Here is a 72,089-nt window from a genome sequence, read left to right on the forward strand (position 1 = left end):
TGACAAGCTGGATGGCAGTGTTCTGCTACCATCCAGCCTGTCATCTCAATACCGTCCCAGCGTGGGAGAATTTTTCTGAATACGCGGTGACGTCATTTGCCGGCACCGCATGCGCTGGAGAATTCTCCCACACTGTCAGTGACATGCATGAGGTGAGCTGAGTTCATTGGGCATGAACTCGGCTCATCTGGATGCCGTCACAGCCAGACACTGAGGAGCTTCAATGAGGAGCTTCTCAGTGTCTCTGCAGCTTGGCAAGCTGGATGGCAGCGTTCTGCTGCGATCCAGTCTGTCATGTCAATGTAGCAGAGCTGAAGCCATCCTGGGAACCATGGAAAGGTAAGGATGAGGTTGGTTTATTATTTTACTTTTATTGCAGAACACATTGGCTTCAGCTGGAATGGGCGATAAGGTAAGTAGGGTATAATTTAGAACATTAAAGGAATGTGTCTTTTTTTCAATTAATTAAAGGACTTTATTCTGGGTGTTGTGTTTTTTTTAAATACTTTAATAGAAATTAATGGTGGTCATGTCTAATATTGGCATGACCTCATGAATTTTGGGCTTAGGGCCATATGATAATAACAAGCTGGCCCTAACCCCTTTATTAACCAGTGAGCCACTGCACCAGGGCCCTGGATGAGTTGGGTACAGCGCCAGAAGATGGCGCTTCTTTGAACGTGCCATTTTATGGGGTGGCTGTGGACTGCCATTCGCAGCAGTCGGGGCCCAGAAAGCTTGGGCCACCCTGCGCTGCGGATTCCAGCCCCCAGCTGCTTAGTTGTACCTGGCTGGACACAAAAATAGGGTGAATCCCCACGCCAATTTTTTTTTAATTATTTCTTGAAATTCATGAATTAATAAAAAAAGGGCTTCCCTATATTGTTGTGTCCGGCCAGGTACAAGTAGGCAGCTGGGGGTTGGAATCCGCAGCACAGGGTGGCTCAAGCTTTCTGGGCCCCCCCTGTTGCAAATTGCAGTCCACAGCCACCCCCGAAAATGGCATGTTCATAGAAGCGCCATCTTCTGGCGCTGTACCCAACTCATCCAGAGCTGACTCAGCTCACCTCATGCACGTCACTGACAGCGTGGGAGAATTCTCCTGCTCACGCGGTGACATCATTTGCCAGCTCCGCAAGCAGGAGAATTCTCCCTCGCTGTCAGTGATGTGCATGAGGTGAGCTGAGTTCATTGGATATGAACTCGGCTCATCTGGATGCCGTCACAGCCAGATGCTGAGAAGCTTCACTGAACAGCTTCTCAGTGTCTGCGGCATGACAAGCTGGATGGCAGCGTTCTGCTGCGGTCCAGCCTGTCATGTCAATGCAGCAGAGCTGAAGCTGTCCTGGGAACCATGGAAAGATAAGGATGAGGTTGGTTTATTATTTTACTTTCATTGCAGGAGATCATTGGCTTCAGCTGGAATGGGCGTGACAGTAAGTAGAGTTTAATTTAGAACATTAAAGAATGTGTCTTTATTTCAATTAAAGTATTTTATTCACGGTGTGGGTGTCTTTATTTCACATTCACTTTCACTATGGGGTTAGTAATGGGGATGTCTTAAAGACACCTCTCCATTACTAACCTGGGCTTGATGTCATCTGGCATTATAAGCTGACATCAACCCAAACCCTATAACCCCACTGCCACCCCTGCAGGGCAGTGGGAAGAGCGAGGCTAAGTGCCAGAATTGGCGCATCCTATGGATGCGTCATTTCTGGGGCGGCTGATGGCTGGTGTTTCTAGCCTGGGAGGGGTCAATATTTATGGCACTCTTCCTTGGCTATTAATATCAGCCTCCAGCTGTCTGCCTAGCCTGCGCTAGAGATTAAAATTACGGGGAACCCCAAGCCAATTTTTTTTTTAATAAATCCTTTATTTTAACACTAAATGACAAATACAGTAACCAACACTGTCACTTTACTTATTATATATGTGACTGACATGTTTCTATCTATCTAAACTATGTGTGAAGCTCTATTCTGTCTGTTATAAATTGTCGGGTACAGATGCTGAATTGCCGGCAGGCTTTCTTAAAGAGACCATTGCTGTGGCATTACAGTGAGTGACAAACAATCGCTGCATGATTGGTGCTCTAAATAGCGCCAGACATGCAGGACGGGGACCCAAGCTCCCGCCCGAGCATCTCTAAAGTAATACTGTGAAAAAATCCAGTTACACTTTTTGTGCACGAACAGTTATTGAACATAACCAGTGTAATAGACATCTCCCACTTTTCTCATATGGTATTTCAGATCCTGCCAACTTCCTGATGCGGGAAGCCCTGAGATGAGGACTCTGTATTTAGTTCACTGGATCAGGGGTCTGTTTCTTCCGCGGCGTTTTCCATATCCCACCCCTGAACCCCGGTTTATCCGCACGTGGGAAGTTTCCCACGTGCCCAATGAGAACCAAACTTGCATCCATTGTGACCAACCCCAGAGTGCTGACACTCAGTTAGGGAGATGGTCACTTGGTGGCCTGGTAAAGGGAGCTCTGGGGGACAGTATCTGGGCTGAACATGGTGATGGTAGATCCAGTGTCCCAAAGTCCTTGGGCCTACTCCCGGATGTAATTTACCTCACCCAGATTACATTCCTTCATTGTGACAGTCATTGCATTTTGTGCATCACTAACCGCTGACATGTTGATATTGTTCCTTTCCCTATCGGTTGATGCAGTGTGAACCGTTCCTTGGCTTCCTGTTACGACATTGGCCCAGTGGCACACCAATCCTTCTCCCAGATTGTTTCCCAGCAACACATCTACTGGTAGTTGCCGCGCTACTCCTAAATCCACCATTCCATGACTGTGACCCCAGTCTAAATGTAGTGGGGCCCTCCGAATGTTCACAGATTCTCCTCCGGCTACATTGACTAACATACGGCTGCCGGGGACAATACATTGGTCAGGTACTAAATGGTCTTTTATCAATGTGAATGAGGCTCCAGAGTCAATGATCCCCACAGCCTCCACACCCTCTACCCAGACTGGCTGCAGATGCTGGTTAATAGACTTTGAGGTGTCCCATCTAGTCCGGGACACTTCTCCTTGTACAACATATGTCTCTTCTTATTCCAGTGGAGGTAGTGGGATCCTCTCTCCCTCAGCATTCTAGCCTCATTGCAGCACAGTGTTCACAGGATAGGGATGCGGATGATGTGGACTAGAAGGTTCCCGGCATTCCCTGGCAAAGTGTCCCATGCATCCACAGTTATGGCAGTTATGCCTTCCTCGCCCCAATACAGGCCGTACTTGGGGGCTTGGGCAACCTCCCCCTCTTTCTGAAGTCCGAACTCCCTGCCGTTCCTCTGCTCGCCGGTCCATGGGTCTCGCTGGCCTCACTGTAAGCTCCTGTTCCTGACTTGCTGGGGCTGTACTTCCACGTTTCCCTGGTCGATTAGCAGACCAATAATCAGCCAATCTTGAAGCCTCATCCAGGCTGAGTGGTTTTCTATCTGCCACCCATTCTTTTAAATTACCTGGGAGCTTTGACATAAATTATTCCAGCATGAATATTTCCATTACATGTTCTGCTTCCCGAGACCTCAGTCCTTCTATTCACCGAGTACATGCCATACTCAGTGTGTTGGCAAACTCCCAATGTGTGTGTGCAGTGCGCTTGTCAGTCTCCCTAAACTTCCTCCGGTAGGTTTCCGGTGTGACCGCATACCTCTCTATTAATGCAATGCGTATGGTATAGTAACATCTCTGATCCCCAGAAGACAAGTTATTAAAAGCTTCTCTTGCTTTTCCGGTCAGGCCAAAACTCAAAAATCTGGGCGAGTCACTGACGGATACCTCATGCAACATACAGAGGTTCTCAAATAACCGGAGATGTTCATGAATATCTGAGGTGTCCTCATTGAACTGTGGTACATCTCTGTACCTTAAAGATGTGGGCCCCTCTCTCCTGTTATCCACTGTCCTCTGCAATGAGGCGGGTTGGGGTAATGCTACATGCACACCCAGATATTTGCTTAACACTGTCGCCCGCTCTATCTCCATAGCCTGATCTCCTAGCGCATCCAGCATCCGCATCAACTCAGTCGGTCAATCCTCCACCATCTGGATTACAGCCCAGGGCTGTTGTTCCTCATCCACGTCTGAACTGACCTCCTCATGTGGATGTTCCTTGTCCCAATCGTCCAAGAGTTGCATTAGGGTTGCCCGATTGTCCTCCGGCAACCACTCTAGTTCTCTTTCAGAGCAAAGGGCTCTCAGCTCCTCCTTCTTGAGCTTCTTGTAGATGGAGTCTGCCATTTCTTCTGCCAAGTCACCTCTCAGTAACTTTTCCTGGAATGCTGTCCAGAGATAGGTGATCCCACCGCTGCCACCACTTGTAGAGATCTGAGGTTGTGGGTTGTAAGTAATCACCTAGGCAGGTTAACGATGCAACAATATTTTATTGATCACAGCCATGGTAATAAAGCAATTCCAGGTAAATGGCCAAAATACAGATTTCTCAGTCCTCAAATTCCCAATCTGGGTCCAGTAGTTCCACTGGCTTTGTATAAGGCCATACTCACTGTCTCCCAGCTTTTGGTTGGCCCATAGATTTTGTATCTCCAGACAGTCTAGTCTATAGCCACAGTCCATGATCCTCTAGACAGCAGCTAAAACGATGAAATCACAGGTATCCAAGTAGCTGCAGTCCTTTTAAGAAAGTGTGAATCCAAATGACACAATCCATAATGGTAACATGTTCATCCTTCCAAGTCCACGATCTCCATCCTCTTCCTTCATACTTTCCATACAACTCCCAGTAAAACATGACTCTCCTTTCTTTCCCTGGGATCAGTCCCCTCCCAGGTCAGACCCTCCCCCTTAAGCATTCACTGCAAGCCAAACAACAATGAAGAATTTTCTAGAAGCCTTCATCTGTGACTGCCTGCAAGACCCCCTGTGATGACGGCTCCACTGTGTCTCAATCCACGCTCAGTTAATGAAACCATTGGCTGTTGAACCAATGGACTCCTGAGATAAAGATGAGATTAGTGGAATGCTGGACATTTTACAAGTGAATCTTACATAATGACAAGTAAGCAGAACTATATAAGACATAACAAGTAAATCACTAGTAAAACACAATAATCATATTAACAAAAATGGTGGTCCGTAACTGGAAAAGTATTATAGTCTCTAGTAAGTGGGCAGCTCCTCACAACAAGGTTAAAGATCCTACTTGGTGTGAACCCAGAGTCACACAGCCGAGTAGCTTATCTGAGGAGGAAGACGAGGAGATTACATTTCTCCCTATGGTGAAGACACGGAGTGATGCAAGCACGAGGAGCACTGCATCCTTAGCCACAACCGTGGCTGTGGCCAGCTGTGGTCACCGGTCTACAGCTCGCAGGGGCAGTAAGGTTTGCCAAGCATGGGCCTTTTTTGTCACTGCAAAGGATGAGCCAACTGACGTTATTTGCAAACTTTGTGTTAAAAAAACTCAGTAGAGGGAAAAATTGCAATAATTTGACGACTACAGGCATGAATGTTCACATGTTCAAACAACATTCTTAAAGCTGGGAATCTTACCGCGCTGAAATGCTGACCAGTGCACATCAACAACCATCAGCTGCCTCATCAAACGCATCCACTGCTTCTTCCTCCTTCTCTGTTATCATGCCAAGTATTTTCACGCAGGTCTCCAATCACAGAAACTCTGGTTCTTTACCCCCCCCAAGCAGGCTTAGTGACAGCCCGTCAGCTGCAATGGAAGCGGACACGCCTGCTGTGTTTGTTCCTCTGAGCAAACCACATGTTTCTCAATCCACCATTACATCTTCGCCTGAACCTCACTCACGGTCTATCGGTTTGTCCGTTTCATTGTACTCTGCCCTCTCTCAGCACTGCAGCCAGCCCTCAATCCCACTGTTGTGGTTATGCTAAAGATTGTTTCATCCTATACATGACAAAGCTAAGTGGTTGAACTCCACCATCTCCAATCTGTTGGCCACAGAAATGATGGACTTAGGCCCTATTTTTTTTTAAATGTAAACATTTCCGATTGAGTCTGCATCTCCTGGGTTGGCTGTAGTGGGACACGTATGGGTCTGCTTTAAGCTGCTTGTAGTCTGATGACATTAATGTCCCTTCGGTGGTGTTAGGCCTAGTGTTGAGCCACCCCCGTAGTGTTCGGGTTCGGTTCGGTTCGTCAAACACCGGGATATTCAAGGAACTGTTCGTCGAACTGTTCGTCGAACACCTTAGAACACCGTCGAACACCATTAAAACCAATGGCAGGCAAACAAAAACACATAGAAACACATAGAAAACACCTTCAAAGGTGTCCAAAAGCTGACAAACTGCTCAGAAGACGCTTTCTTTAAAAAAAGCCGGCCGGCAATTCAGCAGCGGCATACACCGATACCCGACAATTTAGATAAGAAGGAATAGAGAATCACACATAGATTAGATAGATAGAAACATGTCAGTCACATATATAAGAAGCACAGTGACAGTGTTGCTTACTGTACTTGTCATTTAGTGTAAAGGATTTATTAAAAAATATAATAGTGTTTTCGTGCACCGTCTCTTTAAAAAAGCCGGCCGGAAATTCAGCATCTGTACCCGACAATTTATAACAGACAGAATAGAGCTTCACACATAGATTAGATAGATAGAAACATGTCAGTCACACATATAAGAAGTACAGTGATAGTGTTGATTACTGTACTTGTCATTTAGTGTTAAAATAAAGGATTTATTATTAAAAAATTGGCTTGGGGGTCCCCATAATTTTAGTCTCTAGCGGAGGTTAAGCAGACGGCTGGGGCAGATGTTTGAAGCCTGGGAAGGGGGTAATACCCACGGAGCTAACCAGGCTACTAATATCAGCCCCCAGCTGAATACCTAGCCTTTACTAGCTATTAAAATGTCATTTTTTGGGGGGTTCCCCCCTAATTTAATAGCTAGCAAAGGCTAGGCAGACAGCTGGGGGCTGATATTAATAGCCCAGGAAGGGTGCCATGAATATTGGCCCCCTCCCAGGCTAGAAACACCAGCCGTCAGCCCGCCCAGAAATGGCGAATCCATAGGAAGCGCCAATTCTGGCACATAGCCTCGCTCTTCCCACTGCCCTGTAGCGGTGGCAGTGGGGTAATAGGGCTGGGGTTGATGTCAGCTTATAATGCCAGCTGACATCAAGCCCAGGTTAGTAATGGAGAGACGTCTATAAGACACCCCCATTACTAACCCCATAGTCAAAGTTAAAAAAAAAACACAAACACCCAGAATAAAGTCCTTTAATTGAAATAAAGACACAATTCTTTATTGTTCTAAATTAATCTATACTTACCATCACGCCCATTCCAGCTGAAGCCAACGATCTCCTGCAATAAAAGTAAAATAATAAAGCAACATCATCCTTACCTTTCCATGGTTCCCACGACGGCTCCAGCTCTGCTACATCGAGATGACAGGCTGGACCGCAGCAGAACGCTGCCATCCAGCCTGTCATCCCGCGGACACTGAGAAGCGCAGGCATGCTTGCGCTCCTCAGTGTCTCGCTGTGACGGCATAAAGATGAGCCGAGTTCATGTCCAATGAACTCAGCTCACCTCATGCACGTCACTGACAGCGTGGGAGAATTCTCACGCTGAAGGGCTGAGTGCAAGAGAATTTTCCCACGCTGTCAGTGACGTGAATGAGGCTGATATTTAAATTTGGCGCACAAATCAGTGATTGGTCGCGGGCAGCGTCCGCGACCAATCAGCACAGTAGTGTTTAACTTTGGCGGCAAGATCAGTGATTGGTCGTGCCCCAAGACCGCGACCAATCACCGATTTGGGCGCCACATTTAAATATCGGCCGCGACCAATCAGCACAGCGTTGTTTAAATGTGGATCCAAGATCGGTGATTGGTTGCGGCCGATATTTAAAATTTGGCGCACAAATCTGTGATTGGTCGCGGGCAGCGTCCGCGACCAATCAGCACAGTAGTGTTTAACTTTGGCGGCAAGATCAGTGATTGGTCGCGGTCAAGACGGCGACCAATCACCGATTTGTGCGGCACATTTAAATAGCGGCCGCGACCAATTGGATGTCAGCACCGCTCCCCGGTCCTCCCTTCACACCCTAGCCGCATGTGCGGATACTTCCGCTGCGAGAACCCGGGACATGAGCGGGTGCTCGCAGCAAAAGTATCCCGACCCGCAGCGCCGCTCCCCGGTCCTCCCTTCACACCCTAGCCGCTGATGTCCCCACAGTATCCGAATGGTGTTACAAAGGTCCGGACATTTGTGTTAAAAATCGCTGATTGGTCGCTGGCGCTGCCCCCGACCAATCACCGATTTGGACGCCAAATTTAAATATCGGCCGCGACCAATCACCCATCTTGGTTCCACATTTAAACACCGCTGTACTGACTGGTCGCGAACGCTATTTAAATGTGGCGCCAAAATCGGTGATTGGTCGCGCCCAGCATCGGCGACCAATCAGCACAGCGGTGTTTAAATGTGGAGCCAAAATCGGTGATTGGTTTAAATAGCAGAACGCTGCCATCCAGCCTGTCATCCCGCGGACACTGAGAAGCGCAGGCATGCTTGCGCTCTGCAGTGTCTGGCTGTGACGGCATAAAGATGAGACGAGTTCATGTCCAATGAACTCGGCTCACCTCATGCACGTCACTGACAGCGTGGGAGAATTCTCCTGCACTCAGCACTTCAGCGTGAGAATTCTCCCACGCTGTCAGTGACGTACATGAGGTCAGCTGAGTTCATTGGACATGAATGAGCTCACCTCATGCACGTCACTGACAGCGTGGGAAAATTCTCACGCTGAAGCGCTGAGTGGAGGAGAATTTTCCCACGCTGTCAGTGACGTGCATGAGGTGAGCTCATTCATGTCCAATGATCTCAGCTCACCTCATGCACGTCACTGACAGCGTGGGAGAATTCTCACGCTGAAGTGCTGAGTGCAGGAGAATTCTCCCACGCTGTCAGTGACGTGCATGAGGTGAGCCGAGTTCATTGGACATGAACTCGTCTCATCTTTATGCCGTCACAGCCAGACACTGCAGAGCGCAAGCATGCCTGCGCTTCTCAGTGTCTGCGGGATGACAGGCTGGATGGCAGCGTTCTCCTGCGGTCCAGCCTGTCATCTCGATGTAGCAGAGCTGAAGCTGTCGTGGGAACCATGGAAAGGTAAGGATGAGGTTGCTTTATTATTTTTCTTTTATTGCAGGAGATCGTTGGCTTCAGCTGGAATGGGCGTGGTGGTAAGTATGGTTTATTTTAGAACAATAAAGGAATGTGTCTTTTTTTCAATTAAAGGACTTTATTCTGGGTGTTTGTGTTTTCTTTTAACTTTGACTATGGGGTTAGTAATGGGGGTGTCTTATAGACGCCTCTCCATTACTAACCTGGGCTTGATGTCAGCTGGCATTATAAGCTGACATCAACCTCAGCCCTATTACCCCACTGCCACCGCACCAGGGCAGCGTGGAAGAGCGAGGCTAAGTGCCAGAATTGGCGCATCCTATGGATGCGCCATTTCTGGGGCGGCTGACGGCTGGTGTTTCTAGCCTGGGAGGGGGCCAATATTCATGGCACCCTTCCTGGGCTATTAATATCAGCCCCCAGCTGTCTGCCTAGCCTTTGCTAGCTATTAAAATAGGGGGGACCCCACGTCATTTTTTTTGGGGGGTCCCCCATTTTATTAGCTAGTAAAGGCTAAGTATTCCGCTGGGGGCTGATATTAGTAGCCTGGGAAGCTTCGTGGGTATTACCCCCTTTCCAGGCTTCAAACGTCTGCCCCAGCCGTCTGCTTAACCTCCGCTAGTGCCTAAAATTATGGGGACCCCCACGCCAATTTTTTTTTAAATAAATCCTTTATTTTAACACTAAATGACAAGTACAGTAATCAACACTGTCACTGTACTTCATATATATGTGACTGACATGTTTCTATCTATCTAATCTATGTGTGATTCTCTATTCCTTCTATTCTAAATTGTCGGGTACAGATGCTGAATTGCCGGCAGGCTTTTTTAAAGAGACGGTGCATGAAAACACTATTATTTTTTTTGATAAATCCTTTACACTAAATGACAAGTACAGTAAGCAACACTGTCACTGTACTTCGTATATATGTGGCTGACATGTTTCTATCTATCTAATCTATGTGGGAAGCTCTATTCTTTCGGTTCTAAATTGTCGGGTACCGGTGTATGCCGCTGCTGAATTGCCGGCTTTTCATGTTTCACTGTTGGCACTGTTCCCATCGATTTGGGCAATCACTGTAATGCCACAACCACCATGGCTGTGGCATTACAGTGAGTGGCAGACAATCCCTGCATGATTGGTGCTCAAAATAGCGCCAGACATGCAGGACACACTTTTGGTGCACGAACTGTTATCGAACATAACCTCGAACAGCCGAATTTTTTGCAAATCGTTCGGGTTCGTCGAACAACTCGAACACCGCCCAAAACAGCTCAAATTTGAGATTGGCGAACAGTTCTAGTCGAACACCGCTCATCTCTAGTCCGTAACTGGAAAAGTATTATAGTCTCTAGTAAGTGGGCAGCTCCTCACAACAAGGTTAAAGATCCTACTTGGTGTGAACCCAGAGTCACACAGCCGAGTAGCTCATCTGAGGAGGAAGACGAGGAGATTACATTTCTCCCTACGGTGAAGACACGGAGTGATGCAAGCACGAGGAGCACTGCATCCTTAGCCACAACCGTGGCTGTGGCCAGCTGTGGTCACCGGTCTACTGCTCGCAGGGGCAGTAAAGTTTGCCTAGCATGGGCCTTTTTTGTCACTGCAAAGGATGAGCCAACTGACGTTATCTGCAAACTTTGTGTTAAAAAAACTCAGTAGAGGGAAAAATTGCAATAATTTGACTACTACAGGCATGAATGTTCACATGCTCAAACAACATTCTTTATGCTGGGAATCTTACCGCGCTGAAATGCTGACCAGTGCACATCAACAACCATCAGCTGCCTCATCAAACGCATCCACTGCTTCTTCCTCCTTCTCTGTTATCATGCCAAGTATTTTCACGCAGGTCTCCAATCGCAGAAACTCTGGTTCTTTACCCTCCCAAGCAGGCTTAGTGACAGCCCGTCAGCTGCAATGGAAGCAGCTCTGAGCAAACCACATGTTTCTCAATCCACCATTACATCTTCGTCTGAACCTCACTCACGGTCTATCGGTTTGTCCGTTTCATTGTACTCTGCCCTCTCTCAGCACCGCAGCCAGCCCTCAATCCCACTGTTGTGGTTATGCTAAAGATTGTTTCATCCTATACATGACAAAGCTAAGTGGTTGAACTCCACCATCTCCAATCTGTTGGCCACAGAAATGATGGTCTTAAGCCCTATTTTTTTTTAAATGTAAACATTTCCGATTGAGTCTGCATCTCCTGGGTTGGCTGTAGTGGGACACGTATGGGTCTGCTTTAAGCTGCTTGTAGTCTGATGACATTAATGTCCCTTCTGCGGTGTTAGGCCCTAGTTTAGGGCAATGTGAATACTCCTGGTTAGGTCTCCATCTCCTGGGTTGGCTGTACTGGAAGAAGTGTGGGTCTTATTTACACTATTTCTACAGTAATGAAATTGATGCCATTTTGCTGGCGTCTGCCACAATTTTTTTTAAATGTAGGGAATCCTGATTAAGTCTTCATCTATTGGGTTGGCTGTAGTGGAACCTTCCTGTTCTGCAGTCTAAGCTGTGTAAGGTTGCGTACCAGTCCTTTCTGCACTCCTGATACAGACTCGACCTGCTGAACTCTGATGAAGACTCTGCCTGCTGCACTCTAATACAGACTCTGCCTGCTGCACTCTGATACAGACTCGGCTTGCTGCACCATCTAGTATGTCCTACTGGATCCAGCTGCTGCGCGTCTGTTGGTCTGTCCTGGAGTGGCACCTGGTCTTCATCGGGAGCCAAGTCTAACCTTACCATCAGAGGCTCTAGTGAACAGTCCGGTGATCGCTTAGTCACACCCTTCCAGGCTCTCCGGGGTCCGTGACACAGTGCTTCCACAAACCACATCCGTGACAGTGCGCCCTCACAGGTAGGGTCCTCTCTCCTGTTGTATCAGTCGGTGACCCCTTTTGACATGTAAAGAGCAACTGAATAAATGTCGCTGTCACAGTAATAATAATTATAGTACTTGTACTCTGGGTCAATTGATGGCACTTCCCTGGTGTCTACACCTAATTTGATGTGTTTTGGCAGCTTTTGGACCCTTTTCTAGGTGTTATCTATGAATTTTTTTGGTCCCCTCATTGACTCCTATGGGATTCGGAAATGTTCGACGAACATTCGGCAAATAAATTCAGCGTATATCAATTTGTTCGGTTAACTTTTCCGAACCGAACATTGAAATGTTCGCTCATGCCTACTCATCACCAGTGGTCATATATGTCCAAATAGCATTTAGAACGCTACAAGGGCCCATACATAAGACCAGCATACGGAGGGGGGCCTAGGTCCAAATTTTGCACCTGGGTACATCAGACTCTAGTTCCGCCACTGCCTGCATGTAACTGATTGTCATTTACAATTTGATTTTATACATTATTATATAAACTGCAGTTAACCTATACTTGGTCTTGTCATGTTAATTCAGTTAAAATCTGAACACTTCTTTTGTGTTCTACTTTTTTAATTTGTAAATTCATCAGGATCGATTAGGCTGGAGCTACACAACAACTTTGGCTATGACACCAATGGTACATCGCAGTGCAATACACGTGAAGGTTGAGAAAAATCAACTGGTTTGCCAGTGGCATATTACATTTTCATTTTCTGTCACTTCTTGAATTTTTCTCTGAACAGACACTGTAGATCAGTATATATAGTATGAAAGTATATCTTATCATTGAATGTTATAGAATGTTGCTAGTATATGCTATACCATTATGAGTAGTGAAACTCAGAACTCTGAAACACACAATAATCGCAAGCATAGAGGGGCTCCAAGCTAGCATTGTGGCATCTCCTTTTCTGAAGTTTATGGTTGCAACAGCAGTCATCACCTTCTAAAATAACCATGTTAAATGTATGGATAAAAATCAAAGTTGTCCAGGAAAAAGTATCATGGAAAAATGGGTCACTACTTTCAATTTTCCATTTTCTTTCACCTTCTATTGTACAAAAAATATACATCTTGTTCCCAATACTCTTTAGCCCTTACCTGAAACTTTAGACAGTTACACTTTCTTCTCCATTTATATATATGAAAGATAAAATCTGTCTCAAATTAATAGGGGGGAATATACACTATATATTTTCATTATTGAGCTCTGGATAGCGCCAAAGGTAATCAAAAGGCATACATCAAAGAGATAAACCATGGACTGTGGGGGGATAGTTGTAAAATTTATGATGTAGAAGGGCAATTGTGTGTACAGTGGTGGACATTAGGTATAGGTATCCCTCTGTTCAGCTGATAGATTGAAGGGTACACCTGTGCTTCAGATAGACATCTTGTCTCTGGCCACTTGTAATGATGAAGCTTTTAGTCTCTAATGTAAATTTGTGCATAACCCCTGTTGCGTTTGAGATCTTGAGATGGACATTTAATCTTCGGCCCAAATGGAGTTTGAACCAGTCATCAGTCATTTGGCACAAAGACGTTTCCTAAATGCAAGGACTTCATCCGCAGAAAGATGAAAACCACAGCATTCACAATTTTTTAAGACTCTTGACCCTCTAATCCATTTTGAACCTAAGAGCGCCACCTTTCAGTAGAGTACCGACATAAGCAGCCACGTGCATGTTCCTTGAAAACCAAAAAGACTGTGGCCTGATTGGATGATGCTATTATATGGGGATGTTTTAGGGATAGTCAATATAAGGAATATGTTTGACTGTGTGGCTGATATGAAGGAAGCACACCAAGCTAGTAAGGCAATTCCCACTTTCCAATACCCCCTCCTACTACCTTTTCCCTTTCCTTCTACCCTTGTCCATTAGGTTTTCCTTATGTACACTGAGGAGCAAAAGGGTAGCAATGTTTTGAACTTTTGACTTTCATGCTCCATATCTCACATCCAATACTGCTTCAAATGTGAGACTGCCATCATTTTATAGACAATTATCTTGGTTATATCATACATAAATTTGACTTGCAACTATTTAGTGTAGCATCAGCGTCTCTGCCCCCTGCCAGGCAGAGACGCCATCCCTCTCACTGCCGCGCTCCCTGCCCGGCGTCCTCCAGCTCTCCTCTTCCTACTGCTGCCAGTGCACACAGCTTCCCGGGCACTGTGCTTAGGGTGTGCGCGCGCGCTCCCACTATTTTAAAGGGGTCACGCGTGTCTCGATTTTTGCAGACGAAACACCTGAGGAAGGTCTCCAAATTCTGATTGACACGCTCGGTCTGTCCATTTGACTGAGGGTTGAAGGCAGAGAAAAAGGACAGCTGCACCCTCAGTCGAGAACAGAATGCCTTCCAGAAATTGGAAGCAAACTGGTTCCCCCGATGTGACACCACATCGAAGGGAACCCCATGAAGCTTCAAGATCTCATTTATGAACACCTGAGCAAGTGTCTTGACATTTGGAAGTGCAGGTAATGCGACGAAGTGAACCATTTTACTGAACCTTTCTACAACCACCAAAACCGTTTTGCCTGCAGAAACCGGTAGGTTAGTAATAAAATCCATGAACAAGTGTGTCCATGACCTACTAGGGATACAGTGGGTATGGAAAGCATTCAGACCCTTTTAAATTTTTCACTCTTTGTTTCATTGCAGCCATTTGGTAAATTCTAAAAAGTTAATTTTTTTTCTCCTTAAACTACACTCTGCACCCCATCTTGACTAAAAAACAACAGAAATGTAGACATTTTTGCAAATTTATTAAAAAAAAAACTGAAATCTCACATGGTCATAAGTATTCAGACCCTTTGCTCAGACACTCATATTTAAGTCACTTGCTGTCAATTTGATTGTGATCCTCCTTGAAATGGTTCTAAAGTGCATGTCAGACCAAAATAGAATCATGAGCTAAAAGGAACTGCCCAAGGAGCTCAGAGACAGAATTGTGGCAAGTCACAGATCTGGCCAAGGTTCTAAAGCACAGTGGCCATGATAATCCTTTAATGGAAGTAGTTTGGGACCACAAAAAGTCTTCCTAGACCTGGCCGTCCAGCCAAACTGAGCAATCGTGGGAGGAGAGCCTTGGTGAGAGAGGTAAAGAAAAACTCCAAGATCACTGTGGCTGAGCTCCAGTGATGCTGTAGAAAGATAGGAGAAAGTTCCACAAAGTCATCTATCACTGCAGCCCTCCACAAGTCATGCCTTTATAGCAGAGTGGCCCTACGAAAGCCTCTCCTCAGTGCACGACATATGAAAGCCCCCATAGAGTTTGATCAAAAACACATGAAGAACTCCCAGATTATGAGAAATAAGATTCTCTGGTCTGATGAGATGAATATAGAACTTTTTGGGGATAATTCTAAGTGGTATGTGTGGAGAAAACCAGGCACTGTTCATCACCTGCCCAATACAATCCCAACAGTGAAACATGGTGGTGGCAGCATCATGCTATGGGGGTGTTTTTCAGGGACAGGATGACTGGTTGCAATTGAAGGAAACATGATTGCAGCCAAGTACAGAGATATCCTGGATGAAAACCTCTTCCAGAGTGCTATGAACCTCAGACTTGGCCAAAGGTTCACCTTCCAACAAGACAATGACCCTAAACACACAGCTAAAATAACAAAGGAGTGGCTTCAGAACAATTCTGTGACCATTCTTGACTGGCGCAGCTAGAGCCCTGACCTAAACCCAATTGAGTATCTCTGGATAGACCTGAAAATATCGGTCCACCAATGTTCACCATCCAACCTGACGGAGCTGGAGGGGATCTGCAAGAAGGAATAGCAGAGGATCCCCAAATCCAGGTGTGAAAAATGGTTGCATCATTCCCAAGAAGACTCATGGCTATACTTGCTCAAAAGGGGGCTTCTACTCAATACTGAGCAAAGGGTCTGAATACTTATGACCATATGATATTTCAGTTTTTCTTTTTTAATAAATTTGCAAAAATTTCTAGATTTCTGTTTTTTTTTAGTCAAGATGGGGTACAGAGTGGACTTTAATGAAAAAAATGAACTTTTTAGAATCTACCAAATGGCTGCAATGAAACGAAGAGTGAAAAATTTAAAGGGGTCTGAATACTTTCTGTACCCACTGTAGGTAACAGAAGAAGACTACCAGATGGACGGTTATGCGAAACATTAGAATGCACGCAAATACTACAAGCAGATACGTGTTCAATTACATCCCGATGAAACACCAGTCACCAAAAACAATGAGAGAGGAGGTCCGCGGTTGCCTTACCACCTGGATGACCAGAAAGCACAGAGTTATGATGTTCTTTAATAATCTTACGGCACAGATTAGATGGTACAAATAACCTTCCTGAAGGGCAGGAGGCAGGGGCGTCCTCCTGAGTTTTCAACACCTCAGCCTCCAGTACAGAATATAATGCCAAAATGACCCCCTTCTGTAATATAGGGTAAGGGTTCTCATAATCACCACCACCAGAGAAGCTCTGGGACAAAGCATCAGCCTTGACATTTTTCACACCTGGGCAACAAATTTGAACCTAGTTAAAAACAGGGATCATCTTGCTTGCCTAGGGTTGAGATGTTTAGTTGACAGGAGATATGACAAGTTTTTATGGTCAGTAAAAACAGTAATGGGATGGACAACCCCCTCAAACCAATGTCGCCATTCTTCAAATGCAAGTTTGATCACCAAATGTTCCCTATTACCCACGTAATAATTTCCCTCAGCCGAAGACAATTTTTTAGAAAAGAAGTCGCATGGACTCCATTTACCAAGGGATGAACCCTGAGACAACACAGCCCCAACCCCCACATCCGACACATCAACCTCCACAATAAAGGGCTGGCAAACATTGGGTTGACTGAGTATAGGCGCAGTGGCAAAATAATTGTTTAAGGAAGAAAAAGCCTGGAGGGAGGCCTCCGACCATTTGGAAATATCAGACTCCTTCTTAGTCATGTCAGTAAGGGGTTTCACAATTACTGAGTAATTTTGGATGAATTTACAGTAAAAATTTTCAAAGCCCAGAAAACGTTGTAGAGACTTTAAATTCTAAGGACGGTCCCAATCAAGGACTGCACGGATCCTCTCTGGATCCATCCAAAAACCTGAAGATGACAACAAGTACCCCAAAAACAGCACCTCCTGAAAGGCGAAAACACATTTTTCCAGTTTGGCATACACTTTACATAGTTAGTAAAGCCGAATAAAGACTTGCGTCCATCAAGTTCGACCTGTTAGTTCTGTAATTGCTAAAGTTGATCCAGAGGAGGGCAAAAACCCCAAATGATTTAGCCAATCTTCACCTGAGGAAAAATTCCCTCCCGACTCTGAAACCAGCAGCCAGAATAAATCCCTGTATCAACCTACTATTTTATTCTATTTTTAAGTATATGCAGAAATCTGCCTGGTATCTAGAAAAGCATCCAGTCCCCGCTTGAACTGGTTTAGTGAATCCGACATTACCGTCTCCTCATTCAGTGAATTCCATATTCTCACTGCTCTTACCGTAAAGAACCCCTTCCTATGCTGGTGCTGAAACCTTTTCTCTTCCAGTCTTAGTGAATGCCCTCTTGTTACCGTAATATCCCTCCTTTTGAACAAATCCGGGGCAAGGTCTCTATACTGTCCCCTAACATATTTGTACACATTTATTATGTCCCCCCTCAACCTTCTCTTTTCCAGGCTGAATAGTCCTAGTTTTGCCAACCTCTCTGGGTATTGCAGTCCCTCCATTCCCCTTATTAATTTTGTTGCCCTCCTTTGTACCTTTTCAAGCTCATTTATATCCTTTCTATATATTGGGGCACATAACTGAGCACAGTATTCCAAGTGTGGTCTGACCAGAGCTTTGTACAGTGGAAGAACAATGTTCTCCTCCTTTGCAGCTATACCTCTTCTGATACATCCCATTACCCTGTTTGCCCTTACAGCAGCGGCCTGACTTTGGGCACTCCAATTTAGTTTGTTATCAATCAAGATGCCCAAGTCCTTCTCCATCTCTGAATTCCCCAATGATTTCCCATTCAGTGAGTACTGGTGACTTCCATTTTTCCTTCCCATATGTATGACCTTACATTTCTCCTCGTTAAACCTCATTTGCCATTTAATGCTCCACCTACCCAGCATATCCAAGTCCCTCTGTAGGTCTTCACTATCCTCTTTTGTATTAATTGTTTTACATAACTTTGTGTCATCTGCAAATATTGATATTTTAATATTTATCCCATTGACTATGTCGTTAATAAAGATATTAAATAACATTGGGCCTAGTACAGACCCCTGTGGTACCCCACTAGTGACGCTTACCCACTCTGAGTATATTCCATTTATAACCACCCTCTGCCTTCTATCCTTTAGCCAGTTAGCTACCCACTTGCAAACATTTTCCCCCAGCCCCATCATTCTCATTTTGTATACCAACCTATTATGTGGCACGCTATCGAACGCTTTTGAGAAGTCGAGATACACGACATCCACTGGTTCCCCCTGATCTAATCGAGAGCTAACCTCCTCGTAGAAGTCAATCAGGTTTGTTTGGCAGGAGCGATTCTTCATGAATCCATGTTGGTTCGGGGTTAATAGATTATTAGCATCAAGATGCTCCATAATTGCCTCATTAATAAAGCCTTCAAAAATTTTGCCCACAACAGACATCAGACTCACCGGCCGATAGTTTCCGGCGATACTTTTTGCTCCCTTTTTGAATATTGGCACTACATTCGCCTGTCGCCAATCAAGTGGTACAGACCCAGTCTCAACAGAGTCCTTAAATATAAGATATAACGGTCTGTCTATCACATTACTTAGTTCCCTTAGTACCCGTGGGTGTATGCCATCAGGTCCTGGTGATTTGTTTATTTTAATGTTACTGAGGCGTTTCTGTACCCCAGCTTGGGTTAGATTAGTCATACTTAGTGGAGGATTTAGCTTGTCACTTCTCATTTCGCCTGTTAGTTCTTTTTCCTTTGTGAAAGTTGACGAAAAAAATGTATTTAATAGATTAGCTTTATCCTCATCTTTCTCTATGATTTTGCCTTCATCACTTTTTATCGGTCCAATATTATCCGATTTAATCCTTTTACTATTTATATAAGTAAAGAACAGTTTGGGATTTGATCTACTTTCCCTAGCAATACGTCTCTCTGTTTCCTCCTTCGCTATTTTTATTTGTTTTTTGCAGGTTCTCGTTTTTTCCTTGTAACACATTAGTGCCTCCTTACTGTTTTCCTGTTTTAATCTCTTGTACGCCTCTTTTTTACTATTTAACGCCCCTTTTACGTTCTTATTCAACCATATTGGTTTCCTCTTATTTCTGGCTCTTTTATTCCCATACGGTATATACCTCTCGCACTGAGTATTCAGAATTATTTTGAAGGTTTCCCATTTACTATTCATATTTCCTTGATTAAGAACTTTGTCCCAGTCTATAAGTTGAAGGTTTTCTTTCAGCTGATCAAACTTCGCCCTCCTAAAGTTTAATGATTTAGTTGTTCCCTTATTGATAACCCTACTGAAGGGCATTTTGAAATTGATAATATTATGATCGCTATTACCTAGGTGCCCCCCTATTTGTACCTCAGTTATTCTATCAGGCCTATTAGTTAATATTAAGTCCAACACTGCCTTCCCTCTCGTTAGTTCCTGCACTAGTTGGGAGAGATAATTATCCTTGATATTTGTCAAGAACCTTTTTCCTTTCTGCGATCTACAGGTTTCTGTTTCCCAGTCAATATCTGGGTAGTTGAAGTCCCCCATTACAATCACCTCATTATGTTTTGCTACTTTGTCTATTTGTCCTAATAGCAGTTTCTCATTCTCCTCTGTTATATTGGGTGGCTTATAGCAGACCCCCAGTAATATTTTATTATTATTTTTTGCCCCCTCTATCTCTACCCACATGGACTCGACCCCCTCTTCTCCCTCTCCTATATCTTCCCTTAGTCTGGGCTTTAGACGTTACTTTACATATAAGCAGACTCCTCCACCCTTCCCCTGTTTCCGGTCCCTTCTAAATAAACTATAATCTATTAAATTTACCGCCCAGTCGTAGCTATCGTCTAGCCAAGTCTCTGTTATACCTACGATGTCATACCTCTCCTCCGATATAAGCGCCCGCAGCTCATCCGCCTTATTGGTCAGGCTTCTTGCGTTGGTCAGCATGCAAGATAAAACTTTGGGGTTATTTAGCATCCTATTCTTCTCTAACGATCTAACTGTACTATCCCCACCCCCCTCTCCACCCTCATTATATTCACTTCTCCCCTTGCTTGCCTCACATCCCACCTATTTCCTTGGTTCCCCCCCCGTCTCTAGTTTAAAAACTCCTCCAACCTATTAGCCATCTTCTTCCCCAGCACCGCTGCACCCTCCCCATTGAGGTGCAGCCCGTCCCTACGGTAGAGCCTGTAGCCGACAGCGAAGTCGGCCCAGTTCTCCATGAACCCAAACCCTTCTGCCTTGCACCAACTCTTTAGCCACTTATTCACTTCCCTAACCTCCCGTTGGCGCTCCTGTGTGGCTCGCGGGATTGGTAGTATTTCTGAGAAAACTACCTTGGAGGTCCTTGCCCTAAGCTTCCTACCTAGATCCCTGAAATCATTTTTAAGGACCCTCCATCTACCACTCACTTTGTCATTGGTGCCAATGTGGACCATGACCGCTGGGTCTTCGCCAGCCCCACCCAGTAACCTGTCAACCCGATCCACGATGTGCCGGACTCGAGCGCCAGGGAGGCAGCACACCGTTCGGCGATCGCGGTCTTTGTGACAGATTGCCCTGTCTGTTTCCCTAATAATAGAGTCACCCACTACCAGGACCTGTCTAGCCTGCCCTACACTTCCCCCCTCTCCCTCATTACTGGAGCATATACTCCCCCGGCGGTCAGAGGATCTGTCGTGCTCCAATAATGCTGGTTCTGAACCAGCCTTCCTATACTTCTTCCCTCTATCCCTTCTAACTGTTACCCAGCTCCCTGCCTGTTCAGCCTGCGCTTCCCCACTAAGCTCCACCCCCAGTGTTGACCCATTGAGTGTCTGCTCGGTGAGCAGCAAACTCCGTTCCATGTTGTCAATGCTCCTCAGTACCGCTATCTGAGCACTTAGATCCAGGATTTGGGCTTCCAAGTGCACGATATGCTCACATCTCTCGCAGCAGTATGGATCCCTGAGCGGTAGCTCAGGGAATGCATACATTGAGCAAGATGTACACTGCACGGCTCCGGCCAACATGGACGTCATTCTAAATATGGGGATACAGTCAGTATATATGTACAAGTACAAAACACAATAATTTATATATAGGTGTATGGACGGGGATCAATTTGGGATGTGCAAGTGTATCGATTAGATATTGGCGCGGGATCAGTTAAGTATGGACGGGGGATCAATTAAGTATCAATTAAGTATGGACGGGGGATCAGCTGAGTGGGTCAGGTGGATTAATTAAGTATGGACGGTGTGTCAATTAACTATCGACTGGGATCAATAAGTATGGACTGGGGAAATAATTAATTGTGGACTAGGGAATCAATCAATTAATTATGGACAGGGGGTTTAATTAAATAGGATGGGGGTAAAGCAAATAAATAGGTATGGACGGTGGGTCAATTAACTAAGGACTGGGGATCAATAAATATCAATAATATCAATAAATATGGACTGGGGAAATAATTAATTGTGGTCTGGGGAATCAATCAATTAATTATGGACAGGGGTTAATTAAATATGGTGGGGGATAAGGCAAATAGATAAGGACTGGGGATGAGTAAAAGTAAACAAGGGGAATCTATTAAATAGGACAAGGGGGATCAATCAATTATGGGCTGGGGGGGTCAATCATTTAAATGTGGTCAGGGGGATCACTTTAGTATGTACGGGGGGTGGTCGGGGATCAATTAAATGAGGACGGGGGGGTCAATTTAATGTGGTCAGAGGGATCAGTTAAATATGGACGGGGGTGTTCAGGGGAATCAATTTAAATATGGACGGGGGGTGATCAATTAAATATGGAAGGGGGGGTAATCAATTAAATATGGACTCGGGAATACAATACAATTACAATACAGATACAAATACAATACAGTACAGTACACACTTGGGTTCAGTAGGGCCGCTTATCGCGGCCTCCTGCCCCTCACTCACCTCCTCTAGGGACGCTGCTCGCTATCACAGCGCGCTCGTCCCTCCGGTCGCCTCTTACCGGTCCTCCTGATCACCTCCTGGTCACCACCACCTGGCACCCTCCGCCGGCCGACACTGCACGCTGCCACAGCGCTCTCTTGCGCTCGTCTCTCCGGTCGCCTCCTACTGGTCCTCCCGGTCCGCTCGGTCACCTCCGCCTGGCTCTCCTCCCTTCCCTCCCTTCGTTATCCCTTGATATCTGGAGCACCTGTTTAACATGCCGCCGATGTGTCTCCAAATCAGGTGAGCAAAACAAAATATCGTCTAGGTAGACCACCACAAAATATGGAAAATATGATTTATGAAATGCTGGAATACCGCAGGTGCATTGGTCAAACCGAAAGGCATAACAAGACTCTCGAAATGTCCTTCCAGGGTATTGAAAGCTGTTTTCAATTCGTCCCCTTCCAACTTGGAAAAAACCTTAGGTCCTACAACCTGGCTGAGCAAATCAGGAATCAGAGGAAGAGGGTATGGGTCTTGGATGGTAATTTGATATAATTCTCAGAAATCTAAACAGGGACGTAGACCGCCATCTTTTTTCTTCACCAAGAAGAACCAAGCCACAACAGGCAAAGATGAGGGCCTAATGTGTCCCTTCAACAGACTATCTGCAATTTAATCCTTCATGGCTTGTCTCTCAGGGCCAGAAATATTATATAGTCTGGACTTCGGTAGTTTTGCTCCGGAAGTCAGGTTAATAAGACAGTCATATGCATGATGAGGAGGCAATTCCTGACACCAACCTCTCAGAAAAAACATCCTCAAAACCAGACAGAAAATCAGGTAATATTTCCGTTGAGACAGTAGCAAGGGAAATATTTAAACAATTTTCATGGCAGTAACCTCCCCATTCAATAATCTCCATGGCTTGCCAATCCACTAAAGGATTATGTTTCACCAGCCATGGAAGACCCAGTACAATTGGTGTGGGAAGATTGTGCAGGACATAGCAAGGGATTATTTCACAATGAATTGACCTCACCCTCAGTTTTACATTATGTACAATCTGAGTAAATGCTTTCTGTGCAAGTGGCGCTGAGTCGATGGCGAAGATGGAAATAGGTTTAGCTAAAGAAGAGTAAGCGAGACCATGAGCTTTTGCAAACTCAGCATCAATCAAGCTGACTCCAGCACCACTGTCAACAAACACAGAAATTTTGATTTTGCTCCGTAGCACCACCTCTGCTGTCTAGACAAACCTGGAACTGCAGGGTGGCAACAAATGCACTCCTTGCTTATCCAATTCCAGATGACCAAGAGTTAAATGAGTTTCCTTTTGTTTAGGAATTGAAGGACAGGCCCACTCAAAAAATACTGGTTCACCACCAGGGAGCTCCCCTTGCAGAGGTATAAAACCCCAACAAGAAGGAAGTGGAAGGTGGTCTCCCCAGTAAATCACGGGGAAGGAGGTCTCTGTTTATCCTGAAGGCTTCTATCAAGATGTATCGTAAAAGACATGGCAGCCTCCAAGGACTGAGGGATTTAATAAACTGCCAAGGCATCTTTCAACTTTTCAGAATGACCCTCACAAAATTGGCCTCTAAGGGCTGAGTCATTCCATTTAAAATCCGTTGCCCATCTATGAAATTCAGAACTGTACATCTCCACTGATCGATTTCCCTGCTGAAGGCAACGTAGCCCAGACTCAGCCAAGGCGACTTGGTCAGGTCATCATAAATGAGGGCAAGAGCCCTAAAAGACCACTCAACAGATTGGAGACAAACCGTATCCTGTGGTAAAGAAAACGTCCACGATTGAGGATCTCCCTGCAGTAGAGAGATCACAATTCCAACCCATTGTTCCTCATTTCCGGAGGAGTAGGGACGAAGTTTAAAATACAGTTTGCAACCCTACTTGAATACAAAAAGCTTGTTCCTACCTCCTGAAAACCTGTCCGGGAGGGCAACCTTGGGTTCAGGCTGGACAGGCCTACCTGCAGAGACCCCCACATTATCAACCTGTAGCTGCTGATGCTGTTGTTGAACCTCACAGCGGAAGTCATTCACATCCAGAAACAGACTATGCAGCTGATCTGCAAGCTCTGCAACTGAAACCATACAAAGGGAGAAAAGACAAAAAAAAGTCCACGCCAAAAAAACACACACAAAAAAAAAATGTGCTCGGCCGGCGATAATGTCACACAAGGTGTGGGAAAGACTGAGTGCAACACAAATGGAAGAGGGAAAGGGAGCCCAGACTCTAGGGAAAGGTGGACGTGGAGACCTCCTAGGTAGATCTACCCTGTCTCCACTAACGTTGCTATATTGGCTCTTAACCAATCACCGCATGCGTATCTCACACTGTCTTTCCCTGTCATTTGGCTCTGGCTAGGAAAGGGGGTATGAACGCTAGTCGATCCCTACTGAGCACTACAGACAATAAGGGGGAACAAACAAGGGATAATTGCTTAGCTTTTGATGACTTCAGACATATGCAAACACATGGTCTAGCACCAGAAAGGAAGACATACTGCTCTTGTTCAAGCATTCACAAGGGAACAAGTGAATATCGCCAGAAACTTAATCTGGCACACAGCAGGTATTTATACACACAGACCAGTGTGTTAATTAGCCAGAGGAAGGTAGCCGCTGGGTCCTGGAGAAACACCTTCAAGAAGGTGTCTGTTCTTCTAACACACCCATGACATTAATACTATATAAATGACAATATAGCAGAAGAAAAAGAATGTGATCAACTGCTGGAGCTATATATTTAGCAACGGACTGCAAAGCCCTAAGCCCTGCCTAGAGACAGTATTCAGCCACTCTCCTTTCTCCTGCAACTGTCACTTCCTAGATTAAATGCAGAATGTATCTCATACAAACAGCAAAACACAAAATTAGCCCTTAGAAAGACTGTTAATAATATGTTTCAGCATCAGCACCAGTGTCAATGCTACAGGACTCTGATTAATAAACTGTGCACACACAGACCTGGATAGGCACTCTCTCCCTCCAAAAATAACTGTCTATGAGCTGTGCAATGACGTTAGTGTGCCGAGCCTGGTGGCTCTTGTCCTTTTATAGCCCATATTGATGTCATACAGCCAGCCAATCACAGTAATGCTACTATCAAGATGACTATTGCATTACAGTGACTGGCAGGCAATCCCCGCGTGTTTATTGGCTGTGTAACAGAAGCAAAACATGCAGGGTGAGGATTCGAGTTTCAAATTCGAGCACCAGCTAATGTTCACCGAATGCCGAGCACATTCGTGCACGCAGATACTCTAGTGATATCTGATTACCACCAACCATGTTCGCTCATTACTAATTGTCACCCTTTGGCTTGTCAGTGTGTGTAATTGTATATATCCATTTTGCAATAAATACCCTTTTAAAGATCCAGTAGTTCTTGTTAATTATTATAACTGGCACCCCAAAATTCGGCAGATTCTACAAATATATTACTACATCAAAGCATATAAGAATAAACATGATTGTATTATTTTATATTTGCTGCAATAAAGTGAATCTAATACAATTTTTTTTCTTAGAGTAAATGACCTGAGTGATCATGGGGACAATTATCTTTTTACTACTCCATTTTATTTTCTCAGTAGACTGAGACGCAAGAGGTATGAGATACAACAATATATAGAATTCCCTTTAGTCTTCAGGGTATATATAGAGGTTCTCGTGCTCCATTACGAGGCTGATAATCACACATCATCCCACGCTTTGGTTTATTTGTGAAGATTTTCTTTAACTTTGATCATTTATTCTAAAAGGATTAAGAAAAATTCCATCTACTTACATTATTCTTATCAATAGAAGATAATGGATACACTTGATGTAAGAACTGTCACGGGCCCTTACTTGCATTGAGACCATGTGAAAATAAACAAAAAGAGAGGGCGCTCCTTGTGAAGAATGTCACAACACATGAGATGGGAGAAGAGGTGTTCAACTCACCTCTGATAGTTGTGCATGCCGGGCACAGCGCTGATTCTAAGCAATGTAAAGATGGCGGTCCTGGAGCGCTGCAGCACCTTCCCCCTGCTCCTGACGTCCTGCTCAGGAGGCGAGATACAGTAAAAAAACGAAAAAGGGTGGGCAATGGATATCCACCATCCACACTTCTTCATTTTTTGCATTGAGACCAGTAATTCCAAATAATCTAAATTATTAATTTAACATGATATATAGGGAAGATAAATCTAAGAGTTGATGAGACACATTACTGTAAGAATAAAGCTTTATTCTGTAGGTCATTTCTCATTGTCTTCATTGGGTAGACTTGCTCAGTCACTAGTTTTGGCGATGGTGGAGATGCAGAAAGATCTTCAAAGAATCATCATTTTATAGATGTGTTATATCTTTTGCTTGACATAAATTGTGTTTTTTATTTCTCCATAATTGGTGATTATTTTCCCCAGTTCACACAGTCACTAAGCAAATTATTCTAGAAAATGTTCTCCCTAAAATTTTATAGAAATTCTAGTGTTGCCAGTTATCATTTTGTACCGTGATCTTGCTGCTCATCGACAGCTTTGTGTATTTCAATCACATTAATTCACTAAACTTTTGTACATTGCTTCCTTTTCAGTTATTTAGTTCTCGCAAATATCTGACTTTGTAAATTTGTCTGCCAATGTTCAGCTCTGAAATGGTCTTGCTTTGTGACAGTAGTTTCTTCCTCTCTATATGTCTCTTTGGTGTTTGACCCTTCTCATCGAGCTTCGGCTTTGTTACTATTCTCCCAACCTTTGTACCTCAGATTTTAGTCAAAACTAAAGAATTAGGGTCAACAAAGTACTAAACCATGAAATATGGCTCCTGGTAAAATGGTGCCATAGATGTTGTGTGTCCCCGGTAATGTGATGGCAGCATCAGATGTGTATCATACCTGTGTGGTTGTAATTTAGGTTAAATATTACAAAGATGGGTTAAACAAAAAAAAACTCTTTGGCATATACTGTAACTGCTTATGAATACAAACTAATGATATGTGGATGACTGCATTAAAAAAAAGAAAACTAAACATAACTAACAAAAGAAACCCTGGAGAAATGAACCTCTCCTTTATCATTAAATATAGGGAAGGGGTTTAATGAAGCTTTAGTTACTCTAATCTCTGCTCACATCAAATAAAACAAAATACTATTAGGAATAAAATGCAGAGTCTGAAAGTTTGTATTTTTTGAAGGTCTGTGACCCAAAAACATCCCATGTAAAGCAGCAATTACCAGCAGTCTGATGGTTAGCTGAAAGGGATCAGAGTGTTCTATTTCCCCATCAGCAGCAGCAGGAGTGAGGCAGAGTATTACATCCATCAACCAATGATTCAATGGTGATTGTGGCAACATCCATGTGAAAGCTTAACACAATAGTGCCAGGGTGTAGAAGAAAGTTAGTAGGACTAAATCATCAAAACTGAAACAACTGGATTACTTGGCAGTTATTGAAATTGTTTTATAAAACATTGAGGTTGAGTCCGGATAAATTATAATGATTCTTTTACATCCTTCATTTTAATGATGTGATGTTCAGTTAATTTACTTATGCAAGTGCTTGACAATGACATACAGTGGGGAAATAAGTATTTGATCCACTGCCGATTTTGCAAGTTTTTCCACCTACAAAGAATGGAGAAGTCTGTAATTTTTATCGTAGGTAAAATTCACCTGTGAGAGACAGAACCTTAGAAAATCCAGAATATCACATTGTATGATTTTTACATAATTAATTAGCATTTTATTGCATGAAATATGTGGTAACCCCAACCACAGCCTGGCATCCACCGTGGAAAGAAGAAGACAGAGACCGCGGCTGCAGCCAGCACTTGTCATGACGTCAGCGGATGTCAGAGCCGGCTGCAGCCAGGGGTCACATGATGCCTGTGAGCGGCCAGTGATAACGTTCCGCCTTTTTTTCTTTCCTTTTAAACACAGGGAAGAAATCTTACTGTGGTCACAGACTTTTTACTACTGGGATTTCAAGCAAGCAAGAATTTAGGAATTTTGCTATTTTGCCTATTCCTATTGGTTTACTGTGGAACAATATGTGGAAATCTCCAAATCCTCACCCTGGTGTCCACCAGCAAGAACTTCCAAACTCCAATGTACTTCTTTATCTCACAATTATCTATTGGTGACATATTGATGGTTACATGTATTGTTCCTAAGATGCTTCAAGTCTTTCTATACAGTGGGAGGACCATTACTTTTATTGGTTGTATCACCCAACTTTATTTCTTTTGTGTTTCGGGAGCATTTGAATGTTTTCTCCTCGCAGTGATGTCTTATGACAGATATGTGGCCATCTGTAATCCCCTCCGTTATACTTCTATAATGACAAGGACATGTTGTATGAAATTGACCTTCATTCCTTGGAGTTTGGGATTTTCCCTTTCAGTCATTCCTTCTCTCTTAATAACGATGTTAACATTTTGTGGACCCAATATAATTGACCATTTTTTCTGTGACCCGAATCCTCTACTGGACGTTGCCTGCTCCGATACGTTCATTGTTCACTTTGAAATGATTTTGTTAGGTACTCCTACAGCAATCATCAGAAATGATAATAATAATTGTATCATATGCCAAGATTATTGCCGCCATATTAAGGATCCCATCCAGAACCGGTAGACAGAAAGCCTTCTCCACCTGTAGCTCCCACCTCACTGTGGTCTCCATATTCTACTGGACTATGTTCAGCGTTTATGTTTTCCCAAGTAAAGGACAAACATCTACAAACAGTAAACTCCTATCACTGCTGTATACTGTGTTTACTCCTTTCATCAATCCTATCATATACAGTCTAAGGAACAAAAATATAAGTGAAGCTGTAAAAAAAAAATTGTGTAATTTTTTCATGTACAAAAATTTATAGAATAATTCGGATTCTTTGCATCTACAGTATCAGTGGCATAGTTGACAAACGTCCAAATATTTCAGGACAGTCCGGAAAAATGGAGCAATTTTTTTGCTCTGTCCGTAAAAAAAATTGAGGCGTCTGTCATTTTCTGAAGTTGAAGAAGCTTATACAGATTATTATGATCATCATTTCACAGTTCACAGTGAATGCAGCTCATGTCTTCATATCAGAATTCTAGACTACAGACAAGCGTCACTTACAATCGTCTTGTTTTAAAATGGCTTCCAAAGTGTTAAAAATTTTTGATAAGCTGTCCAAAATTAAAATAAAAAGTCAATATGGCCACCCTAATTAGCTTTTTTCAGTTTTTTTAATTGACACATATCAACTCCATTGGCCATATATCAGTTACATGTATTTCAATGAAGAACTTAATACAAGACAAATGTTCTAGCCTGATATTCAAAAGATAACTTTGCTTTTTGCACAGTGAGTCTAAAGCAGGACCACAGCAGGTCAAAGTGTAACCCATTGGACTCTGTGGCCTATAGCGGCTTTAGCACTCATCATATTTTTAGTTTTAAAAGATGCACTTTTTCCCCCCAAATTTGCTGGGAAAATTGGGGTGCTTCATTTAATCCGAATGCTGGCTTACCAGTTGAGCAAGCATCAGTGGTGGCGTGGGGTTCCAGGAGGAAGGGTCATTGTTGTAGAAAGCTGGTAGAGATGGCGGCAGGAATGGGGCAATGCGGCACTTCCCGGGCTGGTAGGAGGTGGTGATCAGAGGTGAGAAGCTCAGAAAATGTTGGTGGAATCCCCCCACTTCCCATCATTTTCACTGCTGTGGACTTTGGGAAAATGGCCGCCGGAGATATAGGGAGACGAGATATAGGGATCTCGTCTCCCTATATCTCAATCTGTGCATGCGCTGCCTCCAGCGGTCATTTTTCCGAAGTTCACCACAGTGAAAATAATGGGAAGTGTGCAGACTTCACTGACATTTTCTGACAAACATGGGCCCACCACAGCCTCCCACTGCCAAACTCCCTCTAATACCCGTCTTATTAACCTTTTGGTATTCCCCCCCCAAAAAAAAAAAAATTGAGTGTGTCTGTGAGTGTTCAGACACAAACATATCTGTTTAAAAGAGTCTGGTTTTGGCCAGATAACTAGAACAAATCTCTGAATTATCCACTTTTTTGCCTTTTTTCCATAAAAAAAAAAACAGTTTGAGTGTCTCGCTGACTGTTCAGACACCAATATATCTATTTAGAAAAGTCTGGTATACGTCAGGAAATTAGAACAGTGGTTTTCCTCTTCCACGGTTCAAATCTAGGTGTTATTCACCATTTTGCCTTTTTAACTAAAAAAAAAACAGTTTGAGTGGCTCGATGACTGTTCAGACACAAATATATCTGTTTAAAATATTCTGGTGTAGGCCAGAGAAATAGAACTGTGGTTTTCCTCTTCCACGGTTCAAATCTGGGTGTAATCCACCTTTTTGCCATTTTTACAAAAAAAAAAAAACCAGTTTGAGTGTCTTGCTGACTGTTCAGACACAAATATATCTGTTTCAAAGATTCTGGTGTAGGCCAGAGAAATAGAACTGTGGTTTTCCTATTCCACGGTCCTAATCTCCTTATTATTACTAGAGATGAGCGTTGTTCTACTCGAACTGTTCGCCAATCTCAAATTCGAGCTGTTTTGGGCGGTGTTCGAGCCGATCGGCGAACACGAACAATTTGAGAAAAATTCGGCTGTTCGAGGTTATGTTCGATAACTGCTCGTGCACCAAAATCATAACTGGATTTTTTCTCAGTAATGATGAAAATTAATGTTAATACGCAGTTTGAGTGTACAGCGGGGCGGGGGGAGGGGCAGGGGATGGATCTCTGCAGGAACAATGAAGATCTCCATTTTTTTTTCTCTTTCCCGCATTTGCAGTGGGGAGGTGCAATCTGTCAGCCTATCAGCAGCGCACACACGGAGCGAAGTGCTTTTTTTCACACAAGCAAGGGCATGTGTCATTGGCAGTGTATGTCACATGTCCTTGCCCTATAAGACCAAGCCATTTTCCCCGTCGCCACCATTTTCTCACTGCTGCAGCTGCGTGTTAGACGGCACCGCTGTTGCTGTGTGCGCTATACCTTGTTAATTTCAAGCCAATTTTCGCACAAATATACAGATAGCTTGGGAGTAGGGAATAGTTGTGATTGCAGTCCTTTTAAGGACTAGGTTACAGCATTTCCTACGACTTTTATCAGGCAGGTCTGTGCTCTTAAATAGATAGATTGTGGGAGTAAAGACTAATTGTAATTGGAGTCCTTTTCAGGACTAGGTTACATCAGTTCCTATCAGTTTTTGCCAGGCAGGTCTGTGCCAGTGCTGTGCAAGTTTTTTTCACAGCATTTGGCTGAATCTAGCAAAGCTAATCCTTTTTGGCCAATTGCAGAGTGTGTTTGTCAGTGGAGTAGCCTATCTGTGTTGCAAGATATACCACCTGTGTGTAGAATACCAATTTTTTTACTGCACCTAGTGAAGTAAAATCTTTTGGGCATAGCATCATTCTATTAGTCCATCTATACTGACCTCCATCAGGTTGCAAACTGAATATAATTTTTTTCTGCATCTAGCTCTGAAAAAATATTTGGGCTTCTAGCAGTGTGTGGGACTTGGTCTATTAGTCCATCTATACTGACCTCCATCAGGTTGCAAATTAAAAATAATTTTTTTCTTCATTTAGCTCTGAAAAAATATTTGGGCTTCTAGCAGTGTGTGGGACTTGTTCTATTAGTCCTTCTATACTGACCTCCAGCAGGTTGCAAATTGAATATAATTTTTTTCTGCATCTAGCTCTGAAAAAATATTTGGGCTTCTAGCGGTGTGTGGGACTTGGTCTATTAGTCCATCTATACTGACCTCCATCAGGTTGCAAATTAAAAATAATTTTTTTCTGCATCTAGCTCTGAAAAAATATTTGGGCTTCTAGCAGTGTGTGGGACTTGGTCTATTAGTCCATCTATACTGACCTCCATCAGGTTGCAAATTAAAAATAATTTTTTTCTTCATTTATCTCTGAAAAAATATTTGGGCTTCTAGCAGCGTGTGGGACTTGTTCTATTAGTCCATCTATACTGACCTCCATCAGGTTGCAAATTAAAAATAATTTTTTTCTGCATCTAGCTCTGAAAAAATATTTGGACTTCTAGCAGTGTGTGGGACTTGGTCTATTAGTCCATCTATACTGACCTCCATCAGGTTGCAAATTGAATAAAAAAAATTTCTGCATCTAGCTCTGAAAAAATATTTGGGCTTCTAGCGGTGTGTGGGACTTGGTCTATTAGTCCATCTATACTGACCTCCATCAGGTTGCAAATTAAAAAAAATTTTTTTCTGCATCTAGCTCTGAAAAAATATTTGGGCTTCTAGCAGTGTGTGGGACTTGGTCTATTAGTCCATCTATACTGACCTCCATCAGGTTGCAAATTAAAAATAATTTTTTTCTTCATTTATCTCTCAAAAAATATTTGGGCTTCTAGCAGCGTGTGGGACTTGTTCTATTAGTCCATCTATACTGACCTCCATCAGGTTGCAAATTAAAAATAATTTTTTTCTGCATCTAGCTCTGAAAAAATATTTGGGCTTCTAGCAGTGTGTGGGACTTGGTCTATTAGTCCATCTATACTGACCTCCATCAGGTTGCAAATTGAATAAAAAAATTTTCTGCATCTAGCTCTGAAAAAATATTTGGGCTTCTAGCAGTGTGTGGGACTTGGTCTATTAGTCCATCTATACTGACCTCCATCAGGTTGCAAATTGAATAAAAAAATTTTCTGCATCTAGCTCTGAAAAAATATTTGGGCTTCTAGCGTTGTGTGGGACTTGGTCTATTAGTCCATCTATACTGACCTCCATCAGGTTGCAAATTAAAAATAATTTTTTTCTGCATCTAACCCAGCCAATAGTTTTGGCCTAATACCACAGTTTGGCCACTCAGCTCTGCTCGGTTACCATCCATTGTTTTTTTGTGCAAACAACTCCAGAGTTGTGAATTAGTTAACCACCAAAATGAGTGGAAAAAGGCCTGCTGCTGGTGGAAAGGGGAATAGGCGTGTTGGGAAGGGGAAAAAAGGTTGTGTCCGTGGGGTAGGTGCAGAAGAAAGACCATCTTCCAGCCAAACTAAAATGTCTACTTCTTTTAGCGGACAATGTGATAAGATCCCTTTCTTACGGCCACGCCAATCGCTACAAATTCCAGATGAGGCACAAAAACAGCAGGTGCTTCAACGGATATCAAGTGCTCCTTTAAGTGGGCTCTCCTCCACATCAACTTCAACATCACAAATACTCCAGTCCTCAAAGGTGTCACCCAAATCGCACTTGCTTCCTCACAGCTCCCAAATCTCCAGCTGCCCGTCTGAGTATGAGGTAGAACAGATGGTTGAGTCTGCAGAGCTGTTTACTCATACTATAGCCTGGGAATCAGAGGTCGACTCCAGCGCTTCTGTGAATCCAGACGAGGAAATGATCTGCACTGATGCCCAGAATCTTTATGAGTCGGATCCAGGACCAGACGCAGAAGGTTCTGACCATAATGTAGACCCTCATTCCCAAACTGTAACTCCTGTTGGTGGAGACAATGAGGAAGACGATGATAAGACTCAAATACCTGATTGGAGCGACAACTTTAGTTTTTTGTCAGGGCAGGAACAGGTTGGCTCTGAGGACGACGGGTGTGATAACGCACAGGGTGATGATGATGAGGTCGGAGATCCCACTTACTGTCAACCCACAGTCAGCCAAGAGATGAGGTCAGCAGAGGAGGTGGAGGAAGATGCTAGTGACGACGAGGTCAGGTTGCGCCTTCCTGGACAGAGACGTAGTACTGGAAGCACGTCAACAACTGCATCCTCAAACACAACTCTGCCTCTCACCACAAGTCGTGGTGGCTCTTCAGGTCGCATGGGTGCTAAGCCTTGCATAGCCTGGGCATTTTTTCAGATCGATAAAGATGACCCAACTCATGTTATCTGTAACATTTGTCAGCAAAAGCTAAGTAGAGGCCAAAAAATACATAGTTTGAGTACTTCATGCATGAACCAGCACATGGACATGAAGCATAAGTTCCAGTGGGAAGCTCAGTGTGCTACAATGCGGTCTAGCCGGCCGGGCCAACCACCGTCTGCCATATCTTGTGCATCCACGGCCTCTTCATCCTCTGTGACTGGGGGGACAGCAGTCACACCTGTTTTGGGGCGCAGACCTGCCACCTCTTTACCCGCAACAGCCAGCATGATTGGCAGGTCATCATTTTCTTTGGAGGTGGTAACACCAGCTGGTCTTGAGCGCTGTCCGACATCGATAGCACCACCTTTGGATCAAGGCAACCTAACATGTCCGCCTGCATCTTCCTCACAGACCGGCAGTTTGCCGGGGACACCCTTATCAACCCCGTCTAAGCACAATAGCCAGCCCTCGGTCCCTCAGATGTGGACAAGTAAAAGACCATTTCCTCCTAGCCATGAGAAAGCTAAGAGGTTGAATTTCACCATCTGCAAGCTCTTGGCTACAGAAATGCTGCCTTTCCGCCTGGTGGACACAGAGGATTTTCGAGACCTTATGTCCGTCGCAGTGCCCCAGTACCAGATGCCCAGTCGGCACTACTTCTCAAAGAAAGGTGTGCCTGCGCTCCACCAGCATGTCGCACACAACATCACCGCTTCTTTGAGAAACTCTGTGTGTGACAGGGTGCACTTCACCACAGACACTTGGACGAGTAGGCATGGACAGGGGCGTTACATGTCGCTGACTGGGCACTGGGTAACTATGGTGACAGCAGGACAAGGGGCTGCTGTCCAAGTCTTGCCGTCCCCACGAGTTGTGCGTCAATCCTCTTTATGTCATTTTTCCTCCACTGCTTCTGCCTCCTCAACCTCCTCTCGGTCTTCCACCTGCACCCAAAGCCTGTCTGGTCATGCCACAAGCTTTCTAACTGCGCAGAAGGGATCCTGCACACCTCCTTACTATGCTGGCAGTAGGGCTCAACGTCATCAGGCGGTTTTTACATTGAAATGTCTGGGAAATGTGAGTCACACAGCTGAGGAGTTGTGGTCAGCTCTGGAGAACCAATTTCATGAATGGTTGTCTCCACTGGACCTGAAACCAGGGAAGGCCGTGTGCGACAATGCTGCAAACCTGGGTGCGGCCCTTCGCCGGGGCAATGTCACACACGTGCCTTGTATGGCTCACGTGTTGAACCTGGTTGTCCAGCAATTTTTAGCCCACTATCCCAGACTAGATGGCCTTCTGCAGAGGGCACGGTCGCTGTGTGCTCACTTCCGCCGTTCGCATCCCGCAGCTCAGCGACTTACATCTCTACAGAAGTCGTTGGGCCTGCCACTTCACCGGCTAAAATGCGATGTGCCTACCCGGTGGAATTCAACTCTGCACATGTTGCAGCGACTGTGGCAGCACCGACAAGCCCTGGTGCAATACGTTCTGACGTATAGCCTGGGCCAACGAGATTCAGAGGTGGGGCAAATCACGCTGGAGGAGTGGTCTCAGATCAGGGACCTATGCACCCTTCTGCACAGTTTTGAAATGGCGACGAAGATGTTTAGTGCTGATGATGCCATTATCAGCATGACTATTCCGGTGATTTACATGCTGGAGCACATGTTAAACAGAATTCGGAGTCAGGTGGTGGCACAAGAGGAGGTGGAGGAAGTAGAGGAGGAGGAGTTGTATGCGGAAGGGCTAACATCTCCAAGGTCCAGACGGTCGGCAGCACCAAGGCGGCAGGCATGTGAGGGTGGGGGAGATGATTTTACCAGGGCGCATGGTAGCAGCCAAACTAGTGAGGAAGGTGCAGGAGCCCAGGAAGAAGTGGAGGACGAACTGATGGAAGACTCATCAGATGAGGGAGACCTTGATCACATTTCTGTTGTGCGAGGTTGGGGGGAGAGGACAGAGGAAGGAAGCATGATTGCTACCTCGCCACCAACACAACAGGGACTTGGTGCTCCTGGATGCGCAACACACATGAGTGCCTTCTTGCTGCACTACCTGCAACATGACCCTCGAATTGTGAGAATTAGAAATAATCCTGACTACTGGGTTGCCACACTGTTAGATCCCCGGTACAAAAGTAAATTTGCAGAAATTATTCCTGCCATAGAAAGGGATGCACGCATGCAGGAGTATCAGCAGAGACTGTTGCAGAATCTTACATGTGCTTTTCCACAAAATACCAGTGGTGCACGTAGTGAATCTCACAGTTCCAACTTGCCAACCGTGGGACCGTCAAGTGTTCAGCACTCAAACCGTAACAGAACCACAGTATCTGCTGGTAACATCAATTTTGCGGAATCATTTCACCACTTTTTTAGCCCATCCTTTGCAAGGCCACAGGAGACAAGAAGTCTGACACATAGTCAACGCCTAGAGACGATGGTACAGGAGTATCTCCAAGTAAACATTGAAGCCACGACTGTGTCACTGGACCCTTGCTCTTTTTGGGCTTCCAATCTGGATAAATGGCCGGAGCTAGCCACTTACGCCTTGGAGATCTTGTCATGCCCCGCAGCCAGCGTTCTGTCTGAACGTGTGTTCAGCGCTGCTGGTGGTGTGCTGACAGATAAGCGCACGCGGCTCTCCACTGAAAATGTAGACAGACTCACGTTCATAAAGATGAACAAATCATGGATCCGAAACGACTTTTCTACCCCTGTGTCATCCTGGGGAGAGTAAAAGCTTGATGATTGGTTAAAATCACCCTACCAACCGTTTTAAGCTTTCAAATTACTAATCATGTTTATCTGTATCTTGACTGGAAAATAATTTGGGCTTTGTAGCAGTGTGCAGCACTGATCCTATTAGGCCATCTATAATAAGCTTCACCAGATTTAAAATTAAAAATAATTTTTAGCTGCATCTAGCCCGGAAAATAATTTTGGGGCTCCGAGATGCGCAAGACACATAAGTGCCTTCTTGCTGCACTACCTGCAGCATGACCCTCATATTGTCAGAATTCGAAGTAATCATGACTACTGGGTTGCCACACTCTTACATCCCCCAAACTTTTCGATCAACCTTTTCATTTTAATAAAGACCAAAAAAATGGTCATTTTTGAAATTATAAGCATTAGCAGGTTGTTAGAAACTGAAATCAAACAGTTTTCAACTCAAAACTTTATTCTAGGTGATGTTACATTTTCACATAGGACCCCTTGTTCGAAAGGAGCTTCTGAACTCTCTCGTCCATTGAATTTGTCAGGTTTTGGATGGTTTCTGCTTCAATTGTTTTGCATGAGGACAGAATACCCTCCCAGAGCTGTTGCTTAGATGTGAACTGCCTCCCGCCATCATAGACACTCCTTTTAATGATGCTCCAAAGGTTCTGAATGGGGTAGAGGTCAGGGGAGCATGGGGGTCACACCATAAGTTTGTCCCCTTTTATGCCCATATCAGCCAGAGATGCAGATGTTTTATGTGCAGCATGAGATGGTGCATTATCATGCAGAAAAATGATCTTGCTGTGAAATACACGGTTCTTCTTCTTGAACCATGGCAGGAAGTGCTGTTTGAGAAAATCCACATACATTATGGAGTTCATCATTAGCGCCTTCAGGGATCCTAAAGGGGCCGACAATCTCTCTCCCCATGATTCCAGCCCAAAACATTACTCCACCTCCTCCTTGTTGGCGCTGTAGCCGTGTTTGCGTGGGGTGTCCATCAACCAGCCATCCTCCACTCCATTCATCTGGACCATCGAGCGCTGCACGGCACTCATCCGTGAACAAAACAGTTTTGAAATCAGTCTTCATGTAATGTTTGGCCCACTGGAGCCGTTTCTGCTTGTGTGAAGTGGATAGAGGAGGTCGACAGGATGGCATATGCACAGCTGCAAACCTCTGAAGGACCCTGCATCTTGTTGTTCGGGGGACGTTGGAGGCACAAGCAGCTTCAAAAACTTGTCTGCTGCTATGACAAGGCTTTTTTGCCGCTGCTGTTTCAACCTGACGTAATTGCCTGTAGGAAAGAGTCCTCAATTTGCCCTTATCAGCACGCACACGTGTGTACTGTGAATCAGCTACATACTTCTTGATTGCCAAGACACTTCATCCTGATCATCGCACAATGTTGATTGTAGTCATGCCTTGACCTAAACACTCCACAATTTGTTGCTTCTCAGCAGCCGACACATCCTTTTTCTTTCCCATTTTGGCAGAAAATGTAGGCTGCTTAATAATGTGAGAGAGCCTTCTTAAGTAGTCTTGCCTTTCATTGGACACACCTGCCAAACTAATTAGCACAGGTGTCTGCAATTGCTTACAGTGATATTAAGAGCCCTGACACACATCACCATCAATGAGTTTAACTGACAAACAAACAAATTCTTCCCTTATCACTCCTAAACACTTTTTGCATAATAATTTTGAACGCGGTGTACATGTGCTTTTCCACAAAACACCAGTGGTTCACGTAGTGAATCTTACAGTTCTAACTTGCCAACCGTGGTCTGTATGGAATTGTTCAATAAAGGGCCCAAAATTAAGATAACATAGATGGGAGAGGTCTCTATGAATAGGAATTCCTAAGTATTTGATACCCTGTGAGGGCCAGGCAAAGGGAAAGTTGGACTGGATGGAATCCTATATGGATTTAGGGAGGGAGACATCGAGGGCCTCAGACTTCGCTGCATTGATTTTAAAATTTTACCATGTAACAAAGTGATCTATTTCAGCCATAACAGCAGGGATGGATATATGTGATTGAGTGATATATACTAGGACATCATCAGCAAATAGATAGCACTTGTACTCGGTGCCTCCCACCTCAATCCACCTAATATTGGGGTTATGGCGAATTGATGAGAGCAGGTGCTCCGTCACTAGGATGTATAAGAGAGGGGACAGAGGACATCCCTGCCTTGTCCCATTGGTGATTGTGAAAGGTGATGAAAATGTTCTGACGCACCCCCTGGGCCTTGGGACACCCGGAGCCGGACCCTTTTTGGTGGATGCTGGTGGTTGTAGTCTTCGTGGCGGCGATCCGGTTCCGTGGCTCAGGGCGGTCAAACCAGTGGCGGAACTATTTATGTGGTTTTGATGTTTAAATGTCTGACTACGCCACCCGTGGATTGCGGTCAGAGTGAACCGCCGCTACAGGGCAGACCGCTAAGGCTGGTGTTGTGGGTGCAGCAGAGCGTAGCATAACTCCCCACGGGAGGAGTATAGCCTCAGGGCAGTGTATGCGGAGGATGGGGGTGATGGTGCAGGGCAGCAGCAGTAACGACACGGAGTCAGTGATGCAGTTCAGGGCCTTTACTCACAGTTCTTATTATCCAGACCACGTCTGCAGGTAACGGCTGCCCACGTCGTACTGTGCTCACCAGGTGAGGGGCTCAGACAACTCCCAGATAACTTTGGAGCGCTTCACAGGACCCCCTTTGTGTGTCCTTTGTCTGGCCTTTCTTACCAACACTTCTGTCCGGCTGCCTCGGGCCTCCTCTTGGTAAACTTGGCGCCAGTTTCCCTGACCCTATGTGGTGCCTTCCTAGCGGGTGGAGCAAGGGGCTGCGCCACATAAAATGTCAGAGCCTCCGGTTTCTAGCTGAGGGTCGTTTCCTGCCTCCACTAGTTCGGGGACCGGTCTCCCCCTTTGGCCTGACCCCTCCACGCAGGTGGATTCGGACGTGCGGTGGCGACTCGCCCGTCCGCACCCCTGGGATCCCTTCATTCCTCGTTCCTGGAGCCTTCTCCGCTCCTCTTCCTTCCTTCTCCCTCTTGCAGGCCTGGGCCTCTGTTACTAGGCCCGCCTCCGGAGCAGAGCTCATGCAGAGCCCCTGCTCCCTGCCACTTCTGCTCAGACTTCTCTGCACTGAACTAAGATGGTGCCCACCTTTTATACTCCCTTCTCAATGCACCCAGGAACTGCTTCCTCCCTGCTCCTGCACTTTAGGGTTCCCCTTCCTCAGTGTTCCCTCCCCCCACTCCAGCCAGGGACAGGGACTGTCGTGCCCATCTCAGGGGCATATTGGTCGCCCTGCCCCACGGCAATGTGGTGTAATGCATGCAGGTGTCGGGTCCTGATCCACACTCCATCCTTATCTGAGAGTGAGATATCACACCTCTGGGTGAGGTGCAATACGTCTGTAGCAACCGAGCCCTCGGTGCTACAGTTCCATTTATCTTCAGCCTAGGTGACGTATTGTGATACAGGGCCGTGATTTTGGCTATAAAAGGGTCCCCTAGACCCCTACCCCAAGCTTTTTAAGAGAATCATATATGGCGTGCCAGGAGACTCTATGGAATGCTTTCTCAGCATCCAACGAGAGTATCTACTTACAAATTTTTAACTGCATCTAGCCCAGGAAATACTTTGTGCCTAGTAGCAGTGTCTGCTAGTCAGCGGATTATCCCGGCTGTTAAGCAAGCTACACCACCTGTAGTTTGGACACTTAATTTTTTCAAAGGAAATGCTTCGGGACCACGGGATACTTAGTGAAGAGCATCAGGAGGCACCCCAAGGCATAGGGGCTGGGACTGGCACTAGGATGCCTTGCGGTGGACAGCCGAGCTCGATCCTTATAAAAGCTTTTTAACTGCAGCAGCTTTAGTGGACGCTACTGGAGCTGGAATTACGCGGCTGCTGGCATGAGACTTGCCCTCCAATAGATCCTTGTAAATGGATTTAAAGTGTATTCATTCAAATTAGAGGGACAATTTAAATTAAAAAGCTTAGAGCTGCCTCCACCACAGGGGGGCTCTCTCGACCCACCAGCGGACAGGCACCAGTATTGGGAGAGGGGGGCTGGCCGTCAGGGTTCACCGCGGCTCTAGCACAAACCCGGCGACACGGAGGTGGCACGGGCAGGAGCGGACTGGCCGTCTCGGCTTCTCACTTTTTGGATTTTAGAAGGGCATGACATGCCTATATCTGTGTCTCCCCCTCCTTTTACTCCTCCACCTCTTTTCTTTTCGCATGACTATATGTACTTGTCACTTTTCCATGTGTTAGTTGTGTCTTCTGAGCAGTTTGTCAGCTTTTGGACACCTTTGAAGGTGTTTTCTATGTGTTTCTATGTGTTTTTGTTTGCCTGCCATTGGTTTTAACGGTGTTCGAAGGTGTTCGACGAACAGTTCGACGAACAGTTCGGCGAACACACGGGTGTTCGACGAACCGAACCGAACTCGAACACTACGGGGGTGGCTCAACACTAATTATTACCCTTTTGTCATTGATAGTGCGAGTGTAAGCTATTTTTCTTCATTTACAATGGGCAAGGTGCGTGGCAAGGGACGTGGAACTGGACGCTCTGGTGATGGTGCATGCAGAGGACGGGGCTGTGGCCAAGGTGAAAATGTGCCACAACCAATAGCCACATCTTCTCGCTACCAGTTCTTGACCGAATTACTAGGAAAGAACACAACAACACTAGTATTGCGAACTGATCAGTGTGAACAGGTTATTAATTAGATAGCAGATAATACTTCCAGTCACCTCGGCACCACCACCTCCGGTCTGTCTTCCACACGGTCAAGGTTTAGTAGCAGTGAGTCTAGACGGCATACTCCTCCTCACCCTGATGCTCCTTCCTTCCACCATGCGTGTGTCGTCAGACAGCTAATGATCCCACAGTTGGACACTCTTAAGAGCTGTTCACTGGTCCATTTCCATATTTGTGCCCCTCGCCTGCTCCGCTTGAAGTGGTAGAAGAGGAGATCACATGTAGTGATGCCCAAATATTTGAACAGCCACGGCCACAAGAAGGCGACGCTGGCAATCTGTCACAAGAGGTGGATGATGACGAGACACAATTGCCAGAAAGTGAGGAGGAGGATAGTGGTGCGGAAGTGGAAGAAGAGGATGTGATGGATGATCTAGTAACTGACCCAATGTGGCATGAGGACACGCAGAGAGAGGCCAGCAGCACACAAGGGGAGAGAGGCAGAGTAACCCAACAGGCAGGAAGAAGCAGTGTGGTGGCCGCACACAGAAGGCGGGCAAACGTTCCCCGTAACACCAACACGAAGGACGTTGCCAGTACGACTGGTAGGTCTTCCAGAGTATGGAATTATTTTAAAGACTCTGCTGATATCCCCAAAATTGACATTTGTACCACCTGCCAGGCCAGCATCAGCAGGGGTGACAAAACTACCAGCCTGATCACCACCAGCATGATCAGGCACATGGCAGCAAAGCACCCGACTTTGTGGGGCGAACTCCAGGGTCCACGACCACTGTCAGCGGGTGTGACCACTGCTTCTTCCACTGTTGTGCATGTAAGAGAACCACCTGTTGTGCGTGTAAGGCAATCCCCTGTCCATACTGCATGCAAACATGTACCCTCCTCTCAGTCTTCACTTGTTATGACAGATTCTCAAGAAACAGCATCAACGTTCACATCCACTTCCCACCGCAGCGTTCAATTGTCCATATCCAAGACCTTTCAACGAAAGTGCAAATTCGCAGACATCGCCCCACAGGCCACAGTCATAAATTTGCACATTTCACGACTGCTTGCGTTGGAAATGCTGCCTTTTAGGCTGGTGGAGACTAGAGATGAGCGTTGTTCGACTCGAAATGTTCGCCAATCTCAAATTCGAGCTGTTTTGGGTGGTGTTCGAGCCGTTCGGCGAACACGAACGATTTGAGAAAAATTCGGCTGTTCGAGGTTATGTTCGATAACTGTTCGTGCACCAAAATCATAACTGGATTTTTTCTCAGTAATGATGAAAATTAATGTTAATACGCAGTTTGAGTGTACAGCGGGGTGGGGGGAGAGGCAGAGGATGGATCTCTTCAGGAATAATGAAGATCTCCATTTTTTGTTCTCTTTCCCGCATTTACAGTTGGGAGGTGCAATCTGTCAGCCTATCAGCAGCGCACACACGGAGCGAAGTGCTTTTTTTCACACAAGCAAGGGCATGTGTCATTGGCAGTGTATGTCACATGTCCTTGCCCTATAAGACCAAGCCATTTTCCCCGTCGCCACAATTTTTTCACTGCTGCAGCTGCGTGTTAGACGGCACCGCTGTTGCTGTGTGCGCTATACCTTGTTAATTTCAAGCCAATTTTCGCAGAAATCTACAGATAGCTTGGGAGTAGGGAATAGTTGTGATTGCAGTCCTTTTAAGGACTAGGTTACAGCATTTCCTACGACTTTTATCAGGCAGGTCTGTGCTCTTAAATAGATAGGTTGTGGGAGTAAAGACTAATTGTAATTGCAGTCCTTTTCAGGACTAGGTTAGATCAGTTCCTATCATGTTTTGCCAGGCAGGTCTGTGCCAGTGCTGTGCAAGTTTTTTTCCCAGCATTTGGCTGAATCTAGCAAAGCTAATCCTTTTTGGCCTATTGCAGAGTGTTAGTCAGTGGAGTAGCCTATCTGTGCTGCAAGATATACCACCTGTGTATAGAATACCAATTTTTTTACTGAACTTAGTGAAGTAAAATCTTTTGGGCATAGCATCATTCTATTAGTCCATCAATACTGACCTCCATCAGGTTGCAAATTGAATATCATTTTTTTCTGCATCTAGCTCTGAAAAAATATTTGGCCTTCTAGCAGTGTGTGGGACTTGCTCTATTAGTAAATCTATACTGACCTCCATCAGGTTGCAAATTGAATATAATTTTTTTCTGCATCTAGCTCTGAAAAAATATTTGGCCTTCTAGCAGTGTGTGGGACTTGTTATATTAGTCCATCTATACTGACCACCATCAGGTTGCAAACTGAATAGAATTTTTTTCTGCATCTAGCTCTGAAAAAATATTTGGCCTTCTAGCAGTGTGTGGGGCTTTCTCTATTAGTCCATCTATACTGACCTCCATCAGGTTGCAAATTGAATATAATTTATTTCTGCATCTAGCTCTGAAAAAATATTTGGCCTTCTAGCTGTGTGTGGGACTTTCTCTATTAGTCCATCTATACTGATCTCCATCAGGTTGTAAACTGAATATATTTTTTTTCTGCATCTACCTCTGAAAAAATATTTGGGCTTCTAGCTGTGTGCGCGACTAGTTCTATTAGTCCATCTATACTGCCCTCCATCAGGTTGCAAACTGAATATAACTTTTTTCTGCATCTAGCTCTGAAAAAATATTTGGCCTTCTAGCAGTGTGTGGGACTGGCTCTATTAGTCCATCTATACTGACCTCCATCAGGTTGCAAATTGAATATAATTTTTTTCTGCATCTAGCTCTGAAAAAATATTTGGCCTTCTAGCAGTGTGTGGGACTTGTTCTATTAGTCCATCTATACTGACCACCATCAGGTTGCAAACTGAATAGAATTTTTTTCTGCATCTAGCTCTGAAAAAATATTTGGCCTTCTAGTAGTGTGTGGGACTTTCTCTATTAGTCCATCTATACTGACCTCCATCAGGTTGCAAATTCAAAATAATTTTTTGTCTGCATCTAGCTCTGAAAAAATATTTGGCCTTCTAGCAGTGTGTGGGACTTGCTCTATTAGTCCATCTATACTGACCTCCATCAGGTTGCAAATTGAATATAATTTTTTTCTGCATCTAGCTCTGAAAAAATATTTGGCCTTCTAGCACTGTGTGGGACTTGTTCTATTAGTCCATCTATACTGACCTCCATCAGGTTGCAAACTGAAAAGAATTTTTTTCTGCATCTAGCGCTGAAAAAATATTTGGCCTTCTAGCAGTGTGTGGGACTTTCTCTATTAGTCCATCTATACTGACCACCATCAGGTTGCAAATTCAAAATAATTTTTTGTCTGCATCTAGCTCTGAAAAAATATTTGGCCTTCTAGCAGTGTGTGGGACTTGTTCTATTAGTCCATCTGTACTGACCTCCATCAGGTTGCAAATTCAAAATAATTTTTTGTCTGCATCTAGCTCTGAAAAAATATGTGGACTTCTAGCAGTGTGTGGGACTTTCTCTATTAGTCCATCTATACTGACCACCATCAGGTTGCAAATTGAATATAATTTTTTTCTGCATCTAGCTCTGAAAAAATATTTGGCCTTCTAGCAGTGTGTGGGACTTGTTCTATTAGTCCATCTATACTGACCTCCATCAGGTTGCAAACTGAATATAACTTTTTTCTGCATCTAGCTCTGAAAAAATATTTGGCCTTCTAGCAGTGTGTGGGACTTTCTCTATTAGTCCATCTATACTGACCTCCATCAGGTTGCAAACTGAATATAATTTTTTTCTGCATCTAGCTCTGAAAAAATATTTGGGCTTCTAGCAGTGTGTGGGACTTTCTCTATTAGTCCATCTATACTGACCTCCATCAGGTTGTAACCTGAATATATTTTTTTTCTGCATCTACCTCTGAAAAAATATTTGGGCTTCTAGCAGTGTGTGGGACTTGTTCTATTAGTCCATCTATACTGACCTCCATCAGGTTGCAAACTGAATATAATATTTTTCTGCATCTACCTCTGAAAAATTTTTTGGGCTTCTAGCTGTGTGTGGGACTTTCTCTATTAGTCCATCTATACTGACCTCCATCAGGTTGCAAATTAAAAATAATTTTTTGTCTGCATCTAGCTCTGAAAAAATATTTGGCCTTCTAGCAGTGTGTGGGACTTTCTCTATTAGTCCATCTATACTGACCTCCATCAGGTTGCAAATTGAATATAATTTTTTTCTGCATCTAACCCAGCCAATAGTTTTGGCCTAATACCACAGTTTGGCCCCTCAGCTCTGCTCAGTTCCCATCCATTTTTTTTTTGTGCAAACAACTCCAGAGTTGTGAATTAGTTAACCACCAAAATGAGTGGAAAAAGGCCTGCTGCTGGTGGAAAGGGGAATAGGCTTGTTGGGAAAGGGAAAAAAGGTTGCGTCTGTGGGGTAGGTGTTAAAGCAACAGTAACATCTGCAGAAGAAAGACCATATTCCAGCCAAACTAAAATGTCTACTTCTTTTAGCGGACAATGTGATAAGATCCCTTTCTTACGGCCGCGCCAATCGCTACAAATTCCAGATGAGGCACAAAAACAGCAGGTGCTTAAACGCATATCAAGTGTTTATTTAAGTGGGCTCTCCTACACATCAACTTCAACATTACAAATACTCCAGTCCTCAAAGGTGTCACCCCAATCGCACTTGCTTCCTCACAGCTCCCAAATCTCCAGCTGCCCGTCTGAGTATGAGGTAGAACAGATCATTGAGTCTGCAGAGCTGTTTACTCATACTATAGCCTGGGAATCAGAGGTCGATTCCAGCGCTTTTGTGAATAAAGACGAAGAAATGATCTGCACTGATGCCCAGAATCTTTATGAGTCGGATCCAGGACCAGACGCAGAAGGTTCTGAGCAGAATGTAGACCCTCATTCCCAAACTGTAACTCCTGTTGGTGGAGACAATGAGGAAGACGATGATGAGACTCAAATACCTGATTGGAGCGACAACTTTAGTTTTTTGTCAGGGCAGGAACAGGTTGGCTCTGAGGACAATGGGTGTGATAACGCACAGGGTGATGATGATGAGGTTGGAGTTCCCACTTACTCTCAACCCACAGTCAGCCAGTCGATGAGGTCATCAGAGGAGGTGGAGGAGGATGCTAGTGACGACGAGGTCAGGTTGCGCCTTCCTGGACAGAGACGTAGTACTGGAAGCACGTCAACAACTGCATCCTCAAACACAACTCTGCCTCTCACCACAAGTCGTGGTGGCTCTTCAGGTCGCATGGGTGCTAAGCCTTGCATAGCCTGGGCATTTTTTCAGATCGATAAAGATGACCCAACTCATGTTATCTGTAACATTTGTCAGCAAAAGATAAGTAGAGGCCAAAAAATACATAGTTTGAGTACTTCATGCATGAACCGGCACATGGACATGAAGCATAAGCTGCAGTGAGAAGCTCACTGTGCTACAATGCAGCCTAGCCGGCCGGGCCAACCGCCGTCTGCCATATCTTGTGCATCCGCGGCCTCTTCATCCTCTGTGACTGGGGGGACAGCAGTCACACCTATTTTGGGGCGCAGACCTGCCACCTCTTTAGCCGCAACAGCCAGCGTGTTTGGCACGTCATCATTTTCTTTGGAGGTGGTAACACCAGCTGGTGTTGAGCGCTGTCCGACATCGATAGCACCACCTTTGGATCAAGGAAACCTAACATGTATGCCTGCATCTTCCTCACAGACCGGCAGTTTGCCGGGGACACCCTTATCAACCCCGTCTAAGCACAATAGCCAGCCCTCAGTCCCTCAGATGTGGACAAGTAAAAGACCATTTCCTCCTAGCCATGAGAAAGCTAAGAGGTTGAATTTCACCATCTGCAAGCTCTTGGCTACAGAAATTCTGCCTTTCCGCCTGGTGGACACAGAGGATTTTCGAGACGTTATGTCCGTCGCAGTGCCCCAGTACTAGATGCCCAGTCGGCACCACTTCTCAAAGAAAGGGGTGCCTGCGCTCCACCAGCATGTCGCACACAACATCACTGCTTCTTTGAGAAACTCTGTGTGTGACAGGGTGCATTTCACCACAGACACTTGGACGAGTAGGCATGGACAGGGGCGTTACATGTCGCTGACTGGGCACTGGGTAACTATGGTGACAGCAGGACAAGGGGCTGCTGTCCAAGTCTTGCCGTCCCCACGAGTTGTGCGTCAATCCTCTTTATCTCAAAGTTCCTCCACTGCTTCTGCCTCCTCAACCTCCTCTCGGTCCTCCACCTGCACCCAAAGCCTGTCTGGTCATGCCACAAGCTTTCTAACTGCTCAGAAAGGATCCTGCACACCTCCTTACTATGCTGGCAGTAGGGCTCATCATCATCAGGCGGTTTTTACTTTGAAATGTCTGGGAAATGTGAGTCACACAGCTGAGGAGTTGTGGTCAGCTCTGGAGAACCAATTTCATGAATGGTTGACTCCACTGGACCTGAAACCAGGGAAGGCCGTGTGCGACAATGCTGCAAACCTGGGTGCGGCCCTTCGCCGGGGCAATGTCACACACGTGCCTTGTATGGCTCACGTGTTGAACCTGGTTGTCCAGCAATTTTTAGCCCATTATCCCGGACTAGATGGCCTTCTGCAGAGGGCACGGTCGCTGTGTGCTCACTTCTGCCGTTCGCATCCCGCTGCTCAGCGACTTACATCTCTACAGAAGTCGTTGGGCCTGCCACTTCACCGGCTAAAATGCGATGTGCCTGCCCTGTGGAATTCAACTCTGCACATGTTACAGCGACTGTGGCAGCACCGACAAGCCCTGGTGCAATACGTTCTGACGTATAGCCTGGGCCAACAAGATCCAGAGGTGGGGCAAATCAGGCAGGGGGCGTGGTCTCAGATCAGGGACCTATGCACCCTTCTGCACAGTTTTGAAATGGCGACGAAGATGTTTAGTGCTGACGATGCCATTATCAGCATGACTATTCAGGTGATTTACATGCTGGAGCACATGTTAAACAGAATTCGGAGTCAGGTAGTTGCACAAGAGGAGGTGGAGGAAGTAGAGGAGGAGGAGTTGTATGCAGAAGGGCTAACATCTGCAAGGTCCAGACGGTCGGCTGCACCAGGGCGGCAGGCATGTGAGGGTGGGGGAGATGGTTTTACCAGGGCGCATGGTAGCAGCCAAACTAGTGAGGAAGGTGCAGGAGCCCAGGAAGGTGTGGAGGACGAACTGATGGAAGACTCATCAGATGAGGGAGACCTTGATCACATTTATGTTGTGCGAGGTTGGGTGGAGAGGACAGAGGAAGGAAGCATGATTGTTACCTCGCCACCAACACAACAGGGACTTGGTGCTCCTGGATGAGCAACACACATGAGTGCCTTCTTGCTGCACTACCTGCATCATGACCCTCGAATTGTGAGAATTAGAAATAATCCTGACTACTGGGTTGCCACACTGTTAGATCCCCGGTACAAAAGTAAATTTGCAGAAATTATTCCTGCCATAGAAAGGGATGCATGCATGCAGGAGTATCAGCAGAGACTGTTGCAGAATCTTACATGTGCTTTTCCACAAAACACCAGTAGTGCACGTAGTGAATCTCACAGTTCCAAATTGCCAACCGTGGGACCGTCGAGTGTTCAGCACTCAAACCGTTACAGAACCACAGTATCTGCTGGTAACATCAATTTTGCAGAATCATTTCACCACTTTTTTAGCCCATCCTTTGCAAGGCCACAGGAGACAAGAAGTCTGACACATAGTCAACGCCTAGAGACGATGGTACAGGGGTATCTCCAAGTAAACATTGAAGCCATGACTGTGTCACTGGACCCTTGCTCTTTTTGGGCTTCCAATCTGGATGAATGGCCGGAGGTCGCCACTTACGCCTTGGAGATCTTGTCATGCCCTGCAGCCAGCGTTCTGTCTGAACGTGTGTTCAGCGCTGCTGGTGGTGTGCTGACAGATAAGGACACTCGGCTCTCCACTGATAATATAGACAGACTCACGTTCATAGAGATGAACAAATCATGGATCCGAAACGACTTTTCTACCCCTGTGTCATCCTGGGGAGACTAAAAGCTTGAGGAATTCGTAAAAACACCTCACCAAATGTTTTAAGCAACTGTGGGGCAATTGATGCCACTTAACCCTAGAACGCATGACCGTAAAAATCTACACTTTCACATATCTGGGACCTTTTAGGCCCGTTTGCAAATAACATGGAACAACTCAAACTCAAATGACAAACAACTATATACATGAAGAATACCTAGAGTTTCAAAATTCTAACTAAAGTAATCTTGCAGAAAATAGAAAACAATTAACAGGGCGGGTCTGCGAGGCCCCAGGTATGCGTTCTAGGGTTAAGTGGTGCCTGTGCCACAATTTTGGGAAAAAATGGAGACTCTTTTTGGAGTCCCCTTAATGTGTCATATGTGACGTTGGCATCGTCAATTCCCTTTTAACTGTAAGAAATAACATACACTATGGCTTGGGGTAACACAGATTGTTGAGTGTGAAGAGCTGTTTACTCAGAGGTCTGCTCCAAAGCTTCAGTGTCTGCTAGTCAGCGTAGAATTTTTAACTGCATCTAGCCTAGGCAATACTTTGGGCGTAGTAGCCCAGCTACAAAGCAAGCTGCACCGCCTGTGTATCTAATAATAATTTTTAATTGCATCTAGCCTAGGCAGACTGTGGGGACCCCCAACAAAACCCAGACGCTCAGCCCCCATACCGCCCCCCTTTCCTTGACAATACAATAATGTAACTCTTACAACTGGATGGGTGAGGATCGGTCACAGCTTTATTAACTCTTTATACTCATTCCATTAGAAAGGCATTTTATTTCTAAAATAATTCAGCTTGTTGCAGCATGCCCTGGGTCTCCACTCTGGCAAGTTGGCCAACAAGTGTAACTCTCCAACATGTCCTTTTTATTTCCAGGCCACGGAGGATCTTGCATACTCGTATTCAGGACTCTGACCCCCACCCATCACTCTTAACGCTTGTTCCACTCCGTCCTGGACTCCTGACAGGAATATGTCCAGTCCAATATCCATTAAGTGAACACCGTCAGGCGTATAAGGCCTGCTTTATCTCCTTCCAGTTGTCGGTGTCGTATCACTACACCGCCTCTGTCTCTTCTAAATTTTGCCATCCGAATATTTATTACCCGCCTTGTCCGTTCGATGGCCGTGATGTCTCGCGCACCTTGCCATACTGCTATCGGCACAAACTCTGACCATACTATAGCTAGTTTTGTGAAAAATTCTCTGAAGCGCTCAGTGTTTAGTTTCATTATTGCCATTAGTTATGCGCTCTTGTGATGACATGGTTGTTTCCCCCGGCCTGTATAACTAAGATGACCAGACCTCTTGTCTCTCTCCCTACCATGATTACCTCCATTAGTACCTGTGGCCATAGCAGGCCTCTAATACCTCTCCAGTTGAAATATGTGTTATGAAACTCTAATTTCCTCCCGCCTGAGCGGACTTTCGCCCTTTTTTCTGCCCAATATATATACGAGTGGCCTATCACCCACACTGTTCGCTTAGCGTCACCTGTAAAAGATACAAACCACGTTAGGATAACAAGTCCGGTCTTATGTATCTTGCCAAGCACTTGGATCGCCATCTCCCTATCCTCTGGACTTCCGATCTGACAGTCCTGCTCTTGCTGCTTCCGTGCCCACGACTATGCGGAATCAGTGTGTCCAGCAATCTTTGGGGAGGTTCCCTGCCGATGTTATGCATTTATTAAATATAGCTTGGAACTGGTATCGTGATAATGGCGTTCCATCAATGTGTGATAGGAAGAAATTACTTTGTGATCTGATGGTTAGATATGTTTTTACTATTGTTACACGACTCAGTGTACCGTTTGTGGGTTGAATAAGTACCCAAGTGCCCCTGCCCGCTGCAACCGTTTTCGATTGGCGTATGCGTAGACGTATTGCATTATTGGCTATGACTACGTCCTGGTGTAATAAGCCTCCACTGGTATTAATTTTGGATTGAGGGACTAATTCGCTTATGCATAGCGCCCCGAAGTAGGCGATCACAAATTCAGTAGACAGTAGTGCCGATTCAAATTGTGAGTGTCATGTTAATGGTGTTAGGGATATGATGTGAGAAATCAGTTTTAGTGACACGGGACGGGACGACTACACTCCTGACTTGGCTGATCCCTTTTCCACCCTTTTATGGATTGTCTGATGATGAATCTTTGTCACATCTCCCTAATTCAGTAGTTGGAAGTGAAATGCTACTCCTGTCAGATATCGCTGCGCTGACGCCCCTGATATGCCCCTCATCATTAGCTGGTGGAGAAATTCTATGGTGACTTTTGATCTGGCTTGTTGACATTGGTCAACCCGTCTGCCTGCTACTAGTCGTGTCCACTATTCCCATGCCTTACCGTATGCTTGCCACATCGATGTGGCAACTGACGCTCTGATTAATGACATCAACTAGTCGCCACTAGATCCCATAGGGAGGGTGGGCAACTGCTGCCCGATTGGTGGGCTTTGGGGAAGAGCTCTGTGAAAATCTGCCAATTGAATTGTTATAAAGCGTTAGCAGCAGCTTTACACCCCTCAGCTTAGTGGCTAGCGTGGACCCATACATTGTGTTTTAGGCACAGGAATGCTAGCCGGCGTAGTAGGCCTAGCACTGGGAGAGACGATGATGCCATCAAATTAATGCAGTGTACTAGTCTGGTGTTTTTTGTTATGAAGCGTATATTTTTGTTGGCCAGGCGCGTGCCCCATATTTCTATTGCTACCACTATTGGGAAGAAAAATTATTTTCAGGGCTAGATGCAGCTAAAAATTATTATTAATTTCAAAGCTGGTGGAGCTTGGTATAGATGGCCTAATACAATGAGTACCACACACTGCTACAAGTCAAAATATTTTTTCAGAGCTAGATGCAGATAAAAATTATATTGAATTTGCAACCTGAAGGAGGTCAGTATAGATGGACTATTAGACCAAGTCCCACACACTGCTAGAAGCCCAAATATTTTTTCAGAGGTAGATGCAGAAAAAAATTATATTGAAGTTGCAACCTGATGGAGGTCAGTATAGATGGACTAATAGACCAAGTCCCACACACTGCTAGAAGCCCAAATATTTTTTCAGAGCAAGATGCAGATAAAAAATATTTTTAATTTGCAACCTGGTGGAGGTTAGTATAGATGGACTAATAGACCAAGTCCCACACACTGCTAGAAGCCCAAATATTTTTTCAGAGCAAGATGCAGAAAAAAATTATTTTTAATTTACAACCTGATGGAGTTCAGTATAGATGGACAAATAGACCAAGTCCCACACACTGCTATAAGCCCAAATATTTTTTCAGAGCTAGATGCAGATAAAAATTATTTTTAATTTGCAACCTGGTGGAGGTTACTATAAATGGACTAATAGAACACGTCCCACACACTGCTAGAAGCCCAAATATTTTTTCAGAGCTAGATGCAGAAAAAAATTATATTGAGTGTGCAACCTGATGGAGGTCAGTATAGATGGACTAATAGACCAAGTCCCACACACTGCTAGAAGCTCAAATATTTTTTCAGAGCTATATGCAGAAAAAATTATATTGAATTTGCAACCTGATGGAGGTCAGTATAGATGGACTAATAGAACAAGTCCCACACACTGCTTGAAGCCCAAATATTTTTTCAGAGCTAGGTGCAATAAAAAATAATATTGAATTTGCAACCTCATGGAGGTTAGAATAGATGGACTAATAGAACAAGTCCCACAAACTGCTAGAAGCCCAAATATTTTTTCAGAGCTAGATGCAGATAAAAATTATTTTTAATTGGCAACCTGATGGAGGTCAGTATAGATGGAATAATACACCAAGTCCCACACACTGCTAGAAGCCGAAATATTTTTCAGAGGTAGATGCCGAAAAAAATTATATTGAATTTGCAACCTGATGGAGGTCAGTATAGATGGACTAATAGACCAAGTCCCACACACAGCTAGAAGGCCAAATATTTTTTCAGAGCGAGATGCAGACAAAAATTATATTGAATTTGCAACCTGATGGAGGTTAGTATGGATGGACTAAAAGACCATGTCCCACACACTGCTAGAAGCCCAAATATTTTTTCAGAGCTAGATGCAGATAAAAATTATTTTTAATTTGCAACCTGATGGAGGTCAGTATAGATGGACTAATAGACCAAGTCCCACACACTGCTAGAAGCCCAAATATTTTTTCAGAGATAGATGCAGATAAAATTATTTTTAATTTGCAACCTGGTGGAGGTTAGTATAGATGGACTAAAAGACCAAGTCCCACACACTGCTAGAAGCCCAAATATTTTTTCAGTGCTAGATACAGATAAAAATTATATTGAATTTGCAACCTGATTGAGGTTAGTATAGATGGACTAATAGACCAAGTCCCACACACTGCTAGAAGCCGAAATATTTTTTCAGAGCTTGATGCGTAAAAAAATTATATTGAATTTGCAACCTGATGTAGGTCAGTATAGATGGACTAATAGACCAAGTCCCACACACTGCTAGAAGCCCAAATATTTTTTTAGAGCTAGATGCAGATGAAAATTATTTTGAATTTGCAACCTGGTGGAGGTTAGTATAGATGGACTAATAGACCAAGTCCCACACACTGCTAGAAGCCCAAATATTTTTTCAGAGCTAGATGCATAAAAAAATTATATTGAATTTGCAACCTGATGGAGGTTAGTATAGATGAACTAATAGACCAATTCACACACTGCTAGTAGCCAAAATATTTTTTCAGAGGTAGATGAAGAAAAAAATTATATTGAATTTGCAAACTGATGGAGGTCAGTTTAGATTGACTAATAGAACAAGTCCCACACACTGCTGGAAGCCCAAATATTTTTTCAGAGCTAGATGCAGATAAAAATTATTTTTAATTTGCAACCTACAGGATGTTAGTATAGATGGACTAATAGACCAATTCACATACACTGCTAGAAGCCCAAATATTTTTTCAGAGCTAGATGCAGATAAAAAATTGTTTTGAATTTGCAACCTGATGGAGGTCAGTATAGATATACTAATAGAACAAGTCCCACACACTGCTAGATGCCCAAATATTTTTTCAGAGCTAGATGCAGACAAAAATTTATATTGAATTTGCAACCTGATGGAGGTCAGTATAGATGGACTAATAGACCAAGTCCCACACACTGCTTGAAGCCCAAATATTTTTTCAGAGCTAGTTGCAATAAAAAATTATATTGAATTTGCAACCTGATGGAGATTAGAATAGATGGACTAATAGAACAAGTCCCACACACTGCTAGAAGCCCAAATATTTTTTCAGAGCTAGATGCAGATAAAAATTATTTTTTATTGGTTACCTGATGGAGGTCAGTATTGATGGACTAATAGACCAAGTCCCACACACAGCTAGAAGCCCAAATATTATTTTCAGAGGTAGATGCCGAAAAAAATTATATTGAATTTGCAACCTGATGGAGGTCAGTATAGATGGACTAATAGACCAAGTCAAACACACTGCTAGAAGCCCAAATATTTTTTCAGAGCTAGATGCAGATAAAAATTATTTTTCATTTGCAACCTGGTGGAGGTTAGTAAAGATGGACTAATAGAACAAGGCCCACACACAGCTAGAAGCCCAAATATTTTTTCAGAGCGAGATGCAGACAAAAATTATTTTTAATTTGCAACCTGGTGGAGGTTAGTGTAGATTGACTAATAGACCAAGTCCCACACACTGCTAGAAGCCCCAATATATTTTCAGAGCGAGATGCAGACAAAAATTATTTTTAATTTGCAACCTGGTGGAGGTTAGTATAGATTGACTAATAGACCAAGTCCCACATACTGCTATATAACAAAATATTTTTTCAGAGCTAGATGCAGAAAAAAATTATATTGAATTTGCAACCTGGTGGAGGTTAGTATAGATGGACTAAAAGACCAAGTCCCACACACTGCTAGAAGCCGAAATATTTTTTCAGAGCTAGATGCAGAAAAAAATTTCATTGAATTTGGAACCTGATGGAGGTCAGAATAGATGGACTAATAGACCAAGTCCCACACACTGCTAGAAGGCCAAATATGTTTTCAGAGCTAGATGCAGAAAAAAATTATATTGAATTTGCAACCTGATGGAGGTCAGTATAGATAGACTAATAGAGCAAGTCCCACACACTGCTAGAAGCCCAAATATTTATTCAGAGCTAGATGCTGATAAAAATTATTTTTAATTTGAAACCTGAGGAAGGTCAGTATAGATGGACTAATAGACCAAGTCCCACACACTGCTAAGAGCCCAAATATTTTTTCAGAGCTAGATGCAGAAAAATATTTTATTCAATTTGCAACCTGATGGAGGTCAGTATAGATGGACTAATAGAACAAGTCCCACACACTGCTACAAGCTGAAATATTTATTCAGAGCTAGATGCAGATAAAAATTATTTTTAATTTGCAACCTGATGGAGGTCAGTATAGATGGACTAATAGAACAAGTCCCACACACTGCTAGAAGCGCAAATATTTTTTCAGAGCTAGATACAGATAAAAATTATTTTTAATTTGCAACCTGGTGGAGGTCAGTATAGATGGACTAATAGATCAAGTCCCACACACTGATAGAAGCCCAAATATTTTTTCAGAGCAAGATGCAGAAAAAATTATACATAATTTGCAACCTGATGGAAGTCAGTATAGATGGACTAATAGAACAAGTCCCACACACTGCTAGAAGCCCAAATATTTTTTCAGAGCTAGATGCAGATAAAAATTATTTTTAATTTGCTACCTAATGTATGTCAGTATAGATGGACATATAGACCAAGTCCCACACACTGCTAGAAGGCCAAATATTTTTTCAGAGCTAGATGCAGATAAAAAATATTTTTAATTTGCAACCTGGTGGAGGTCAGTATAAATGGACTAATAGACCAAGTCCCACACACTTCTAGAATCCCAAATATTTTTTCAGAGATAGATGCAGATAAAAATTATTTTTAATTTGCAACCTGATGGAGGTCAGTATAGATGGACTAATAGACCAAGTCCCACACACTGCTAGAAGCCCAAATATTTTTTCAGAGCTAGATGCAGATAAAAATTATTTTTAATTTGCAAGCTGATGGAGGTCAGTATAGATGGACTAATAGACCAAGTCCCACACACTTCTAGAATCCCAAATATTTTTTCAGAGATAGATGCAGATAAAAAATATTTTTAATTTGCAACCTGCTGGAGGTTAGTATAGATGGACTAAAAGACCAAGTCCCACACACTGCTAGAAGTAGAAATATTTTTTCAGAGCTAGATGCAGAAAAAAATTACATTGAATTTGGAACCTGATGGAGGTCAGTATAGATGGACTAATATACCAAGTCCCACACACTGCTAGAAGCCCAAATATTTTTTCAGAGGTAGATGCAGAAAAAAATATTATTGAATTTGCAAACTGATGGAGGTCAGTATAGATGGACTAATAGACCAAGTCCCACACACTGCTAGAAGCCCAAATATTTTTTCAGAGCTAGATGCAGAAAAAAAAATGTTGAATTTGCAACCTGATGGAGGTCAGTATAGATGGACTAATAGAGAAAGTCCCACACAATGCTGGAAGCATAAATATTTTTTCAGAGGTAGATGCAGAAAAAAATTATATTGAATTTACAACCTGATGGAGGTCAGTATAGATGGACTAATAGACCAAGTCCCACACATTGCTAGAAGCCCAAATATTTTTTGAGAGCTAGATGCAGATAAAAATTATTTTTAATTTGCAACCTGGTGGAGGTTAGTATAGATGGACTAATAGACCAAGTCCCACAGACTGCTAGAAGCCCAAATATTCTTTCAGAGCTAGATGCATAAAAAAATTATATTGAATTTTCAAACTGATGGAGGTCAGTTTAGATTGACTAATAGAACAAGTCCCGCACACTGCTGGAAGCCCAAATATTTTTTCAGAGCTAGATGCAGATAAAAATTATTTTTAATTTGCAACCTACAGGAGGTTAGTATAGATGGACTAATAGACCATTTCACAAACACTGCTAGAAGCCCAAATATTTTTTCAGAGCTAGATTCATAAAAAAATTGTATTGAATTTGCAACCTGATGGAGGTCAGTACAGATGAACTATTAGACCAAGTCCCACACACTGCTAGAAGCCCAAATATTTTTTCAGAGCTAAGTGCAATAAAAAATTATATTCGATTTGCAACCTGATGGAGGTCAGTATAGATGGACTAATAGAACAAGTCCCACACACTGCTAGAAGCCCAAATATTTTTTCAGAGCTAGAAGCAGATAAAAATTATTTTTTATTGGCTACCTGATGGAGGTCAGTATAGATGGACTAATAGACCAAGTCCCACACACTGCTAGAAGCCCAAATATTTTTTCAGAGCTAGATGCAGATATAAATTATTTTTCATTTGCATCCTGGTGGAGGTTAGTAAAGATGGACTAATAGAGAAAGTCCCACACACTGCTAGAAGCCCAAATATTTTTTCAGAGCGAGATGCAGACAAAAATTATTTTTAATTTGCAACCTGGTGGAGGTTAGTATAGATTGACTAATAGACCAAGTCCCACACACTGCTAGAAGACCCAATTTATTTTCAGAACGAGATGCAGACAAAAATTATTTTTAATTTGCAACCTGGTGGAGGTTAGTATAGATTGACTAATAGATCAAGTCCCGCATACTGCTATATAACCAAATATTTTTTCAGAGCTAGATGCAGAAAAAAATTATATTGAATTTGCAACCTGGTGGAGGTTAATATAGATGGACTAAAAGACCAAGTCCCACACACTGCTAGAAGCCGAAATATTTTTTCAGAGCTAGATGCAGAAAAAAATTACATTGAATTTGGAACCTGATGGAGGTCAGAAGAGATGGACTAATAGACCCAGTCCCACACACTGCTAGAAGGCCAAATATTTTTTCAGAGCTAGATGCAGAAAAAAATTATATTGAATTTGTCACCTGATGGAGGTCAGTATAGATGGACTAATAGAGAAAGTCCCTCACACTGCTAGAAGCCCAAATATTTATTCAGAGCTAGATGCTGATAAAAATTATTTTTAATTTGCAACCTGAGGAAGGTCAGTATAGATGGACTAATAGACCAAGTCCCACACACTGGTAAGAGCCCAAATATTTTTTCAGAGCTAGATGCAGAAAAATATTTTATTCAATTTGCAACCTGATGGAGGTCAGTATAGATGGACTAATAGAACAAGTCCCACACACTGCTAGAAGGCCAAATATTTTTTCAGAGCTAGATACAGATAAAAATTATTTTTAATTTGCAACCTGGTGGAGGTCAGTATAGATGGACTAATAGACCAAGTCCCACACACTGCTAGAAGCCCAAATATTTTTTCAGAGCAAGATGCAGAAAAAATTATATATAATTTGCAACCTGATGGAGGTCAGTATAGATGGACTAATAGACCAAGTCCCACATACTGCTAGAAGCCCAAATATTTTTTCAGAGCAAGATGCAGAAAAAATTATATTTAATTTGCAACCTGATGGAGGTCAGTATACATGGACAAATAGACCAAGTCCCAAACACTGCTAGAAGCCCAAATATTTTTTCAGAGCTAGATGCAGATAAAAATTATTTTTAATTTGCAACCTAATGTATGTCAGTATAGATGGACAAATAGACCAAGTCCCACACACTGCTAGAAGGCCAAATATTTTTTCAGAGCTAGTTGCAGATAAAAAATATTTTTAAATTGCAACCTGGTGGAGGTCAGTATAGATGGACTAATAGACCAAGTCCCACACACTTCTAGGATCACAGATATTTTTTCAGAGAAAGATGCAGATAAAAATTATTTTTAATTTGCAACCTGATGGAGGTCAGTATAGATGGACTAATAGACCAAGTCCCACACACTGCTAGAAGCCCAAATATTTTTTCAGAGCTAGATGCAGAAAAAAATTACATTGAATTTGGAACCTGATGGAGGTCAGTATAGATGGACTAATAGACCAAGTCCCACACACTGCTAGAAGGCCAAATATTTTTTCAGAGCTAGATGCAGAAAAAAATTATATTGAATTTGCAATCTGATGGAGTTCAATATAGATGGACTAATAGAACAAGTCCCACACACTGCTACAAGCTGAAATATTTATTCAGAGCTAGATGCAGATCAAAATTATTTTTAATTTGCAACCTGATGGAGGTCAGTATAGATGGACTAATAGAACAAGTCCCACCCAATGCTAGAAGCCAAAATATTTTTTAAGAGCTAGATGCATAAAAAAATTATATTGAATTTCCAACCTGATGGAGATAAGTATTGATGGACTAATAGACCAAGTCCCACACACTGCTTGAAGCGCAAATATTTTTTCAGAGCTAGATGCAGATAAAAATTATTTTTAATTTGCAACCTGATGGAGGTCAGTATCGATGGACTAATAGATCAAGTCCCACACACTGCTAGTAGCCCAAATATTTTTTCAGAGCAAGATGCAGAAAAAAATTATATATAATTTGCAACCTGATGGAGGTCAGTATAAATGGACGAATAGAACTAGTCCCACACACTGCTAGAAGCCCAAATATTTTTTCAGAGCTAGATGCAGATAAAAATTATTTTTAATTTGCAACCTGATGGAGGTCAGTATAGATGGACTAATAGACCAATTCCCACACACTGCTAGAAGCCCAAAGATTTTTTCAGAGTTAGGCGCAGATAAAAATTATTTTTAATTTGCAACCTGACGGAGGTCAGTATAGATGGACTAATAGAACAAGTCACACACACTGCTAGAAGCCGAAATATTTTTTCAGAGATAGATGCAGATCAAAATTATTTTTAATTTGCAACCTGATGGAGGTCAGTATAGATGGACTAATAGAACAAGTCCCACACACAGCTAGAAGGCCAAATGTTTTTTAAGAGCTAGATGCAGAAAAAAAGATTTTTAATTTGCAACCTGATGGAGGTCAGTATAGATGAACTAATAGATCAAGTCCCACACACTGCTAGAAACCCAAATATTTTTTCAGAGCAAGATGCAGATAAAAATTATATATAATTTGCAACCTTATGGAGGTCAGTATAGATGGACAATTAGACCAAGTCCCACACACTGCTAGAAGGCCAAATATTTTTTCAGAGCTAGATGCAGATAAAAATTATTTTTAATTTGCAACCTGTTGGAGGTCAATATAGATGGACTAATAGAGAAAGTCCCACACACTACTAGAAGCCCAAATATTTTTTCTGAGCTAGATGCAGAAAAAAATTATTTTTAATTTGCAACCTGGTGGAGGTTAGTATAGATGGACTAATAGACCAAGTCCCACACACTGCTAGAAGCCCAAATATTTTTTCAGAGCTAGATGCAGATAAAAATTATTTTTAATTTGCAACCTGGTGGAGGTTAGTATAGATGGACTAATAGACCAAGTCCCACACACTGCTAGAAGCCCAAATATTTTTTCAGAGCTAGATGCAAATAAAATTATTTTTAATTTGCAACCTGATGGAGGTCAGTATAGATGGACTAATAGACCAAGTCCCACAGACTGCTAGAAGGCCAAATATTTTCTCAGAGCTAGATGCAGATAAAAATTATTTTTCATTTGAAACCTGGTGGAGGTTAGTAAAGATGGACTAATAGAACAAGTCCCACACACAGCTAGAAGCCCAAATATTTTTTCAGAGTGAGATGCAGACAAAAATTATTTTTAATTTGCAACCTGGTGGAGGTTAGTGTAGATTGACTAATAGACCAAGTCCCACACACTGCTAGAAGCCCCAATATATTTTCAGAGCGAGATGCAGACAAAAATTATTTTTAATTTGCAACCTGGTGGAGGTTAGTATAGATTGACTAATAGACCAAGTCCTACATACTGCTATATAACCAAATATTTTTTCAGAGCTAGATGCAGAAAAAAATTATATTGAATTTGCAACCTGGTGGAGGTTAGTATAGATGGACTAAAAGACCAAGTCCCACACACTGCTAGAAGCCCAAATATTTTTTCAGAGCTAGATGCAGATAAAAATTATTTTTAATTTGCAACCTGGTGGAGGTTAGTATAGATGGACTAATAGACCAAGTCCCACACACTGCTAGAAGCCCAAATATTTTTTCAGAGCTAGATGCAGATAAAATTATTTTTAATTTGCAACCTGGTGGAGGTTAGTATAGATGGACTAATAGACCAAGTCCCACACACTGCTAGAAGCCCAAATATTTTTTCAGAGCTAGATGCAGATAAAATTATTTTTAATTTGCAACCTGATGGAGGTCAGTATAGATGGACTAATAGACCAAGTCCCACAGACTGCTAGAAGGCCAAATATTTTCTCAGAGCTAGATGCAGATAAAAATTATTTTTCATTTGAAACCTGGTGGAGGTTAGTAAAGATGGACTAATAGAACAAGTCCCACACACAGCTAGAAGCCCAAATATTTTTTCAGAGTGAGATGCAGACAAAAATTATTTTTAATTTGCAACCTGGTGGAGGTTAGTGTAGATTGACTAATAGACCAAGTCCCACACACTGCTAGAAGCCCCAATATATTTTCAGAGCGAGATGCAGACAAAAATTATTTTTAATTTGCAACCTGGTGGAGGTTAGTATAGATTGACTAATAGACCAAGTCCTACATACTGCTATATAACCAAATATTTTTTCAGAGCTAGATGCAGAAAAAAATTATATTGAATTTGCAACCTGGTGGAGGTTAGTATAGATGGACTAAAAGACCAAGTCCCACACACTGCTAGAAGCCGAAATATTTTTTCAGAGCTAGATGCAGAAAAAAATTACATTGAATTTGGAACCTGATGGAGGTCAGAATAGATGGACTAATAGACCAAGTCCCACACACTGCTAGAAGCCCAAATATTTTTTCAGAGCTAGATGCAGATAAAAAATATTTTTAATTTGCAACCTGGTGGAGGTTAGTATAGATGGACTAAAAGACCAAGTCCCACACACTGCTAGAAGTAGAAATATTTTTTCAGAGCTAGATGCAGAAAAAAATTACATTGAATTTGGAACCTGATGGAGGTCAGTATAGATGGACTAATAGACCAAGTCCCACACACTGCTCGAAGCCCAAATATTTTTTCAGAGGTAGATGCAGAAAAAAATATTATTGAATTTGCAAAGTGATGGAGGTCAGTATAGATGGACTAATAGACCAAGTCCCACACACTGCTAGAAGCCCAAATATTTTTTCAGAGCTAGATGCAGAAAAAAAATATGTTGAATTTGCAACCTGATGGAGGTCAGTATAGATGGACTAATAGAGAAAGTCCCAAACAATGCTGGAAGCATAAATATTTTTTCAGAGGTAGATGCAGAAAAAAATTATATTGAATTTGCAACCTGATGGAGGTCAGTATAGATGGACTAATAGAAAAAGTCCCACACATTGCTAGAAGCCCAAATATTTTTTGAGAGCTAGATGCAGATAAAAATTATTTTTAATTTGCAACCTGGTGGAGGTTAGTATAGATGGACTAATAGACCAAGTCCCACACACTGCTAGAAGCCCAAATATTCTTTCAGAGCTAGATGCATAAAAAAATTATATTGAATTTGCAACCTGATGGAGGTTAGTATAGATGGACTAATAGACCAATTCACACACACTGCTAGTAGCCAAAATATTTTTTCAGAGGTAGACGAAGAAAAAAATTATATTGAATTTGCAAACTGATGGAGGTCAGTATAGATGGACTAATAGACCAAGTCCCACACACTGCTAGAAGCCCAAATATTTTTTCAGAGCTAGATGCAGATAAAAATTATTTTTAATTTGCAACCTACAGGAGGTTAGTATAAATGGACTAATAGACCATTTCACATACACTGCTAGAAGCCCAAATATTTTTTCAAGGCTAGATGCAGATAAAAAATTGTTTTTAATTTGCAACCTGATGGAGGTCAGTATAGATATACTAATAGAACAAGTCCCAGACACTGCTAGAAGCCCAAATATTTTTTCAGAGCTAGATTCAGAAAAAAATTGTATTGAATTTGCAACCTGATGGAGGTCAGTATAGATGGACTATTAGACCAAGTCCCACGCACTGCTTGAAGCCCAAATATTTTTTCAGAGCTAGGTGCAATAAAAAATTATATTCGATTTGCAACCTGATGGAGGTCAGTATAGATGGACTAATAGACCAAGTCCCACACACTGCTAGAAGCCCAAATATTATTTTTAGAGGTAGATGCCGAAAAAAATTATATTGAATTTGCAACCTGATGGAGGTCAGTATAGATGGACTAATAGACCAAGTCCCACACACTGCTAGAAGCCCAAATATTTTTTCAGAGTTAGATGCAGATACAAATTATTTTTCATTTGCAACCTGGTGGAGGTTAGTAAAGATGGACTAATAGAGAAAGTCCCACACACTGCTAGAAGCCCAAATATTTTTTCAGAGCGAGATGCAGACAAAAATTATTTTTAATTTGCAACCTGGTGGAGGTTAGTATAGATTGACTAATAGACCAAGTCCCACATACTGCTATATAACCAAATATTTTTTCAGAGCTAGATGCAGAAAAAAATTATATTGAATTTGCAACCTGGTGGAGGTTAGTATAGATGGACTAAAAGACCAAGTCCCACACACTGCTAGAAGCCGAAATATTTTTTCAGAGCTAGATGCAGAAAAAAATTACATTGAATTTGGAACCTGATGGAGGTCAGAATAGATGGACTAAGAGACCAAGTCCCACACACTGCTAGAAGGCCAAATATTTTTTCAGAGCTAGATGCAGAAAAAAATTATATTGAATTTGCAACCTGATGGAGGTCAGTATAGATGGACTAATAGACCAAGTCCCACACACTGGTAAGAGCCCAAATATTTTTTCAGAGCTAGATGCAGAAAAAATTATACATAATTTGCAACCTGATGGAGGTCAGTATAGATGGACTAATAGACCAAGTCACAAACACTGCTAGAAGCCCAAATATTTTTTCAGAGCTAGATGCAGATAAAAATTATTTTTAATTTGCAACCCAATGTATGTCAGTATAGATGGACAAATAGACCAAGTCCCACACACTGCTAGAAGGCCAAATATTTTTTTAGAGCTAGTTGCAGATAAAAAATATTTTTAATTTGCAACCTGGTGGAGGTCAGTATAGATGGACTAATAGACCAAGTCCAACACACTTCTAGGATCCCAGATATTTTTTCAGAGATAGATGCAGATAAAAATTATTTTTAATTTGCAACCTTATGGAGGTCAGTATAGATGGACTAATAGACCAAGTCCCACACAATGCTAGAAGCCCAAATATTTTTTCAGAGCTAGATGCAGAAAAAAATTACATTGAATTTGGAACCTGATGGAGGTCAGTATAGATGGACTAATAGACCAAGTCCCACACACTGCTAGAAGGCCAAATATTTTTTCAGAGCTAGATGCAGAAAAAAATTATATTGAATTTGCAACCTGATGGAGTTCAATATAGATGAACTAATAGAACAAGTACAACACACTGCTACAAGCTGAAATATTTATTCTGAGCTAGATGCAGATAAAAATAATTTTTAATTTGCAAAGTGATGGAGGTCAGAATAGCTGGACAAATAGACCAAGTCCCACACACTGCTAGAAGCCCAAAGATTTTTTCAGAGCTAGATGCAGATAAAAATTATTTTTAATTTGCAACCTGATGGAGGTCAGTATAGATGGACTAATAGACCAATTCCCACACACTGCTAGAAGCCCAAAGATTTTTTCAGAGTTAGACGCAGATAAAAATTATTTTTAATTTGCAACCTGATGGAGGTCAGTATAGATGGACTAATAGAACAAGTCCCACACACTGCTAGAAGCCGAAATATTTTTTCAGAGATAGATGCAGAAAAAAAATATTTTTAATTTGCAACCTCATGGAGGTCAGTATAGATGAACTAATAGATCAAGTCCCACACACTGCTAGAAACCCAAATATTTTTTCAGAGCAAGATGCAGATAAAAATTATATATAATTTGCAACCTGATGGAGGTCAGTATAGATGGACAATTAGACCAAGTCCCAAACACTGCTAGAAGGCCAAATATTTTTTCAGAGCTAGATGCAGATTAAAAATTATTTTTAATTTGCAACCTAATGTAGGTCAGTAAAGATGGACAAATAGACCAAGTCCAACACACTGCTAGAAGGCCAAATATTTTTTCAGAGCTAGATGCAGATAACAATTATTTTTAATTTGCAACCTGGTGGAGGTTAGTATAGATTGACTAATAGACCAAGTCCCACATACAGCTATATAAGCAAATATTTTTTCAGAGCTAGATGCAGAAAAAAATTATATTGAATTTGCAACCTGGTGGAGGTTAGTATAGATGGACTAAAAGACCAAGTCCCACACACTGCTAGAAGCCGAAATATTTTTTCAGAGCTAGATGCAGAAAAAAATTACATTGAATTTGGAACCTGATGGAGGTCAGAATAGATGGACTAATAGACCAAGTCCCACACACTGCTAGAAGGCCAAATATTTTTTCAGAGCTAGATGCAGAAAAAAATTATATTGAATTTACAACCTGATGGAGGTCAGTATAGATAGAATAATAGAGCAAGTTCCACACACTGCTAGAAGCCCAAATATTTATTCAGAGCTAGAGGCTGATAAAAATTATTTTTAATTTGCAACCTGAGGAAGGTCAGTATAGATGGACTAATAGACCAAGTCCCACACACTGCTAGAAACTGAAATATTTATTCTGAGCTAGATGCAGATAAAAATTATTTTTAATTTGCAACCTGATGGAGGTCAGTATACATGGACTAATAGAACAAGTCCCACACACTGCTAGAAGCGCAAATATTTTTTCATAGCTAGATACAGATAAAAATTATTTTTATTTGCAACCTGGTGGAGGTCAGTATAGATGGACTAATAGATCAAGTCCCACACACTGATAGAAGCCCAAATATTTTTTCAGAGCAAGATGCAGAAAAAATTATACATAATTTGCAACCTGATGGAAGTCAGTATAGATGGACTAATAGACCAAGTCCCACTCACTGCTAGAAGCCCAAATATTTTTTCAGAGCTAGATGCAGATAAAAATTATTTTTAATTTGCAACCTGATCGAGGTCAGTATAGATGGACAAATAGACCAAGTCCCACACACTGCTAGAAGGCCAAATATTTTTTCAGAGCTAGATGCAGATAAAAAATATTTTTAATTTGCAACCTGGTGGAGGTCAGTATAGATGGACTAATAGAGAAAGTCCCACACAATGCTGGAAGCATAAATATTTTTTCAGAGGTAGATGCAGAAAAAAATTATATTGAATTTGCAACCTGATGGAGGTCAGTATAGATGGACTAATAGACCAAGTCCCACACATTGCTAGAAGCCCAAATATTTTTTGAGAGCTAGATGCAGATAAAAATTATTTTTAATTTGCAACCTGGTGGAGGTTAGTATAGATGGACTAATAGACCAAGTCCCACACACTGCTAGAAGCCCAAATATTCTTTCAGAGCTAGATGCATAAAAAAATTATATTGAATTTGCAACCTGATGGAGGTTAGTATAGATGGACTAATAGACCAATTCACACACACTGCTAGTAGCCAAAATATTTTTTCAGAGGTAGATGAAGAAAAAAATTATATTGAATTTGCAAACTGATGGAGGTCAGTTTAGATTGACTAATAGAACAAGTCCCACACACTGCTGGAAGCCCAAATATTTTTTCAGAGCTAGATGCAGATAAAAATTATTTTTAATTTGCAACCTACAGGAGGTTAGTATAGATGGACTAATAGACCATTTCACATACACTGCTAGAAGCCCAAATATTTTTTCAGAGCTAGATGCAGATAAAAAATTGTTTTTAATTTGCAACCTGATGGAGGTCAGTATAGATATACTAATAGAACAAGTCCAAGACACTGCTAGAAGCCCAAATATTTTTTCAGAGCTAGATTCAGAAAAAAATTGTATTGAATTTGCAACCTGATGGAGGTCAGTATAGATGGACTATTAGACCAAGTCCCACACACTGCTTGAAGCCCAAATATTTTTTCAGAGCTAGGTTCAATAAAAAATTATATTCAATTTGCAACCTGATGGAGGTCAGTATAGATGGACTAATAGAACAAGTCCCACACACTGCTAGAAGCCCAAATATTTTTTCAGAGCTAGATGCAGATAAAAATTATTTTTTATTGGCTACCTGATGGAGGTCAGTATAGATGGACTAATAGACCAAGTCCCACACACTGCTAGAAGCCCAAATAATATTTTTAGAGGTAGATGCCATAAAAAATTATATTGAATTTGCAACCTGATGGAGGTCAGTATAGATGGACTAATAGACCAAGTCCCACACACTGCTAGAAGCCCAAATATTTTTTCAGAGCTAGATGCAGATAAAAATTATTTTTCATTTGCAACCTGGTGGAGGTTAGTATAGATGGACTAATAGAGAAAGTCCCACACACTGCTAGAAGCCCAAATATTTTTTCAGAGCGAGATGCAGACAAAAATTATTTTTAATTTGCAACCTGGTGGAGGTTAGTATAGATTGACTAATAGACCAAGTCCCACATACTGCTATATAACCAAATATTTTTTCAGAGCTAGATGCAGAAAAAAATTATATTGAATTTGCAACCTGGTGGAGGTTAGTATAGATGGACTAAAAGACCAAGTCCCACACACTGCTCGAAGCCGAAATATTTTTTCAGAGCTAGATGCAGAAAAAAATTACATTGAATTTGGAACCTGATGGAGGTCAGAATAGATGGACTAATAGACCAAGTCCCACACACTGCTAGAAGGCCAAATATTTTTTCAGAGCTAGATGCAGAAAAAAATTATATTGAATTTGCAACCTGATGGAGGTCAGTATAGATGTACTAATAGAGAAAGTCCCACACACTTCTAGAAGCCCAAATATTTATTCAGAGCTAGATGCTGATAAAAATTATTTTTAATTTGCAACCTGAGGAAGGTCAGTATAGATGGACTAATAGACCAAGTCCCACACACTGGTAAGAGCCCAAATATTTTTTCAGAGCTAGATGCAGAAAAATATTTTATCCAATTTGCAACCTGATGGAGGTCAGTATAGATGGACTAATAGAACAAGTCCCACACACTGCTACAGCTGAAATATTTATTCAGAGCTAGATGCAAAAAAAAATTATTTTTAATTTGCAACCTGGTGGAGGTCAGTATAAATGGACTAATAGATCAAGTCCCACACACTGCTAGAAGCCCAAATATTTTTTCAGAGCAAGATGCAGAAAAAATTATATATAATTTGCAACCTGATGGAGGTCAGTATAGATGGACTAATAGAACAAGTCCCACACACTGCTAGAAGGCCAAATATTTTTTCAGAGCTAGTTGCAGATAAAAAATATTTTTAATTTGCAACCTGGTGGAGGTCAGTATAGATGGACTAATAGACCAAGTCCCACACACTTCTAGGATCCCAGATATTTTTTCAGAGATAGATGCAGATAAAAATTATTTTTAATTTGCAACCTGATGGAGGTCAGTATAGATGGACTAATAGACCAAGTCCCACACACTGCTAGAAGCCCAAATATTTTTTCAGAGATAGATGCAGAAAAAAATTACATTGAATTTGGAACCTGATGGAGGTCAGTATAGATGGACTAATAGACCAAGTCCCACACACTGCTAGCAGGCCAAATATTTTTTCAGAGCTAGATGCAGAAAAAAATTATATTGAATTTGCAACCTGATGGAGTTCAATATAGATGGACTAATAGAACAAGTCCCACACACTGCTAGAAGCCCAAATATTTTTTCAGAGCTAGATTCAGAAAAAAATTGTATTGAATTTGCAACCTGATGGAGGTCAGTATAGATGGACTATTAGACCAAGTCCCACACACTGCTTGAAGCCCAAATATTTTTTCAGAGCTAGGTGCAATAAAAAATTATATTCGATTTGCAACCTGATGGAGGTCAGTATAGATGGACTAATAGAACAAGTCCCATACACTGCTAGAAGCCCAAATATTTATTCAGAGCTAGATGCAGATAAAAATTATTTTTTATTGGCTACCTGATGGAGGTCAGTATAGATGGACTAATAGACCAAGTCCCACACACTGCTAGAAGCCCAAATATTATTTTTAGAGGTAGATGCCGAAAAAAATTATATTGAATTTGCAACCTGATGGAGGTCAGTATAGATGGACTAATAGACCAAGTCCCACACACTGCTAGAAGCCCAAATATTTTTTCAGAGCTAGATGCAGATAAAAATTATTTTTCATTTGCAACCTGGTGGAGGTTAGTAAAGATGGACTAATAGAACAAGTCCCACACACTGCTAGAAGCCCAAATATTTTTTCAGAGCTAGATGCAGAAAAAAATTATATTGAATTTGCAACCTGATGGAGTTCAATATAGATGGACTAATAGAACAAGTCCCACACACTGCTACAAGCTGAAATATTTATTCTGAGCTAGATGCAGATAAAAATAATTTTTAATTTGCAACCTGATGGAGGTCAGTATAGCTGGACTAATAGACCAAGTCCCACACACTGCTAGAAGCCCAAAGATTTTTTCAGAGCTAGATGCAGATAAAAATTATTTTTAATTTGCAACCTGATGGAGGTCAGTATAGATGGACTAATATATCAAGTCCCACACACTGCTAGAAGCCAAAATATTTTTTCAGAGATAGATGCAGATCAAAATTATTTTTAATTTGCAACCTGATGGAGGTCAGTATAGATGGACTAATAGAACAAGTCCCACCCAATGCTAGAAGCCAAAATATTTTTTAAGAGCTAGATGCAGAAAAAAATTATATTGAATTTGCAACCTGATGGAGATAAGTATTGATGGACTAATAGACCAAGTCCCACACACTGCTAGAAGTGCAAATATTTTTTCAGAGCTAGATGCAGATAAAAATTATTTTTAATTTGCAACCTGATGGAGGTCAGTATAGATGGACTAATAGACCAATTCCCACACACTGTTAGAAGCCCAAAGATTTTTTCAGAGTTAGACGCAGATAAAAATTATTTTTAATTTGCAACCTGATGGAGGTCAGTATAGATGGACTAATAGAACAAGTCCCACACACTGCTAGAAGCCGAAATATTTTTTCAGAGATAGATGCAGATCAAAATTATTTTTAATTTGCAACCTGATGGAGGTCAGTATAGATGGACTAATAGAACAAGTCCCACACACAGCTAGAAGGCCAAATATTTTTTAAGAGCTAGATGCAGAAAAAATATATTTTTAATTTGCAACCTGATGGAGGTCAGTATAGATGAACTAATAGATCAAGTCCCACACACTGCTAGAAACAAAAATATTTTTTCAGAGCAAGATGCAGATAAAAATTATATATAGTGTTGAGCATTCCGATACTGAAATATCGGGTATCGGCCGATATTCGCGGTATCGGAATTCCGATACTTAATTCCGATACTATTGCAATATCGTATACCGGAATCGGAAGTTCCCATAATGCAATGAGACATTTTCATTTTATTCAGCCAATGAGGATCCTAAGAAGTGTGGGCACATCCTGTTAGGCATGTAGGCATCTTAACTAATGGCATGGCTGTGATTGGCTGCTGAAATGATGTCATGATGCACTATAAAAGCCACCGCCGCCATTTTGAGCTCACTCTGCTGTGAATTCAGTTAGGGATAGGACGCTGTTGTTCTGAGGGACAGTTTTAGCTACCTATTTGCTCTATACTGCTTTACCCAAGCTACTTTCTAAATCACTGTGCCTTGCAGTGCTAGTGCACAGTTCCCTGTGCTGTTCACCGCTATCTGCAAGGTCTGTGTGTGTGAGTGCAGCTCACCCTGTAGTGTGTGCTTCAGCCAAGTCTGGTTGTAGTGCACTCAGTGTGTGTCACTGCCTCATACATTGTCCTTTTTTGCCAATTCATAATTTTTCCTGATATCTCCTATTAGTGTGGTGGTTCCATCTGTATTCAGCTAAATTGGTTCCAAACACACTATATAGGAGTAGATAGAGAAATTTTTTTCCGTCTTGCAGCACTAGTGCACAGTGCTCTGCATCTGTACTGTTCACCGCTGTCTGCAAGGTCTGGTGTGTGAGTGCAGCTCACCCTGTAGTGTGTGCTTCAACCCCGTCTGGTTGTAGTGCACTCAGTGTGTGTCACTGCCTCATACATTGTCCTTTATTGCCAATTCATAATTTTTCCTGATATCTCCTATTAGTGTGGTGGTTCCATCTGTATTCAGCTAAATTGGTTCCAAACACACTATATAGGAGTAGATAGAGAAATTTTTTTCCGTCTTGCAGCACTAGTGCACAGTGCTCTGCATCTGTACTGTTCACCGCTGTCTGCAAGGTCTGGTGTGTGAGTGCAGCTCACCCTGTAGTGTGTGCTTCAACCCCGTCTGGTTGTAGTGCACTCAGTGTGTGTCACTGCCTCATACATTGTCCTTTATTGCCAATTCATAATTTTTCCTGATATCTCCTATTAGTGTGGTGGTTCCATCTGTATTCAGCTAAATTGGTTCCAAACACACTATATAGGAGTAGATAGAGAATTTTTTTTCCGTCTTGCAGCACTAGTGCACAGTGCTCTGCATCTGTACTGTTCACCGCTGTCTGCAAGGTCTGG

The 72,089-nt window shown here is 42.6% G+C and overlaps 1 pseudogene; it reads left to right on the top strand.

The window, feature by feature from the left end:
* Positions 1-400: 400 nt before the first annotated feature.
* LOC141167507 (olfactory receptor 11L1-like) lies at positions 401-29,050 on the top strand (annotated as a pseudogene).
* Positions 29,051-72,089: the final 43,039 nt, after the last annotated feature.

The sequence above is a fragment of the Phyllobates terribilis genome, unplaced genomic scaffold, assembly GCF_046119375.1.
Source record: "Phyllobates terribilis strain yellow unplaced genomic scaffold, ASM4611937v1 Scaffold_11__3_contigs__length_659146591, whole genome shotgun sequence".
Classification (NCBI taxonomy): Eukaryota; Metazoa; Chordata; class Amphibia; order Anura; family Dendrobatidae; genus Phyllobates; species Phyllobates terribilis.